Raw genomic sequence first — 72,089 nt, 5'->3', positions numbered from 1 at the left:
TCTTAAAATTCTCACAGTAACAGTGTCCAATGGAACAGTGAAGTTGACTCATCAAAACTGAAAATTCTGCTTGTGTTGGTTTAAACTTGAAATGGTATTAACACTTAATGCCAACAAGTTTTAAACACAAAATGTGGTATGTTGGGAGTGCCAAAGTCAATGTACATATTTTCTATCCAAAAGTCAACATTTTTGTTGACCAATGAGGTGAATAGTAACACTAAAACATGAAATTCACAAATTGAAGAATTTAAAAGTTTCAAATGCCCTAGTATACCTAACAAGATTGGGTTGGATAGTTTGGCATGCCAATAGGGTTCAGTTTGCAGTACTGCACATGGCAATATGCCATTCCGTGATTTCATGGCTTTTAGCCATTCTGACTTTGTATTGAGACTTGGCCTTGTGCCTGAGATTATTCTGACTTGGTAGTCGTCTGTTGCACACCAGGTGATGCATATGCGACCTATGGTGTGACGGCCCGAGGTATTAGATACCCAGTGCCAGTTTACCCGTTATCCATCCGATGTCTAGTGTAGGTTACTCGGGGCAACCAAATGAATAAAAGTGGACAAAGTAAATAATATACAAATACCAAGCAAATGAAACATATACATTCACTACACATTTAAATTCTTGCTAGTTTCTTTTATTATATTATTGCACCGCTAAGCATTATTGCTTAGCGCATTGCTTTTTCCACGCGTAGGTATTGGAGATATCGATCGTGAGCCCAGTAGACCATAGACTGGGTGAGTCCATCCGGCAGTTCTGCTCAGTGTCCGTGTCACCTCAACTTCTGCTGTGCATTGGTAGGACACTAGGTGTCATTTTGACATTTTGTAACTTAATTTTGTTTTCTCATATGTAATTAAACTTGTGTAATGTATATTGATGTTTATGTAAATTATGAAAATTTTTCTTGTGAATGGAAATGTAAACGTTTACTTGTGATTTATATGTGATCATCACATGTGATGGATGATTGAGAATTGGAATTGAAATGTTGTTGAGATCTTAATGTTGAGAATTTGTTGATAAATTGAGGTTGGGATTGTTTGGAAATTATTTGGAAGTGTTTTTAAACAGGTTCCGAAGAACTATTTTCTCCATTTTTAGCCAGACTTCACTGATTTCCTTTAAAATTTTCGGAACCCCAAATAAATAATAATTTCGATAAATGGCTTAAATAAATCATATTTCATAAATTAGCTTCAAAAGCATGACACAAATTAAGTAAGGTATATTAGAGTGTGCCAGTACACCGTGTGGCATTACTTACTCGGGTATACTATACACGGGTAAGGGGTGTCACAAGAACTCTATTCTACTGACTTTCCCTCTTTTTCTGTCTTCTCTGATTTCTTTTTCTCTAGGGCCACTTCAGATTCAATTCTTTCTAACTCTAGTGCTTGAGAAATAAGTTCAAAGAAGTTGTTATGTTTGAATCCGACCACTTGTAATCTGATACTGGGCTTCAAGCTGGTTTCAAACCTCTTGCATCTCTCCTTGCTGGTAGAAACTAAACTTACAGCATAATGGCTCAGGCGGAAAAATTCCCTTTCATATTCAGCCATCGATCTACTCCCCTGTTTTAGACTTAGGAACTCTTTCAGCTTCTGGTCCACATAAGCATCAGGGACATATTTTTGTCTGAACTCCTGTAGAAAATCATTCCATGTTAGCACTGAAGGTTCTACCAGACTGTGGGGAATGGTTTTCTACCAGTCATATGCATCCCCCTGTAGCAGAGACACTAAATATTCAAACCTGAGCTCCTCTATACAATGTAGCTTCTTGAACACCCTATCTATTCTCTCTAACCACTGTTCTGCCTCTAGAGGATCTAATATCCCCTTGAACTCTGTAGCTCCATATTTCATCAGTTTGTCATACTGCCTAGCAAAAGACTGTGGTTGTACCACTGGTGTCTGTAGTGGGACTTGAGTAGGCACATTACTAGCCATCTGTTGGAACATTGCAGCCATCTCACGAGCGAATCGAGCAGAAACTGCAAGATCTTGAGAGGGTGCGGCCGATCCATCGACATTATATAGGGTCAGCATCCCCTTGTACCACAGCCTCTATAGATTGATCGACTGAACAATCACCCTCTTACATAGTCAATTCGAGGATCTTAGACCTCCTGAACAAATAACATAGGGGAATTTCCTCCCGTTAGTGCATATTTATAATGTAATGTACTGTATGTATCAAACAATGACATTGAGCAGTTGTACTATGAAGAAAGAGTAATCAAATTACAGGTGAAAACAGAATTTAAAAATTAGCTCTGATACCACTTAAACATGTCACACCCTACCCCTCTGTAAGGCATAATATGATCCCGTAGTATACCTAATAAATTACCAACTTTATCTACTGATAACCCATTAAATACACTACAAGGGATTTTAAAATTTTTCTTACTTCTTTTTACAGTGGTAAGCACTATTTACAGGTGTTAAAAATTTTTTTGAACTGAAGTGAAACAGCTAACACATTTGAATTATTAGTAATTTCTGTAAAAATTTTGGCGGAGTGCCATCTGTATTTTGAATAAAATAGTTCTTCAAAAACCTGTAAAAAGCACTTCAAATATTTTTCTCAATCTCAAACTCCAACATTTAATCAACACAATATGGTTCTCAACATTTGTCAACTCAAATCCACAATAATTTTTCAGTGTTTTCAAAGGCTGAGATAAAAGAAATATATCACAATATTTACAAACTAAAATAATTTACAATTTATTTTACAACTTCAAAGTACAATTTTAATTTACAACTGCTCAAAACCAAGAACACTATATACATACAGTGAACATACATTACAATACAAAATGCAAAATATGGTATACTCAATATACCCGATGATCTCTCAGTGTAGTACTAGCAGCCTAGTCTGCTGCCCTGTCAGTCTGTCTACCTGCGACAGCAATGAAAAGCTATCGCTGAGCCATTATCTCAGTGGTGCACAACATTAACCAAGTACAACATTAAATCACAAATCATAAGTCATATAAATAGTGGATACTTAAAACATAGTTAAATTCAAAAGACAGTGAATGTCAATAAGAATTTAAACTCCATTTCACAATATCACAATAAATATTAATAAATCATACACACAGCTTAATCACGTTCCGAAGTCCAATTCATCCCAAAAGCCGATGGCTAGTGAGGAATTCAATTCATCCCAAAAGACGATGGCTAATGAGGAATAACATAGCTAGCTAGCAATAATATGAGTACTCATTCTATTCGTCCTCAACAGGCACACACCTCAACACTTCAGCCAGAGAGGGAATTCAATTCATCCAACTAGATAAGCTGGCGAGGAATTCAATCAATATACATGATAGCTGTGGTTTCAAACCATTTACAATGCTTTTCAATCAATAAGTATCCATCAAATATCATTCAAACAATTTTTTCAGAATTTAAAATAATAATATACAAATGGTCATAATTTATTTCAATTGAAAAAATTCAAAAGAAATAATTGTTGTGCACAAACCTCTTATAACTGTCTCTTGGCCCTGACTCAGTGTTTCCTTCCCCTTCCCTGAGTCTTTGCTAACTGAAACACACAATTTGAAGTGTTTCAGTACTCATTTAAACTATCTCTAATAATAAGGTTTAATAATTAATTTATTGAATTCTATTATTTCCTTAGTCAACCTAAGATGTTGACCTTAGATGCACTCTAAGTGAATTAGGTTTTAATGTTACCAATATGTTGTTAGTAGTATGCCCTAGAGCATATCATTTAGTATGTATCTTGTACATATTTTAATAATAAAAGGCATTTCCACTTTTCTATTACACATAAATATATTATGTAAACGGAAAAGTGGAAATGCCTTTTATTATTAAAATATGTACAAGATACATACTAAATGATATGCTCTAGGGCATACTACTAACAATCTCCCACTAGCACTAGAGCCATTCTTTACAATATCTTAGACCTATCTTCTCAAGATGTCGGTCTAACTGAGTCTGTGACATAGGCTTAGTGAATGGATCAGCTGGATTTTCAGCTGATGCTATTTTCTGCATGGCTAAATCGCCTTGCCCAACTATATCTCTGATAATGTGGTAGTGCCTTTCTATGTGTTTGGATTTTGGGTGAGACCTTAGTTCCTTAGCTCAGATGATCGCTCCATTGTTGTCACAAAGGTAATGGAACCGCTGACTCAATGGAAGGAACTCTCGTAAGTTCTGTCACGAACTTCTTTATCCAAATGACTTCTTTTGCAAAGATTCGATGCAAAGAATATACTCACCTCGAGTGGAATCTGCAATGCGTGCTCGCTTGGAACTCTTCCAACCGATCGCACTCCATTACAAATGAACACATATCCAGAGGTAGACTTTCTATCATCGATATCTGATTGGAAATCAGAATCAGTATAACCATCCAATTGCAAGTCTCCACCTCCATAAATCAAGAATAAATCCTTAGTTCTTCTTAAGTACTTAAGAATATTCTTGTGACTATCCAGTTGTTCCAAACCCGATTGGATTGATACCGCTAGTCAAACTAATAAAGATATGCGATATCCGGCCTAGTACACAACATTGCATACATTAAACTTCCAATAGCCAAGCATATGGAATCCTCGCCATCTTATCTCTTTCTTCAGTGTCTTTGGAGACATCTCTTTAGAAAGGTGGATACCATGTCTCATCGGTAACAATCCTCTCTTGGAATCAAGCATGTTAAACCTCTTTAACACCTTTTCCAAGTATAGACTTTGGGATAAACCAATTATTCTTTTCGCTCTATTTCTATAGATGCGAATCCCAAGAATATAGGTTGCTTCCCCTAAGTCTTTCATGGAGAATGTATTTGACAACCATACCTTTATAGTTGTCAACATACCTGTGTCATTACCTATCAACAGTATGTCATCCACATATAAGACAAGGAAAGTGATAGCACTGTCACTAACCTTCTTATATACACATGGCTCATCCTCATTTTTGATAAAACCAAAAGATTTAATGGCTTCATCAAAACGGATGTTCCAACTCCTCGAAGCTTGTTTCAACCCATAAATGGATCGCTTTAGCTTGCATACCTTGGAACCATCTTGGGATTCAAATCCCTTAGGTTGTTCCATGAAAATGTTTTCTTCAATGTATCCATTGAGAAAAGCTGTTTTTGACATCCATCTGCCAAATCTCATAATCATAGTATGCAACTGTTGCTAGTAAAATCCTAATTGATTTAAGCATGGCAACAAAGCAGAAAGTCTCCTCATAGTCTATTCCTTGCCTTTGGCGAAACCCTTTCGCTACTAGCCTTGCCTTATAGGTCTCTACCTTTCCATCAGAACCAATTTTCTTCTTGAAAACCCATTTGTTCCCTATAGGTACAATACCTTTAGGTGGGTCAACAAGATCCCAAACTTGATTCTTATACATGGAATCAATCTCGGATTTCATATCATCAATCCATTTTGAAGAGTCTATATCTGATATAGCTTCTTCATAGGTAAGTGGATCATCTCCATGATCTACTTCTTCATGAGTAGACAAATCTTGTTCTTCTTCATGAAGAAAACCATATCTCACCGTGGGTGAGATACCACAGTTGTTCTACGAGGAACAGTTGTAGATGTTTCATCAATGGGTATAGGTTGACTAAATGGATCTATATCCATCTGATCTATTGGTTGGTCAGAATTCTCCAATTCTAACTCTATTTGCCTTCCTTTGCCTCCTTCTTGAACAAACTGTTGTTCAAGAAATGTGGCATCTCTACTTATCACAACCTTTTGTGAAGTAGGCAAATAAAAATAATATCCAAAACTATCTTTTGGATATCCAACAAATCGACCTTTTTCTGATCTGGTCTCCAATTTATCAGTGTTCAGCTTTTTGATATAAGCTGGACAACCCCAAATCTTAAGATGTTTAAGACTTGGTTTTCTTCCATGCCATATCTCATAAGGTGTGGAAGAAACTGATTTTGATGGAATCCTATTCAGAATATATAAAGCTGATTCTAATGCAAATCCCCAAAAGGAGATTGGCATATCAGTATAGCTCATCATACTACGTACCATATCCAATAGGGTACGATTTCTCCTTTCAGATACACCATTCAGCTGTGGCGTTCCTGGAGGAGTCAGCTGAGAAACAATACCATGCTCTCTCAAGTATTCATCAAATTCAGTACTCAAATATTCACCTCCACGATCTGATCGAAGAGCTTTAATATTCTTTCCTGTTTGATTTTCTACTTCATATGTTACATTTGTAGCCTTTTAGTATTGGTACATGTTACCAAATTCATTTCCAAGCATGTTGCATTTTATTGCAATTTGTTGGATTTCAGTATACTAATTTGACCTAGCCGGACGACCTAGTTTCCTCTTTTTTTGGATTTTGGTGAAAACTACAAACTTGTAGGTCGATGTCTTATTGCACGCAGGGAAAAATTTCAAGTCATTCTGAGTTATGTAGACCAAGTTATGGTCAATTTACCAATGCTGGACAGAATATACCAAAATGGTAGCTTTAGGTCATTTTTAGGTCACTTTTGGTTCGGCCAGTTTTTGGACCTGAACTTGTGTAAGCTATTTGGCTTGGTTCTGGCCATTTCTAGGCTATGGTGTCTTCATATGAATTGTAGATATATGTCTAAAATATTCATGGTAGAAATTTTAGGTCAATTGGACCTGTTTTGAGTGAGTTATGGCCAAAACACTAACTGCTGCCCAAATGGTAAATTTTCAGGCTTTCAAAGCACTATTCCAAATTTGGTCATTTTTCAAGTTACCTTCCAAGTAGAATTTTGGTAAGCTTCCTTCATGAAAGTTGGCACATTTTGTGCCTAGTTTCACCTCCAATTGGTTTCATACAAATTGGAGTCACACACTTAAGGTTCTAAGGCAAAACATACACTACCCTATTGTACTTTGTTCATCACTTATCAATTACACGTCCTATGCTTACCAAGTTAACTCTTCCATGTCATTTTTTATTTGTACCATAATATAAACACATTTAGCAACTCATTTTTGGTCATTTTGGCAGCTTGTAACCACTCTCAACAAACACATTATAATACAAAATTTTTCAAGTCCAATTACAAATAATTTAACCACATGACATAGCTCATTTACATGTCCAAATTCAAACCTTTATACACATATACATGCTGCCATAACAAGCACCATAATTCAACAATATAATTCCATAAACCAAACCATGAAACAACATATTTTGATCTACACTTTAAATTGCCGATTTGTACATCTCTTTCAATTAACTTCCAAGCTTCCAAAATCATACCTTACACATGGAATTCAAGTACCATACAATCAAACCTATAAATCATCATTCAAACCACTATTTACATGCAAGTATAAACTATTCTTATTGAAGTTTTATGGCTGCCAAAGTGTACTTGTCCGTTAACTCATCAAATTTCAAAAATTCTTCCACAAATCAACTACCCATAACATCCATTCAAGGTTTATGAAACAAGAATAAAAAATACATACTTACCACTTTTGAAATTCTTCAAAACCTCACCAAAACTTAATTTTCTTGCTGCCTATCTACTGCCCAAGTTGTGTAGAATAACTTTAGTGAAGAAATCAAGTGGAAAATGGGCTTACTTCATGCTTGCATGGAGCTTGTAGAATTCGGCCATGGAGGAACTTCTTTGGGAGATTTCGGCTGGTTTTGGGAGGTTGAAGAAGGTGAGTAATCTATTTTCATATGATGTGTAATGGACCACTTAATGGAGTGAGTGGAGCACTAAGTAAGGGTTTAATGTTTATTTATTCTAAAGTTTCCATATTTCCACATTTAACTCCTATCTTTTGCTATTTAATTTATGTACCACCAATTTAATTTTTCATGACATTTTCCAAGTGTAATATTATTTATTTTTAATGGATATTTAGGTTGAAAGACAACTCGGGGTGTCAAATGACCACAATGCCCCTGTTCGGATTGCATTCTCGATTTTTCGATAACATCGAGTTTTGTCATTTTCTCGATTTCCCGTTTTTCTTTGTACTAATTATTTAATTTTTCTTTGATATTTATAATGATATTTATATTTCAATAGACGTTTATTTATGTCTTAAAATATTTTCCAGGGTTCCCCGCGGTCCAAGGCTAGTCAACGGTCCACGCCGCAACTTCCCGGTGCAGTCACCCATCGCTAGGGTTCTTGGTTCGTTTAACTTGATTACATTTCATTGCTATTATTTTTTCTTTATTTTTCTTGTATTTTCTTTTCTTGTATTTCATTATTTTATGTCTCCTCACCCATATCTAAGTGTAGTTCTAGGCATCCTAATTGTCTGGACAACACTGGTCACAGGAACAATAGAACGCACTACCGAACATAGGGGTGTTACACTTTTTCCTAGAAAATCCACTGCTCCAAACTTCCTGAGTTTCTCCAAATGAGTTGTTTGATGTGGAGGTGGTGGCGGAGGCATAACTCCTACCATTTGTCTAAATAATTTAGCCATTTGCTGAAATGTGCCCGGTGGAGGCTGTACTAATATCTCAGGTACGGGAGGAGCAGGTTCCCTCTCATCTCCAGGCTCAGTCATAGATGGAGAATGACTCTCCACCTCCTCATCGATCGCTCTCTGTGATATGGAGTCTATATTCTGCTCAAAATAACCAATTAAAAGATATGTATTAGAGTCATCTTAACACTTACAATGCAATGCATGATATGCAATCTATCTAGGTCCAGAAATGCCTAAACTAGGCTATGATACCACTAAATGTAACACCCCTTACCCGTCTATAGTGTAGCCGAGTAAGGCGTGCCGGAGTACCTAGTCTGTGATTATCTTATTTTCTGAATACTCAATTTGATTTAGGAAACCGTTGTGTGAAATTTATATCATGATTGTTTATTGTTTTATGCTTTGATAAAACTGAGTGTTGCAAAATTTTTAACAAAAATTTGGCAAAGTGCCGTCTATAAACTGGACAAATAGTCCTTCTGCACCTATTAAAAATAGTCTCAATATAGTAGTCTTAAAATCACAATTTCATTCATTGTCTCAATTTCTCAGTAAAGTCAATAGACTTTCACAGTTATTAAACAGTTCCATAATAATTCAAATATATCTAGAAAATCTCCATGTTATTTAATATATACAAAATATTACAAACTTTAGAGCTTTTATAATATTACAAAATGCAGGGCCGAATTTCAAAATACAATAGAAGTACAAAATACAAGATATCCTAAGTCCTACCATGTAGGCAATGCAGTGCAGATGACTCTGGACTCCTGTTCAGATCTGATGTCTCACCTGGTCGTAGGTTTGCTGGGCTTCCCAACTGTGTCTCCAGTACCTACGCGTTACAAAAGCAACACGCTAAGCAATTTTGCTTAGTGGTGCCAATTATATAGAGAAATAAGCTGAAATAAAATAAATTAATTGTTTATGATTTTTTATGCCTATAGTCTTTGCAGACTAATTCTTCAAAAATCTTTAATAAGATTGTTCATCTAAAGCTTTTTATGTTTTTATTGAGCATATTTTATTTATACTTAATTTAGTTGTACTGCCATGTTAATACACTTAGTTTAACAGTCTGAATTTAATAACACTTAAATTAACTGTCCGTGTAGCCTGTACACTAACCATACTGGATAAACGAATATACTAGCACTGGGTACCCAGTACCTTGGGCCGTCACATCATTGGTCACAAAGTATCTCCCGGTGTGCAAACAGTGTGGCTAAAAAGCCATAAATCAATCTGGCATTAAGCCTAGTATAATAACATAATCCGTATAGCCATAGGCTATTAAAATCATAGTATGAAATAATAAGCCAGAAAACATAGTACGACGTGAAGCCATTTACATAACAACTATTAGAATCCTATTGCCATGGCAACCTATCCAAACTAGTCAACTAGGCAAACTAGGGCATATTACAAATTGATTGTCTAATTCTTTATTTTTAGGGTTTACTAGTTATTATGCAATTCACAAGTCAATGCAAGTGTTGACCTTTTTAGACATCATGGATAATTTGATTCTAGCATCAACATGTCACAATTTGCATTTCAATATGCTACCAATATAGTGCAATTTACAATTTTCACAAGTTGGCATTTATTGCCAAATTACTTCAAAGCTTCATTGTATGTTAATGTCAAATTTTCAGTTTTAGCGTGCAAGATTAGTCTAACTTAATGTCCTATTTCTCTTGGTTTTTAGCTTCTTGTCGAAGAAGTAAAATTGTAGTTCTTTGTCTTATTGAACTTTTGCCACAAATTTCAGGTCATTCTGAGTTGTATAGACCAAGATACGGTCAGTTTACTAAAGCTGGACAGATTGCATCTTTAGTATAAAATTTGGTCAATTTTAGGTCAAATTCAGTTCTGACAGTTTTGGTACCCTAACTTGGGCAAGCAATTTGGCTTGGTTCTGGCCATTGTTTGGCTTTTGTGTCTTAATAAGAATTGTAGCTCTATATTTAAGCTTTCCATGGTATAAATTTCAGGTCATTTGGACCTGTTTGAGTGAGTTATGCTCATCTTAGTGACTACTGTCCATATGATCAAAAATCTAGGCTTGCACATTACCAATTCCGGATTAGGTCATTTTTAAGGTCAGTTTCTAGGCAGAATTTTGGCAACGTTTCTACATGAAAGTTGGCTTATTTTGTGTATAGTTTCACCTCACATTGGCCTCATACCAATTGGGTTCACCAATTGTCACTTATGGTTCAATTTACCTACTGCCTTCACAACACACAATCTGCACATAAAGAACACTTCCAAATGGCACTTCTCCTCCTCCAAAAACTACAAATATACATTCATAACACTTCTATACCATTCATCATATCTCAATCATGTCCATTTGGGCAGAATATACAAGTGCTCTATGTACAATATACAACCCTAATTCACAAAGTTAAATTCAATATAACATATACATGAAAATACTTAATTATTACATATACTTCCCAATCATTACTTCACATATACTGCCCTCTATTAATCTTCACCATAATTCATCAAGAAAATTCATGAAACCAAACATTAATTCATGAATTTAAAGGCTGCTAAAAGTGGCAGTTTGCTCAGGTATTCAAATGGCTTTCCAAACCCTTGATTTCAAGTACTCAATATACATATACATGGAAACTAAATTACTACAACTTTAAAATGACTAAATCAACATTAATTTCCATCCACTAGAGGTAGGAAAAACTCAAGCAACATAGGTTCTCATGGCTGCCAAAATTGAACAATTCCATAACTCATTAAATTCTTCCATTCTTTTTACCATTCAACTCACCTCAACCTAAACATGAAGTTTACTAAAGCAAGGGAGGGGATTTGGACACTTACCTCTTGTAAGCTTTCCCCAAACCTCACCAAATCCTTCCTTTCTTGCTCCCAAAAGCTTCCTTAAGGTGAGTGTGCAAGCTTTAAGGAAGAAACCAAGTGGAAAAGAGGTGTAAATCATGGGTGCATGGAGGTTTGTTCAATTCGGCCATGGTGGTTCTTCAATGGAGGCTTTCAGCTGGTTGGTTCCTAAGGTTGAAGATGATGCATTCTACTGTCCAAAGGCTTATATTGGTGTCTCAAATTAGGAGTTAGTGGAGCACTAACTTGGATTAAAGAATTAAATATCCAAAGTTTCCTAAATTATAATTTTTCCACCATTCTTTCTTTTTTTACATTATGTACCTCATTTTTATTTTTCATGACATTTTCAAAGTGTAATATCATTTATTTTTAATGGACATTGAGGTCAAAAGGCAACTCTAGGCGTTAAATGACCAAAATGCCCCTCTTAAGGTTGTATTCCTGATTTTTCGGTAACACCAATTTTTGTCTGTTTTTCAATTTTTTGTTTTTCTTTATTCTAATTTATTAATTTTTCTTTGATATTTCTAGTGTCAATTACATTTCAATAAACCTTTAATTATGTCTCAAAATTTAATTCTAAGGGTTCTCCGCAGTCCTGGTGTAACACCCCTCACCCCGCTACAGTGTAACCAAGCGAGGTGTGCTACATTCGGTGCCTGAGCACCCTAACTTATCTTACTTTATTTCTTTAAAAATTTTGTTCTCGTTATGTTTAATATCGATTATTTTTTGACAAAGAAACTAACGGAGTTTCTCCTATTTTATTATCGTTTGACGTGTTTTACTATTTACATATTTGAAAATTTCAATAATATTTTAAAATAAAAATCTCATCCATGCTAATCATAATCATCTGATCAGTTCAAATATTATCTATATAATTCAATTTCACATTCATTTCCATACTTTATCATTCATGCTCATCATATTCATCTCACATTCAATTCTTGTAATTCACATACTCAATTCTTATATAAACATTCTCAAATTATATAAGCAAAATTTTCAAATTTCCTGAATTTACATAATTTACAAAATAATTACATAATTTCATAATTTACATGATCTACAAATTAATTACAGTTCCATAATCTATATTTCAACATACAATTCATAGTTTACATTACAAATAATAACTAATTATAATGTACAAAATACATAATATGATCTATATGGGCCCTATCTACATGCATTGCTGAGGAGGTGACAACTTTGAACACTCTGCAGATTAGAACTCCAAAATCTCTATTTAGTATTCACTAGGCTTTAACTTCAGTACCTGCGCGAGGAAACAAATCCATCGTGCTAAGCATTGCTGCTCAGTGGTGTAATAATATAATAAGGAAATAATATAACAAGTAAAAATAATTGGAGCACATTTTCTATACTCAAGAATTTTACTGGGTTCATATGAAATTTTCCATACAATATATCTTTCATCATTTATGTTGCTCTCTAGAATCACTTCTTTCATAAGTTTACAATAATCATTTATATAATGTAAAAATAAATCTAAAATTTATACTTATACTTATATTCTTATGAAAGTCACATTTGTAACGTTATTTAAGTTATAATTCTTCTACTAGTCTTTTTATCACGTCCTTGATACTTTCTAAGCTGTTTACAATCATTTCGTAATATTTAAAATTTTTAGAACTAGTTTAATTTACTTCAGATCATTCTAAGGAACAAATTTTTGGAGCTAATCTAATTTATTTCAGAACTTCTCCTCATTTATTTACTTTCTAGCATTTTTAATTGCTAATATTCATAACTTATTTTAATAAATTAGACCGCTTAAGTAACCTACGACAGGCTGACTAAATTGGATAACGAGTCGTTGGCACTGGACACCGCAGTGCCTCAGGTCGTCATACCATGGGATGCAGAACGTCAACCACGTATGTAGTCAGTATGGCTAAAAAGCTATAATACGGGCATAAAGCCATGAATATGAGCATAAAGCCTTTCGCAGTACTACTAAAACAATACCCTATTGGCATGCCAAACTATCCAATCTAACACACATGTCTAGGCAATACAAGAGCACATAATATCGTTAAATATTAATATATTATGTTTTATGACTTCATTATTTCATGATAAATTTCAATTATAATTTATACATTCATTTGATCATTTATATGATCACAATTCACATCAATTATCTTTTATACCATTGTACTCAAAGTACTTTTCCTTTCTACAATAATGAGAATCAATGTCTCATTCATACATTAATATGGTTCATTTATTCATTCATTATGTTATTCATATTGATCACAATTCAAAACAATGGTTCACATGTACCATTGTATTCAAAACATTTTTCCTTTCTCTCTTGATGGGAACTTAAATCCCAAATGGCACTTTAATCTCATTTATACATTTTACAATCTATTCATGTAAATTACATCTCATACTTTAAGTTGTATTGCTAATATATTATGAACTCCATTGGTGTTGGGAGTATAAATTTCAATTACCTATTCCAAGTAATCCATGAACATTTCATGGATTCCAAATTTCATGCCTTAATTTCCTCTACCAATTTAGTTTTTACACTTTGTGTCTTTGTATTACTATTCATATTACTATTCACTCAAATTGTTGACTTTTTAATACATAATAAATTTATTGAACCTAGGTTGACCAAGATACCACATTTTGCATTCTAAAGTTATTGGTATTGGTTGCCAATACCATTTCAAAGCTTATTTCATGTTATTCAAAATTTTCAGATTTCATACCCTAAGTTTACTGTTCCATTGGTCATTGTTACAGTGGAAATTTGGCAAAATTTTCTTCATCAAAGTTGTTCCTTTATGTGTCTTCTTTAATTTTCTTTTTGAATCACTCCAATAGGAGTTTTGTAGCTCAAGTTATGGTCATTTTACCATAATTAGCCGGATTGACCTGTACTCAGAATTTCTGGGCAATTTGGTTCTGTTAGATTTGGTGACCTAAGTTTGGTTGGCAATTTGACTAGGTTATGGCTATAATTTGGGTTTGTATTCTTCATGAACGTTGTAGGGCTTTGTCTCAGCTTTTGGCTGGTAAAATTTCAGATCAATTGAACTTTTCTATACTGAGTTATGACCATTTGAACAAACACTGTTCATTTGATCATTTTCCAAAGACAGCATGTTGGTCACCCAGATTAGGGTAATTTTTAGGTCAACTTGGTTTGGTTTTTTGGGCAGGGTTTCTTCACTAAAGTTGTGCCATTATGTCTTATAAAACTTTTTGCATTGGTTTCATTGAATTTGGATTTTTGTAGACCAAATTATGGCCATTTTTCCAAAACTGGTGGGGTGAGCTTTAGTCCAAGAAATTCTGGGCAGAATGGTTTTGGTCAGTTTGGTGACCTCACTTAGGCCAGCAATTTCATTTAGTTAGAGGCATTCTGGGCTTGGTGTTCTTAATAAAAATTGTATTCCTATGTCTAATCTTTCCAATGACACAAAAATCAGGTCATTTGGACCTGTCTAGAGGAAGTTATGGCCAAATGAACATCATTTGGTCAATTTTCGGGGTTCAGTGTTTAGATTTCTGGATTGAGATAGTAATTGGTCAAGATTTGGACAAAATTTGGGCATAGTTTCTTCATGAAAAATGGGGTATTTTGTCCTAGGTTTCATGTCCAATTGGCTTCACACCAATTGGAGCAACACAACTTCAGTTATAGCTAAAAAAATACATTGGACTCAAAGGTCAAAATTTCCTGCATAAGAATCAATACTCTCAAATTCAATTCTCCCAACTCCACAAACTTCATTTGACATATTTGGCACTTCTAATGGTCATTAAATCATCTCAGCATCATCAAATTCCAAGTAATAATACAAAAACCCTAAGTTAGGTCAAAACCCTAACTTATAATTTTAATCTCAATCATACATCCATGCAATTTAATTTCTAATGCCTTAAACTTCATTAATCAACTTCACTAACTAAATCAAAATCATCAAAACCATCAAATTCATTTACTTCCTAGGGCTACCACAAATTGAAACTTCAACATATTCCAAGTTTTCTTTTCTTTTCATGCCATTTCAACTTAATCAAGCATGCTTTTCATGCTTAGGAAAGAAAAAGGTTATAGTTAGTGCACTAACCTCTTTAACCACTCTCTTGGCTTGTTGAAACCTTAGAATATTTTTCACTTTCTTCAAATTCCTAGGCCAAACACTTCTCCTTGGTGTGGGTGTAATTTTTAGTGAAGGTGGTTAGGGCTTTTAGGGTGAGAAAGGGTGAGAATTTAAGATTGAAAAATTGTCTGTACCGATTGAAAATTTTTTCTAATCATGTTCTTGGCATTCTAATGCCATAGAAAACTCAATGACTCTTCTCTGGAGTTCCAAAAATTATTTCATGCATTTCTTACAGGTTTAGGGCTTCTAGTTGCGAAGATTGCAACTTCCCACTGGGTTACCCATCGCTAGGGCACCTGCTCATTTAACTTTGTTCTATTTTATTTCTAAAATTTTTCCTAAATTTTTCTTATTAATATTTCAGTTATTCATGGCTCCTCACTTTAATCTAAATATTTTTCCAGACGTTCTAGCTGTCCGGACAAATACTAATCACCGGAACAGTAGAATATACAGAATTGCTATAGGGAGGTTACACCTGGAGTCGGCAATGGCCTTCGCCGTAACTTTCCAGTGCGATCACCCATCGCTACGATGCTGGCTCGTTTGACTTAGTTTCATTTTCTCTCTTTTATTTTTCTTTAATTTTTCTTGTATTTTCTTTTTATTTATTTCATCTTTATATATCTATTCACTATCACCGAAGTGTAGTTCTAAAAATCCTGACTTTTTCGGACAGACATTAGGTCATCGGAGCAACAGAACATACAGACTATGTACAGGGAGGATGTTACAACTGCAGTTGTGTTTGGCACCATTGGGATGTGCCTAGGACACTAGATGTTGTCCCTCTAGCTTGTCCACACCAAGATCACCAATGGCAGCCCCTTGAACAGCTTCTCAAGCCTTTCCAATTAATTAAAAAATCAGGTTTTGCCTTTAGACATGTTATAGATGCATACAGGACACGAGAAATAATTTCTAGTATTTTTAATACAAGAGAATGTTGGCAATTCTCTTTGAATTGATGAGAGATGAAGAAGATGAAAGGGGAGAGGCTTAAAGGTGGCAGCACCAAAGAGAGAATGAGTGAAATGTATTTTTTCTTTTCATCCTTTCCCTTATATAGCTAGGTCACCACTTAAAATCCTTGTCACATGTCATCTTCTGATTGGCTCTAGGTTTAATTGACCCAATCATATTGTGCCAAGTGTCAAACCTAGATTCAATCTTGACTTTGATCATCTTACATGATTAAAAGACAATTGGCAAGCTTTTGTGTAGTGCCATGTGTCATCATCTCATGGTACCACATGTCATCCTGTGAAATGACCAAAATGCCCCTGTGTCTTAATTTTGAGTTCTTAACCCTAAATAATTATTTCTCTTCTTCTAATCAATTTATATCAAATATAAATTAATTAATTAATCTTTATTAATTAATTTCTCATAATTAAATTCATATTTAAACACTTTAAATATAAATTAAAGTTATACTATACATCCAATAACCTAGATTTGGTTTCAAGCAATGCTAGGGACTTTGCAATCTCTTTGCAAACCAAACATATTTAATTAATCAATTAAACTCTTTAACTAATTAATTAAATCACATTTAATTTGGTGATTACTTGTGTATGTGTGTGACTCACTAGGCTCATTACTAATTGGCAATGAGATATGATATCAACTCTTAATATCATCAGAACTCTTTCTTACCATAAATGATTTCTCTAAATCATCTTAGGCACCTCATAGACTATGGTTAACACTTAGCATAGCATGCCACAGCCACCCAACTAGTAATAAGGTTTACCTTAAATGAACCTATAATCATATGTTACCATGCACTAGAATCTCTCTATTACAAAATCTGTAACACCCTCCCTGTAGCAACTCCGTACATTCTACTGTTCCGGTGACCAGTGTCAGTCCGGACAGCTAGAACGTCCGACAAAAAATATTTAAACTAAAGTGAGGAACCATGATTAACTCAAATATTAATAAGAAAAATTTAGAAAAAATTTTAGAAATAAATTACAACCAAGTTAAATGAGCCGGTGCCCTAGCGATGGGTAACCTAGTGAGAAGTTGCAGTTCTCGCAACTAGGAGCCCTAGACCTAAGGGAAAATTCATAAAATAATTTTTGGGACTCCAGAGAAGGGTCATTGAGGTTCCTATGGCATTAGAATGCCAAGAAAATTCTTAGAAAATTTTTTTAATTGCTACAAACAATTTTGGTCTGTTAAGCCAAACGGAGGGCATTTTGGTCATTTCACCTTCAGAGGTGATTTTTGGCTGACTTGTCCAGTTAAGTAAATAATTATTATAACATAAAATGTGAATAAATATTGCTAAAAATTGAATTGAAAATGAGTAGAAAAGAAAAAAAAAAAGAAAATGGAATAAATGAGAATTTTGACATCACTATGATGTCATTAAAACCCCAATGACCAATCATATTGTGACACATGTCCTTAACCCATTTAAAATGAATAAAATAGTCAGAAAATGAAAGAAAAAAACTAATTTCTTTTTCTTCCCATTTCCAGCCGTGACCCATTTCTTCCTCCATTAAAATTCCTTTCATTTTCTCTCTTCCAAACCTTGAATTCTCACCACTAAACCCTAAGTTCTCTTCATTAAAAATTGTCCTTACCTCTTGGGAAGGTGTTTAGCTACCAAGAAAGCCAAAGAAAGTGAAGGAATTTTGAGTGGAAAAATTCTGCTCACAAGGTTATTGACCAATCTCTCTTCATTTCTTTCAATATATATTTAAGGACTTGATTGAGCCTAGAAATTACAAGGAATTGGAAAAAAAACTATAAGTATGCACTCTTCAAAATTTTGGCAGCCTTAGAGTATGTTAGGATTTCATTGATTAGGTTAATTTATAGTGGTCCATGGCTGCCATTGAACATGATTTAGATGTCTTAATTCATTGATTGCATGTATAAGAAGAATTGAAGTTGATGGAGTTAGGGTTTGGGCAAAACCTAGGGTTTTGCCAAGTGTTGGTGAATGAAAGTTTAAATGGTCAACTAATGACCATTTGGCTGTGTATGATGAGGAAATGAAGTGAGTTGAGGCTTGGCAATTGAGTGTGGGTGAGCTACATTGGCTAACCTGTAGGACTGAGCATGAGTCCAGTAGGTTTGGGCAGTTATAAATGGAGTTGTAGAGTTTAATTGGTGCAAGGCCAATTGGACATGAAACTAGACACATAATGGCACAACTTTGGTATAGAAACCCTGCCTAGAAAACCAAACCAAGTTGACCTAAAAATTGCCCTAATTCGGGTGACCTGCATTCTGCCTGGGCAAAATGATCAAATGAACAGTGTTTATTCATTTGGTCATAACCTAGTGTAGAAATGTCCAATTGACCTGAAATTTTACCAGCAGAAATCTGAGACATAGACTACAACTTTCATGAAGAACACAACTCCAAATTCTGACCTTAACCTAGTCAAATTGCCAACCAAACTTAGGTTACCAAATCTGGCAGAACCAGTTTTGCCCAGATTTTTTTTGGATTCTGTCCAATCCGGCCAGTTATGGTTTTTAGGCCATAACTGTCACACCTTGTAAGGCATAACATGATCCCGTAGTATACCTAATGAATTACTAACTTCGTCTACTGATAACCCATTAAATACACTACAAGGGATTTTAAAACTTTTATTACTTCTTTTTACAGTGGTGAGCACTATTTACAGGTGTTACAAAGTTTTTGAACTGAAGTAAAACAGCTAACACATTTGAATTATTAGTAATTTCTACAAAAATTTTGGCGGAATGCCATATGTATTTCGAATAAAATAGTTCTTCAAAAACCTTTAAAAAGCACTTCAAATATATTTCTCAATCTCAAACTTCGACATTTAGTCAACTGAAATCCATAATAACTTTTAAGTCATTTCAAAGGCTGAGATAAAAGAACTATATTGCAATATTTACAAACCAAAATAACTTACAATTTATTTTACAACTTCAATGTACAATTTTAATTAACAACTGCTCAAAACCAAGAACACTATATACATACAGTGAACATACATTATAATACAAAATGCAAACTATGGTATACTCAATATACCCGATGATCTCTCAGTGTAGCACTAGCAGCCTAGTCTGCTACCCTGTTAGTCTGTCTACCTGCGACAGCAATGAAAAGCTATCGCTGAATAAAATTTACTCAATGGTGCACAATAACAATTTGAAATGCGATATATAAATCTTTTATTGATAATTCACAAATCAAATAATTCACAATTCCATTTCACAATTTACAAAGTTCATGTAACACAAATTTGATCAAACAATTCAATAACACAGTTTTGCCAATCAAAAACACCATTTGATCAAATAACTGAATAATACAGTTTTGCCAATCAATAACATCATTTGATAAAATAACTGAATAATACAGTGTTGCCAATCAATAACACCATTTGATCAAATAACTGAATAATACAGTTTTGCCAATCACTAACACCATTTGATCAAATAACTGAATAATATAGGGTTGTCAATCAATAACACAATTTAGGCTATGACACAATTTTTCCGCACATGCTGTGTTGTACACCACAACAAGACACACTCCCCCCAATAATTGAAATCAATGAGGGAGGAAGCTAGCTAAACAATGAGCACTCATCCACACTCACCTCAGACTGGTAAGTCAAAAAGAGAGGAACATAATCACACACACCCCATACTGATAAGTCAAAGAGGGAGGAATATAATAACAGTGTCATGCCAAGTGTGAATCAAAACAATTCCAAATCACAATATTTCATACAATTCCCAAATCACATTTTATCTCAAAATTTTCATTGGCAAAGTAGGAAACACTATAATTCCCAAATAAGATTCTCAAAGCCAAAACAATAAAAAATTATTCATAACTCATTTCTCCAAATAAATTTTCTAGTAAACGCAGTGAATATAAAAAGTATTGTGCACAGGCACAATTTAAAACTATAATGTTCTAATAAATTTTTAAGTAGAAAATAAAAAATCAAAATTATTATGCACAAACACAATTTAAAACAATAACATACAAATAATCATAATTTATTTCAATTGAAAAATTCAAAAGAAATAACTATTGTGCACAAACCTCTGATAACTGTCTCATGGCCCTGACTCAGTGTTCCTTATGCTTCTCAATAACTTTTTCAACTGAAACACACAATTTAAAGTGTTTCAGTATTCAATGAATTTATTTCTAACAATAAAATCCAATATTTAAATTTTCTTGGTACTATTCCCTTCAATTCATTTCATTAGTCAACCTATAATATTGAACCTTGATGCATTCTAAGTGAGTCAATTCTAATGTTACCAATATGTCACATTTAATAGCCTTTTAGTGTTGGTACATGTTACCAAATTCATTTTCAAGTATATTGCATATTATTGCAATTTGCTGAATTTCGGTATACTAATTTGACCTAGCCGGATGACCTAGTTCCCTCAGTTTTCGGGTTTCGGTCACAACTAGAAACTTGTAGGTCTATGTCTTATTGCAAGCGGGGCAAAATTTTAGGTCATTCTGAGTTTACTAGACCAGGTTATGGTCATTTTACTATTGCTGGTCAGAATGTACCAAAATGGTCATTTGAGGTCATTTTTAGGTCACTTTTGGTTCGGCCAGTTTTTGGACCTGAACTTGTGCAAGCTATTTGGCTTGGTTCTGTCCATTTTTGGGCTTTGGTGTCTTCATAAGAATTGTAGATATATGTCTCAACTATTCATGGTAAACATTTCAGGTCAATTGGACCTGTTTTGAGTGAGTTATGGCCAAAACACTAACTGCTGCCCAAATGGTCAATTTTCAGGCTTTCAATGCACTAATCCGGATTTGGTCATTTTTCAAGTCACCTTCTAAGTAGAATTTTGTTAAGCTTTCTTCATGAAAGTTGGCACATTTTGTGCCTAATTTCACTCCAATTGGTCTCATACCAATTAGTGTCACACACTTAAGGTTCTAAGCCAAAACCTACACTGCCTTATTGCACATTGTTCATCACTCATCAATTACACATTTAACACTTACCAAGTTACACATTCATGCCAATTCTGGTTTGTACCATAACATAAACACATTTAGCAACTCATTTTTAGTCATTTTGGCAGCTTATAACCATTCTCAATATGCACATTATAGTACAGAATTTACCAAGTCCAAATTACAAACAATTTAGCTACATTACCTAGCTCATTTACATGTCCACATTCAAACCCTTATACACATATACATGCTGCCATAACACGCACCATAATTCAATAATATAATTCCATAAACCAACCCATGAAATAACATATTTGATCTACACTTTAACTTTGCCGAATTGTACATCTCTTCAATTAGTTTCCAAGCTTCCAAAATCAAGTGTACTTTCACATACATTTAGTATACATCACCCAATTTATTCCTACATCCATAAATACTTCATCAACACTTTAATCTACCATTTACATGCAAGGATAAACTGCCCTTATTGAAGTTCCATGGCTGCCAAAATATACCTCTCCCTTAACTCCTCAAACTTCAAAAATCCTTCCACAATTCAACTACCCATAACATCCATACAAAGTTTAATAAAACAATAATAAAAAATACATACTTACCACTTTGGAAACTCTTCAAAACCTTGACTAAACTTGATTTTCTTGCTGCCTATCTATTGCCCAAGTTGTGTAGAACAATTTTTGTGAAGGAAAATGCAAGGAAATAGGCTTCGATCATGGGAGAATTAAGCTTGCATGAATTCGGCCATGGAGGATTCTTTAGGAGCATTTCGGCTGGTCTTTGAGAGGTTGAAGAAGATGAAGTTTCTGCTGGCCACATGATGATTAAGTGTCCACTTTATGGAGTTAGTGGACCACTAAGTAAGGATTAAATGTTTGTTTATTCTAAAGTTTTCATATTCCCACATTTAACTCCCATCTTTTGCTATTTAAACTATGTGCCACCAATTTAATTTTTCATGACATTTTCCAAGTGTAATATCATGTATTTTTAATGGACATTTAGGTCAAAAGAAAACTTGGGGGTGTCAAATGACGACAATACCCCTGTTCGGGTTGCATTCCCTATTTTTCGGTAACACCGATTTTGTCCATTTTTTTTATTTCTCACTTTTCTTTGTACCAATTAATTAAATTTTTTTTTATATTTCTAATGGTATTTATACTTCAATAGGTCTTTAATTATATCTTAAAAATATTTTCTAGGGTTTCCCGTGGTCTAGGGCAAGTCAACGGTCCACGCCGCAACTTCCCGGTGCGGTCACCCATCGCTAGGGTTCTCGGCTCGTTTAACTTGGTTACATTTCATTGCTATTATTTTTCCTTTATTTTTCTTATATTTTCTTTTCTTGCATTTCATTATTTTATGTCTCCTCATCTATATCTAAGTGTAGTTCTAGGCATTCTAGCTGTCCGGACAGACACTAGTCACCGAAACAGTAGAACGCACTACCGAACATAGGGGTGTTACAATTCTCCCCCCCTTAAAATAAATTTCGTCCACGAAATTTTACCCAATAGCCATTTTACAATAGTCATACGTTTATTTTTTTCCTTTATATATGATCGTATAATTTTCTTTCCCTCAAATTTGTATAAGATTTTTAACAATCTAATACAATATTTAATTTGTTTGTATAACACCAGTCTTCTCTTACTACTAATATTTCGGTTCATGTTCCTTCTTGAATGACCCTTGAGGTCATGTTAGAATGATTTATCTAGTCATTAGTCCTCTGACCATTCTAGTCAATAGTCTTCCTCACATTCGTAATATTTCTTTGTTATATCTGAACCAACTGTTCAAATTTTTACTTCCTTTTGTACTAAACTATAACCTTTCAATTTTCTAACTTTTGAGTTTTAAATCCCTAAGTAGGATTTTCAAACTCATTTTTAACAACTAAATTCTGTCCTGGCATAACTATACCAAAACAGATGTCGTTGACAACTATTCTCATCTTGGTGTACTATCGAGTAGTATGTAGCTCTACACAATAATCTCAAGTAAGTACTGTAATCTGCAGCTTACAGTATAAACATCAAGAACATTGCATAGTTATTACGATACATCCCAATAGATCAAATTTTCCTATATTTTATCCTTTTCGAATTTACTGATATTTGAATCTTATTCTGATTACAATATCCATTAACAATTACTAACAGTAACATTCTTGCCCTCATTTGGAGTAATTCTATTACTGTAACTAACTTTTACGTCCTCTTGCCTTACATTAAGTAGGCTTGCCATTTAGCTCTATAATTTATGGTGTGTTAGAAAATACTTTTCGCTGATAAACTCTTTCAAAACTAATTTCACTTATTATCACAATCCTTATCTTAAAGGACTAATCACTAATGCATCAAAATTTATTCCCCTGTAAAGGAATAACAAAAGAACATATAGTTCTAACACTAATATAAAAGTATGCAGACTCCAGGTCAAACAATACATACATATATATATATATATATATATATATATATATATATATATATATATATATATATATCTTAGTTACTAATTGAGTAAGTACCAGCAACAATGTCAAAAGTCTCAGTCTCTTCTCTCTGCCGTATAGTGTATACTCCAGGTGAAACATCACCCTGTTCTGGCTGATTCAAAGTACTCTGACTTCTAGGTGTACTACCCCTATCTTTACCCCGACCTCTACTAACCGATGGTGAACTCTTTGGGCTAGAAACTTGGGTTGATCCCTTTGGTGTAGTAAATGATCTAGAACGACATGGATTTACACAATCCCTAGCAAAATGACCAGTCTCTCCACAGTTAAAACATGCTTCTATGGCTCTATAACATAACCCACTATGTGGTTTATCACAAGTTTCGCAAAGTCGATATGACAGCGCATTTCTGGGTTTTTGTTGAGTTTGCTGATCGGATCGAGGTGGTTTCTATCTAGAAGATCTATCTCTACCGGACTTCTTAGTACCTCTGTTGTGACCCCCAAAGTTTTTCCTCTTTCCAGTAAGACCACTGGAACTTTGTTCTACTGACTTTCCCTCTTTTTCTGTCTTCTCTGATTTCTTTTTCTTAGGGGCCGCTTCAGATTCAATTCTTTCTAATTCTAGTTCTTGAGAAATAAGCTCAGAGAAGTTGTTATGTTTGAATCCGACCACTTGTAATCTAATACTGGGCTTCAAGCCGGTTTCAAACCTCTTACATCTCTCCCTGCTGGTAGAAAGTAGACTTACTGCATAATGGCTTAAGCAGGAAAATTCTCTTTCATATTCAGCCACTGATCTACTCCCCTGTTTCAGACTTAGGAACTTTTGTAGCTTCTGGTCCACATAAGCATTTGGGATATATTTTTGTCTGAACTCCCATAGAAAATCATTCCATGTTAGCACTGAAGGTTCTACTAGACTATGGGGAATGGTTTTCCACCAGTCATATGCAACCCCCTATAGTGGAGACACTGAATATTCAAATTTAAGCTCCTCTGTACAATGCAGCTTCTTGAATACCCTATCCATTCTCTCTAACCACTGTTCTGCCTCTAGAGGATCTACTGTCCCCTTAAACTCAGTAGCCCCATATTTCATTAATTTATCATACTGCCTAGCAGAAGACTGTGGTTGTACACTGGTGTCTGTAGTGGGACTTGAGTAGGCACGTTACCAGCCATTTGTTGGAACATTGCAGCCATCTACTGACCGAACTGAGTAGGAAACTGCGGTACTGAGGGGGCTGATGCGGCTGATCCACTGACATTGTGTAGGGCTGGGGCATCCCCTTGTACCTCAGCCTCTATAGATTGATCGACTGAACGATCACCCGCTTCCATAGTCAATGTGAGGATCTTAAACCTCCTGAACAGTTAACACAAGGAGATATTCTCCTGTTAGTGCATATTTATAATGTAATGTACTGTATGTATCAAACAACGACATTGAGTAGTTGTACTATGAAGAAAGAGTATTTAAATTATAGGTGAAAACAAAATTTAAAAACCTTACTCTGATACCACTAAAACATGTCACACCCTACCCCCCTATAAGGCATAACATGATCCCGTAGTATACCTAATGAATTACCAACTTCGTCTACTGATAACCCATTAAATACACTACAAGGGATTTTAAAACTTTTCTTACTTCTTTTTACAGTGGTGAGCACTATTTACAGGTGTTAAAAAGTTTTTGAACTGAAGTAAAACAGCTAACACATTTGAATTATTAGTAATTTCTGTAAAAATTTTAGCAGAGTGCCATCTGTATTTTGAATAAAACAGTTCTTCAAAAACCTATAAAAAGCACTTCAAATATATTTCTCAATCTCAAACTCTAACATTTAGTCAACTCAAATCCATAATAACTTTTCAGTAATTTGAAAGGCTGAGATAAAAGAAATATATCACAATATTTACAAACCAAAATAATTTACAATTTATTTTACTACTTCAATGTACAATTTTAATTTACAACAGCTCAAAATCAAGAATACTATATACATACGGTGAACATACATTACAATACAAAATGCAAACTATGGTATATTCAATATACCCGATGATCTCTCAATGTAGTACTAGGAGCCTAGTCTGCTGCCCTGTCAGTCTGTCTACCTGGGACAGTAATGAAAAGCTATCGCTGAGTAAAATTTACTCAGTGGTGCACAATAACAATTTGAAATGCGATATATAATTCTTTTATTGACAATTCACAAATCAAATAATTCACAATTCCATTTCACAATTTACAAAGTTCATGTAACACAAATTTGATCAAACAATTGAATAACACAGTTTTACCAATCAATAACACTATTTGATCAAATAACTGAGTAATATAGTTTTGCCAATCAATAACACCATTTGATCAAATAACTGAATAATACAGTGTTGCCAATCAATAACACCATTTGATCAAATAACTGAATAATACAGTTTTGCCAATCAATAACACCATTTGATCAAATAACTGAATAATACAGTATTGCCAATCAATAACACAATTTAAGCCATGACACAATTTTTCCGCACGTGCCATGTTGTACACCACGACAAGACACAGTCACCCCAATAATCGAAATCAATGAGGGAGGAAGCTGAAGGAGCGGAAGCGTGAAAAACACAAGTTTATACCATTGAATTCAAAAATTTTCACCTAGGGTCACATGCATCATGCAAGATTTATTTTTATCTATTTGATTTCAATGATAAACAACATATTAAAACTCTTTTAATATGTTTTGGATCTGTATTTGCTATTTAAGATTTTAAAATTAATCAGATTAATTTTAGAACCCTAGATTAAATCAAGAACGATTACACTAACCTCTTGATGCACTGCAGCGTGTTTGCGCCTTTGAGATTCGTCTTCAGGACACCAGATGTTGTCCTTCTAGCTTGTCCACACCAAGAACACCTATGGCAGCCCTTGAACAGCTTCTAAATCTTTTTCTATTAATTAAAAATTCAAGTTCTCCCTTTTAACATATTAGAGATGTAAACAGGACACTAGAAACAATTTCTAGTATTCTTAATTCAAGAGATTGATGGCTAATCTCTTTGAATTGATGAGAGATGAAGAAGAATAGATGAAAAGCCTTAAAATGGCGTGACAAAGGAGAGGAGTGGCTGCTGGTTGCTTTTTTTTTTTTCATAACAACACTTAAATAGCTAGGTTAACACATTAAACCCTTACCACATGTCACCCTTTGATTAGCTCTAGGTTTAAGTGACCCAATCACATTGTGCCAAGTGTCAAACCTATATTTAATCTTGATTTTAATCATCTTACATGATTAAAAAACATTTGGCAAGCTTATGTGTAATCCCATGTGTCACCATCTCATGGTGCCACGTGTCACACTGTGAAATGACCAAAATGCCCCTGTGTCTTAATTTTGTGTTCTCAATCCAAAATAATTATTTATCTTCTTCTAATTAATTTATATCAAATATAAATTAATTAATTAATCTCTATTAATTAATTTCTCATTAATTAAATTCATATTTAAACACTTTAAATATAAATTTAACTTATATTATACATCCAATAATCTAGATTTGGTTTCAAGTAATGCTAGGGACTTTGCAATTTAATTGCAAAACAAACCTATTTAATTAATCAATTAAACTCTTTAATTAATTAATTAAATCATATTTAAATAGGTGATAACTTGTGTATGTGTGTGACTTACTAGGCTCATAACTAATTGGCAATGAAACATGATATCAACTCTTAATATCATCAGAACTCTTTCTTACCATAAATGATTTCTCTAAATCATTTTATGAACCTCATAGACCATGGTTAACACGTAGCATAGCATGCCATGGCCACCCAATTAGTAATAAGGTTTACCTTAAATGAACCTATAATCATATGTTACCATGCACTAGAATCTCTCTGTTACAAAATCCTAACTCAAGCTGGAGTCATGGTTTATGTCAAACTCTATTTGCTATGAATATTATGTTCTCTTTTAATTCCAGTTCTTGATTAAAAAGATTTTCTCATCAGAAACTCTTTTCTAAATAAATCTATCTGTCCTGGCCAGGAACTTGAAACATCAAGAACAATTAAACGAACATAGGATTTTATCTCTATTTACTTAGAGGAACAGATTCCATCTTGATCAACACCTACCTCCATATATAACTAGTAGGAGCCAACACATGCCCATATACCCATACATAGTACAAGTATGAAAGCAGTATCAAACTCAAACTACCTATATACAAGATAATCTGCTATCTCGTATAAAGATTATACGATCGATATGATTTATGACAAAACATTGACAAGAGTAAACTCCATGTGCTTGTCATAAGTGTCACTGGTTCGGCCTACTTATCATTTATAAGTGCCTATCATGTTTGTCATATGGCATGAGACTCACCATTCCATCTTATTTATATCTCATATAAATAACTTGGTAACAAACATGAATACAATCTTTCTGGATAAGTCATGTCCTTATTATGAAGTATCCTCAATTGTGAACCTATTTATGATACTTTGTGCTAGAAATATTGTCACTCATATTCTTAACAACTTAAGAATAATATTTCTAACAAAATATCAATGGACCTTTTCTATTACACATAAATATATTATGTAAACGAAAAAGTGGAAATGCCTTTTATTAATAAAAATATGTACAAGATACATACTAAATGATATGCTCTAGGGCATACTACTAACAATCTCCCACTAGCTCTAGAGCCATTTATTACAATATCTTAGACCTATCTTCTCAAGATGTCGATCTAACTGAGTCTGTGACATAGGCTTAGTGAATGGATCAGCTGGATTTTCAGTTGATGCTATTTTCTGCATGGCTATATCGCCTTGCCCAACTATATCTCTGATAATGTGGTAGTGCCTTTCTTTGTGTATGGATTTTGGGTGAGACCTTAGTTCCTTAGCCTGTATGACTGCTCCATTGTTATCACAGTGTAATGCAACTGCTGGCTCAATTGAAGGAACTACTGTAAGTTCTGTCACAAACTTTTTTATCCAAACAGCTTCCTTTGCAGCATCTGATGCAGCAATTTACTCAGCCTCTATAGTGGAATCTACAGTCGTGCTCTGTTTGGAACTCTTCCAACTGACTGCACCTCCATTACAAATGAACACATATCCAGAGGTAGACTTTCTATCATCGATATCTGATTGGAAATCAGAATCAGTATAACCATCCAATTGCAAGTCTCCACCTCCATAAATCAAGAATAAATCCTTAGTTCTTCTTAAGTAGTTAAGGATATTCTTGACAGCTATCCAGTGTTCCAAACCTGGATTGGATTGATACCTGCTAGTCAAAATAACAGCATATGCGATATCCAGCCTAGTACACAACATTACATACATTAAACTTCCAATAGCCGAAGCATATGGAATCCTGGCCATCTTATCTTTTTCTTCAGGTGTCTTTGGAGACATCTCTTTAGAAAGATGGATACCATGCCTCACTGGTAACAATCCTCTGTTAGAATCAAGCATGTTAAACCTATTTAACACCTTTTCCAAGTATAGACTTTGGGATAAACCAATTATTCTTTTCGCTCTATCTCTATATATGCGAATCCCAAGAATATAGGTTGCCTCCCCTAAGTCTTTCATGGAGAATGTATTTGACAACCATACCTTTATAGTTGTCAACATACCTGTGTCAGTACCCATCAACAGTATGTCATCCACATATAAGACAAGAAAAGTGATAGCACTGTCACTAACCTTCTTATATACACATGACTCATCCTCATTTTTGATAAAACCAAAGGATTCAATGGCTTCATCAAAACGGATGTTCCAACTCCTCGAAGCTTGTTTCAACCCATAAATGGATCGCTTTAGCTTGCATACCATGGAACCATCTTGGGATTCAAATCCCCTAGGTTGTTCCATGAAAATGTTTTCTTTAATTTATCCATTGAGAAAAGCTATTTTGACATCCATCTGCCAAATCTCATAATCATAGTATGCAGCTATTGCTAATAAAATCCTAATTGATTTAAGCATGGCAACAGGCGAGAAAGTCTCCTCATAGTCTATTCCTTGCCTTTAGCGAAACCCTTTCACTACTAGCCTTGCCTTATAGGTCTCTACCTTTTCATCAGAACCAATTTTCTTCTTGAAAACCCATTTGTTCCCCATAGGTACAATACCTTCAGGTGGGTCAACAAGATCCCAAACTTGATTCTTATACATGGAATCAATCTCGGATTTCATAGCATCAATCTATTTTGAAGAGTCTATATCTGATATAGCTTCTTCATAGGTAAGTGGATCATCTCCATGATCTACTTCTTCTTGAGTAGACAACTTTTGTTCTTCTTCATGAAGAAAACCATATCTCACTGGTGGGTGAGATACCCTGGTTGTTCTACAAGGAACAACTGTAGATGTTTCATCAACGAGTATAGGTTGACTAGATGGATCTATATCCTTCTGATCTGTTGTTTGGCCAGAATTCTCCAATTCTAACTCTATTTGCCTTCCTTTGCCTCCTTGAACAAACTATTGTTCAAGAAATGTGGCATCTCTACTTATCACAACCTTTTGTGATGTAGGCAAATAAAAATAATATCCAAAACTATCTTTTGGATATCCAACAAATCGACCTTTTTCTGATCTGGTATCCAATTTATCAGTGTTCAGCTTTTTAATATAAGCTGGACAACCCCAAATCTTAACATGCTTAAGACTTGGTTTTCTTCCATGCCATATCTCATAAGGTGTGGAAGAAACTGATTGTGATGGAATCCTATTCAGAATATACAAAGCTGATTCTAATGCAAATCCCCAAAATAAGATTGGCATATCAGTATAGCTCATCATACTATGTACCATATCCAATAGGGTACGATTTCTCTTTTCAGATACACCATTCAACTGTGGCGTTCCTGGAGGAGTTAGCTGGGAAACAATGCCATGCTCTCTCAAGTATTCATCAAATTCAGTACTCAAATATTCACCTCCACGATCTGATCGAAGAGCTTTAATACTCTTTCCTGTTTGATTCTCTACTTCAGATTTAAATTCTTTGAACTTTTCAAAGGATTCATGTTTGTATTTCATCAAATACGAATACCCAAATCTTGATTTATCATCAGTAAAGGTAATAAAATAATGAAAGCCCCCTCTAGCCATTTCTTTAAATGGACCACATCCATTACTATGTATTAGCTCCAAAATATTTTTAGCTCTTAGCCCTTGTCCAACAAAGGGTGATCTAGTCATTTTGCCCTGAAGGCAAGATTCACAAGTTGGAGTAGGCTCAAAGCCCAACGAGGATAAAATCCCCATTTTCTCCAATTTTGTAATCCTATCTTCTGCAACATGACATAACCTTAAGTGCCAAATATATTTTGAACTTGAGTTGGTTTTCACCATGGAATTGCATTCTTTTAGATTGCTATACTCTGGCCAGTGGAAACACTTTCTTACCGGCAATGGAAACACTTTCCTGTTGGCAGTGGAAACGCTTTCCTTTGCCTTTGACAGCTTTGGTCTTCCTTTTCTGTTTAGCTATTTTCTTGGAAGGACCAGGAATCTGAGGTTTCTTTTTCTTATTGCCCTTTTTCTTGTTGGACTTTCCAGCAGAAGAAGATGCAATCAAAGCTACCTCTTTTCCTTTATTGCCTGGCATATTCTTTTGGGCAATAACTAGCATGTTGAGTAAACCAGCTGAGGTGCATTCCTATTTAGTCATATGGAAATTTGTCACAAAATTCCCAAAAGACTGAGGAAGGGACTGAAGGATCAAATCAGTCTGTAGTTGGAAATCTATGTTGAAGTCAAGATGTTCCAACTGCTCAATCAGCCGAATCATCTTGTGGACATGATCCCCAACATTCTGTCCCTCAGACATCCTCATACGGAATAGCTGTCTAGATATCTCATACCTAGCATTCCTACTGTGCTCACCATATAAATTTTGTAGGTGAAGGAGGATCTCACTTGCACTCTGCATGTTCTCATGTTGCTTCTGTAACTCATTACTCATGGAAGCAAGCATGTAACACTTAGCTCTCATATCATGCTCCTTCCACTTGTCCAAAGTTTCATGTTCCTCTTGTGTGGCCTCTGGAGGTAAGGGACAAGGAACATTTGAATCTAGAATATATTCTTTATGTTCAAGGTTCAGGACAAGTTTCAAATTTCTTAGCCAATCAAACAGATTAGGTCCTGTCAACCTATTGTGATTAAGTATGCTTGCAAGGATATTGGATGGTGGTGGTTGTTTTGTGCTCATTTTTATCAGAAAATTAACTACAGAAAATAACCAGATTAATTAGTAAATGTATCATATAATTAACCAAAATGGTTATGGTCTTTTAATCAAATTGGTCCTCCCACTAACTTAGCGAATCCTACACTTCCAAAGTAGAAAACGGAAATCCTAGTTGGATGGATTTCTAGTGGGTGATTGAATTCTTATAATTCTATTGATCATCCTCAGGTACATCCATTATTGGAATTACAATAAACTATAAGTGAGCAACTCCTTGCCTGTCACACCCTACCCCTCTATAAGGCATAACATGATCACGTAGTATACCTAATGAATTACCAACTCCGTCTACTGATAATCCATTAAATACACTACAAGGGATTTTAAAAACTTTTCTTACTTCTTTTACAGTGGTGAGCACTATTTACGGGTGTTAAAAACCTTTTTGAACTGAAGTGATAGAACTAACACATTTGAATTATTTGGAGTTTCTGTAAAAATTTTGGCAGAGTGCCATCTGTATTTTGGATAAAACAATTCTTCAGAAAACCTGTAAAAAAAAACACTTCAATAATTTCAAAATCTCAACTTCAACATTTTTCTCAACTCAACACATTTCTCAAGTCAAATTCACAGTAATTTTTCAAGGACTGATATAGAGAAAATATAATACAATTTTTACAAGCCAAAATATCTCATAATTTACTTTACAACTTCAATGTACAATTTTTATTTACAACTGCTCAAAACCAACAACAATATGTACAAACAGTGAACATACATTACATTACAAAATACAAAATATTGGTATACTCATTATACCCGTTAGTCTCTCGCTGGAGGTACTAATGACCTAGTATGTCAGATCACCTGTCTGGCCCACTCATGATAAAGAATAAAGCTATCGCTGAGACAATGTCTCAGTGGTGTACAACATTAACTAAATACAAATTTAAATCACAATTCATAATTCAAATAAATAGTGGATACTTAAAAACCATAGTTAAAATTCAAGACAATACTGTCATAAGGAATTTAACACAATATCACAATAAATCTCAATAATCAAAACATAGTTAAATTCAAAAGACAGTAAATGTCAATAAGAATTTAAACTTCGTTTCACAAATTATCAAATCGCATAACAACACAATTTAGTCGAATAAGTTAAGAATACAGTATTGCCAATTCATTCACAACTTAAGCCATGACACAATTTTCCGATCAATGCCGTGTTGTACACCACGACAAAGCAATCACAACCCCACTAATCGAAATCAATGAGGAAGGGAGCTAGCTATATAATGAGTACTCATCCGATCACCTCAACTGGTAAACCAGAGAGGGAGAAAAATAAACGATCACGACTCCATAAATGGAGAAATACTATTGTGCAAGTAGTCATAATTCATTTACAAAGCTTTTCAAGCAATAAATATCTATTCAAACCCATTTCCACAATTTAAAACAATAATGTACAAGTAGTCATAATTCATTTCAATTGAAAAATTCAAAAGAAATACTATTGTGCACAAACACAATTTAAATCAATAACATACAATTAATCATATGAAATCTTATTCAGAGTAAAATCAGTTGAAAACTAGTTGTGCACAAACCTCTGATAATTGTCTCCTCAGTCCGACTCATGTTTCCTTCCCTTTTCCTGAGTCTTTGGTAACTGAGAAACACAATTTGAAGTGTTTCAGTACTAAATTAAACTGTCTCTAACGATAATGTTCGATAAGTAATTCACTGAAGGCTATTATTTGCTCAATCACCTAATATACCGACCCTCGATGCGGTTTAGGTAAATTAGGTTTTAGTTTCCTTAATACGTCACATTCGATAGGGTTTTAGGGTTGGTACGTTTTACCAAATTCATTTCTATGTATACTGCGTTTCCTTGCATTTTATTGCAAATTGCTGGATTTCAGGATACTAGTTTGACCTAACCGGACGACCTAGTTCCCTCGGTTTTCGGGTTTTGGTCAAAACTACAAACTTGTAGATCTATGTCTTATGGAACGCGGGGCAAAATTTTAGGTCAATCCGAGTTAAGTAGACCAAGTTATGGTCATTACACTATTGCTGGTCAATTGGCATCAAATTAGGTCAATTTTAGGTCAATTTGGTCAACTTTGGTTCGGCCAGTTTTTGGACCCGAACTTGTGCAAGCTTTTTGACTTACTTCTGTTCATTTATGGGCTTTGGTGTCTTCATAAGACTTGTAGGTATGGGTCTTAACTATTCATGGTTAAAATTTCAGGTCAATTGGACCTATTTTGAGTGAGTTATGGCCTAAACACTAACTGCTGCCCAATTGGTCAGTTTTCAGGTTTCAATTGCACTTAATCCGAATTGGTCATTTTCTTATGTCACCTTGCAAGCAGAATTTTGGTATGCTTTCTCAATGAAAGTTGGCACATTTTGTGCCTCGTTTCACCTCCAATTGGTCTCATACCAATTGAAGTTACACATTTAAAGTTATTGACTAAAATGCATACTGCCCTTAACTACCATGCTCAAACACACATCAATTACACATGTACCTTACTATATGTTCACTTCCCTTACCATTTCTGTTTTGGTTCATTACCAAAACCATATCCCACTTTACATTAACATCACTTTGGGCAGATTACAAACATCCTTAATAAACCAATTAAAGCTCACATTTACAAAGTCTAAATACAATCACATACACACCTAAACATCACTAATTCTTACATACACTTTACACAATCAATCTTTACACATATCCATCAATTCTCAAGGTCAATATTCTGCCAATACCTTCATGAACATATACATTTATCCAAGAATCTCAAGGCTGCCGAAAATTTCCTCAACACCAAAGTATCCCACAATTCATCAATTTCCATCCAAGTGCAAAAATCACTATATACATGTGAAGTAATTTATTAGGATATTAAATCACCATAACCAACAACATTTCTCATCAAATATATGCACAATTATTTCATCAATTACATGACTCCATGGCTGTCCAAAATGAACATCTTAATAACTCTTCAAACTTAAAAATTTTCTTCACAAATTCAACACCCATAACATGCACACAAAGTTTAACAAAGCTATCTTCAAAAATGCTAACTTACCTTATAGTTGGAAATTGTTAAACCTTGATTAAACTTCTTAAATTTGGTATCAAACTCTTCCTTGTGATGTGTAGACAATTTTTCATGAAGGAACCTAAGTGTTTAGAGGTGAAATGAAAGGTTAGATGAAGCTTGAATGAAAAACATCAATGGTGGTTTCTCTTTTCTTCAATTCGGCAATGTTGGGAGAATTGGAGAAGATGAAGAATTCAGATGGCATTATGGACTTACACCTGCCCCATTACATGTTTAATTTATTCATTAGTGGACCACTTACTTAAGAAAAATGATTTAATAAGATTTAAGTGCTAATTACACAAATTTCACTCCACTTTTGGCTATTTATATTAGGTACCCCCAAATTAATTTTTCATTTTATTTTCTAAGTGTAATATTATTTATTTTTAATGGACATTTAGGTCAAAAGACACTTCGGGATGCCAAATGACCATAATGCCCCTGTTCGGGTTGCATTCCCGATTTTTCGGTAACACCGGGTTTTGTTCGTTTTTCGATTTCTCACTTTTCTTTGTACTAATTATTTAATTTTTTTTTTTTGATATTTCTAATAATATTTATACTTCAATAAATATTTATTGGAGTCCTAAAAATATTTTCCAGGGTTCCCCGTAGTCCAGGGCTAGTCAACGGTACACGCCGTGACTTCCCGGTGTGGTCACCCATCGCTAGGGTTCTCGGCTCGCTTAACTTGGTTACATTTCTTTACTATTATTTTTCCTTTGTTTTTCTTGTATTTTCTTTTCTTGTATTTCATTATTTTATGTCTCCTCACTCATAACGAAGTGTAGTTCTAGGCATCCTAGCTGTCCGGACAACACTGGTCACCGGAACAGTAGAACGCACTACCGAACTTAGGGGTGTTACATTGCCCATCACATCTCATGTGAGGTTCAATCATTTACCTAGCCCCTAATGCTCAAAATCTCAGGTACATCCATTATTGACTTATCTTGCATTAGTTAAGTTGATCCCATTGAGCCAGTAATTATGCAAATAATTTTAATATCCTCAGGTACATCTAATATTAGCCACTAAACCATTTACATATTTATAACATCTCATGCTTAACAATTATTCTTAAGAAAATCTCTTAAATTAATTGCATCTTATGCAACTATTTAAAATTTCTTAAAATAATTGCCCCAATGGAGGGCCTATGTTATAATTACTTTAATTATAGCATTTCCAAATTAATCATTTGTTTGGAAGATTTTATGGTCATTCTAATTACTATTAAGGTCTCACTTTGCACATTATCCATTTAGCATACATATATCATATAATTGCATACATTCCCATACATCTCATGCATTCATGGATAAGCAGTAAATATGGTATGATCATGGACTTTCTAAGGGATTCAATTCTGAGCCACCAAGAATTGAATCAGGGCATTCCTAGGTGCATTTCATTCATTCATTCATTTTACAAGAGTTGCTGAAGGAGTACATAATCAACAGTTGATCTTGAATTCCTCCCACTGGTCCCACCAATGCTCTTGACCTCCTTGAACTTCTTGCAATCCAATATTACATAGTAATCCTTGGCATACCAAGGCGAATTTACAAGAACTTAAATAAGTGAAATTACAACCCAAAAATTATTACAAACTTAATAATACATGCCCAAAATAAATTAAAATAAATTAATTAATTTACAATCCCAAAGAAACATAAAAGAAATAAATCCAATCACATTGGTCTTTTATAGTCCATGATCATCCATTATGCATATCACTATTTAACAATTAAATAAAACATACATACTTAAATTAAATTGAATATCTCATATTCAACTTAAAAATTCATATTTGAATATGATTCAAATAAATTTAAAAATTTAGATTTGAATCTCATTCAAACAAATTTAAAATTCAGATTTGAATCACATTCAAACAACTTTAAAAATTCAGATTTGAATCACATTCAAACATTTTTTAAAAAATCATATTTGAATCACATTCAAACATTTTTAAAAAATCAGATCTGAATATTATTCAATCAACTTTAAAAAATCAGATTTAAATATGATTCAAACAACTTTAAAAATTCATATTTGAATCACATTCAAACAACTATTAATATTCAGATTTGAATCACATTCAAACAATTTTTAAAATTCTGATTTGAATCATAATTTAATTGTGTGATTAAAACTACTAATTAAACACTTTAATTAGTTAAAGAATAGGCCTTAGATCATACAACAATTGCGGAATTAAAAGCCAAACCTTGAACCACCCATGGAAGCCAAACCATGCGCACCATTAATGGTGTTTTTTCAAGTATGCCGCCACCTTGCTTTGCAACCAGCAATGAACTTTTGATCTTATGATCAAACACACAATTAAATCATATAATCAACAATCTAAAGGGCAAATATATTGGCTCTGATACCAATTGAAGGAGCGGAAGCGTGAAAAACACAAGTTTAAAACATTGAATTAAAAAATTTTCACCTAGGGTCACATGCATCATGCAAGATTTATTTTTATCTATTTGATTTCAATGATAAATAACATATTAAAACTCTTTTAATCTGTTTTTGGATCTGTATTTTCTATTTAAGATTTTAAAATTAATCAAATTAATTTTAGAACCCTAGATTAAATCAAGAACGATTACACTAACCTCTTGATGCACTGCAGCGTGTCTGCGCCTTTGAGATTCGTCTTCAGGACACCAGATGTTGTCCCTCTAGCTTGTCCACACCAAGAACACCTATGGCAGCCCTTGAACAACTTCTAAAGCTTTTTCTATTAATTAGAAATTCAAGTTCTGCCTTTTAATAGATTAGAGATGTAAACAGGACACTAGAAACAATTTCTAGTGTTCTTAATTCAAGAGATTGATGGATAATCTCTTTGAATTGATGAGAGATGAAGAAGAATAGATGAAAAGCCTCAAAGTGGCGTGACAAAGGAGAGGAGTGGCTACTGGTTGCTTTTCTTTTTCATAACAACACTTAAATAGCTAGGTTAACACATTAAACCCTTGCCACATGTCACCCTTTGATTAGCTCTAGGTTTAAGTGACCCAATCACATTGTGCCAAGTGTCAAACCTATATTTAATCTTGATTTTAATCATCTTACATGATTAAAAAACATTTGGCAAGCTTATGTGTAATCCCATGTATCACCATCTCATGGTGCCACGTGTCACACTGTGAAATGATCAAAATGCCCCTGTGTCTTAATTTTGAGTTCTCAACCCAAAATAATTATTTCTCCTCTTTTAATTAATTTATATCAAATATAAATTAATTAATTAATCTCTATTAATTAATTTCTCATTAATTAAATTCATATTTAAACACTTTAAATATAAATTTAACTTATACTATACATCCAATAATCTAGATTTGGTTTCAAGTCATGCTAGGGAGTTTGCAATTTAATTGCAAATCAAACCTATTTAATTAATCAATTAAACTCTTTTATTACTTAATTAAATCATATTTACATAGGTGATAACTTGTGTATGTGTGTGACTTACTAGGCTTATCACTAATTGGCAATGAGACATGATATCAACTCTTAATATCATCAGAACTCTTTCTTACCATAAATGATTTCTCTAAATCATTTTATGAACCTCATAGACCATGGTTAACACCTAGCATAGAATGCCATGGCCACCCAATTAGTAATAAGGTTTAGCTTAAATGAACCTATAATCATATGTTACCATGCACTAGAATCTCTCTGTTACAAAATCCCAACTCAAGCTGGAGTCATGGTTTATGTCAAACTCTATTTGCTATGAATTTTGTGTTCTCTTTTAATTCCAGTTATTGATTAAAAAAGATTTTCTCATCAGAAACTTTTTTCTGAATAAATCTATCTGTCCTGTCCAGGAACTTGAAAGATCAAGAACAATTAAATGAACATAGGATTTTATCTCTATTTACTTAGAGGAATAGATTCCATCTTGATCAACACCTACCTCCATATATAACTAGTAGGAGCCAACACATGCCCATATACCCATACATAGTACAAGTATGAAAGCAGTATCAAACTCAAACTACCTATATACAAGATAACTGTGCTATCTCAGGTCTAAAGATTATATGCACTGATATGATTTATGACAAAACATTGACAAGAGTAAACTCCATGTGCTTGTTATAAGTGTCACTGGTTCGGCCTACTTATCATTTATAAGTGCCTATCATGTTTGTCATATGGCATGAAACTCACCATTCCATCTTATTTATATCTCATATAAATAACTTGGTAACAAACATGAATACAATCTTTCTGGATAAGTCATGTCCTTATTATGAAGTATCCTCGATTGTGAACCTATTTATGATGCTTTGTGCTAGAAATATTATCACTCATATTCTTAACAACTTAAGAATAATATTTCTAACAAAATATCAATGGACCTTTTCTATTACACATAAATATATTATGTAAACGAAAAAGTGGAAATGCCTTTTATTAATAAAAATATATACAAGATACATACTAGATGATATGCTCTAGGGCATACTACTAACAGAAGATAGCTAAATAATGAGTACTCATCCACACTCACCTCAGACTGGTAATTCAACGAGGGAGGAACATAATCACACTCACCCCAGACTGATAAGTCAAAGAGGGAGGAATATAATAACAGTGTCATGCCAAGTGTGAATCAAAACAATTCCAAATCACAATATTTCATACAATTCCCAAATCACATTTTATCTCAAAATTTCCATTTGCAAAGTAGAAAACACAATAATTCCCAAATAAGATTCTCAAAGCCAAAACAATAAAAAATTATTCATAACTCATTTCTCCAAATAAATTTTTTACTAAACGCAGTGAATATAAAAAGTATTGTGCACAGACACAATTTAAAACTATAATATTCAAATAAATTTTTAAGTAGAAAATAAGAAATCAAAATTACTGTGCACAAATACAATTTAAAACAATAACATACAAATAATCATAATTTATTTCAATTGAAAAATTAAAAAGAAATAACTATTGTGCACAAACCTCTGATAACTGTCTCTTGGCCCTGACTCAGAGTTCCTTATGCTTCTCAATATCTTTTTCAACTGAAACACACAATTTAAAGTGTTTCAGTACTCAATGAATTTGTTTCTAACAATAAAATCCAATATTTAAATTTTCTTGGTACTATTCCCTTCAATTCATTTCATTAGTCAACCTATAATATTGACCCTTAATGCACTCTAAGTGAGTCAATTCTAATGTTACCAATATGTCACATTTAATAGCCTTTTAGTATTTGTACATGTTACCAAATTCATTTTCAAGTATATTGCATTTTATGGAAATTTTTCGGATTGCGGTGTACTAATTTGACCTAGCCGGATGACCTAGTTCCCTCGGTTTTCGGGTTTCGGTCAAAACTAGAAATTTGTAGGTCTATGTCTTATTGCACTGAGGCAAAATTTCATGTTATTCTGAGTTTACTAGACCAAATTATGGTCATTTTACTATTGCTGATCAGAATGTACCAAAATGGTCATTTGAGGTCATTTTTAGGTCACTTTTAGTTCGGCCAGTTTTTGGACCTGAACTTGTGCAAGCTATTTGGCTTGGTTCTGGTCATTTCTGGGCTTTGGTGTCTTCATAAGAATTGTAGATATATATCTCAACTATTGATGGTAAAAATTTCAGCTCAATTGGACCTGTTTTGAGTGTGTTATGGCCAAAAAACTAACTACTGCCCAAATGGTCAATTTTCAGGCTTTCAATGAACTAATCCGGATTTGGTCATTTTTCAAGTCACCTTCTAAGCAGAATTTTGTTAAGCTTCCTTCATGAAAGTTGGCACATTTTGTGCCTAGTTTCACTTCCAATTGTTCTCATACCAATTGGAGTCACACACTTAAGGTTCTAAGCCAAAACCTACACTGCCCTATTGCATATTGTTCATCACTCATCAATTACACATTTAACAATTACCAAGTTACACATTCATGCCAATTCTGGTTTGTACCATAACATAAACACTTTTAGCAACTCATTTTTGGTCATTTTGGCAGCTTATAACCATTCTCAATATGCACAATATAGTACAGAATTTACCAAGTCTAAATTTCAAACAATTTAGCCACATAACCTAGTTCATTTACATGTCCACATTCAAACCCTTATACACATATACATGCTGCCATAACAAGCACCATAATTCAACAATATAATTCCATAAACCAACTCATGAAATAACATATTTGATCTACACTTTAACTTTCCCGAATTGTACATCTCTTCAATTAGCTTCCAAGCTTCCAAAATCAAGTGTACTTTCACATACATTTATAATACATCACCCAATTTAATCCTACACACATAAACACTTCATCAACACTTTAATCTACCATTTACATGCAAGGATAAACTGCCCTTATTGAAGTTCCATGGCTGCCAAAAATATACCTCTCCCTTAACTCCTCAAACTTCAAAAATCCTTCCACAATTCAACAACCCATAACATGCATACAAAGTTTAATGAAACAATAATAAAAAGTACATACTTACTGTTAGTAGTATGCCCTAGAGCATATCATTTAGTATGTATCTTGTGCATATTTCTATTAATAAAAGGCATTTCCACTTTTCCGTTTACATAATATATTTATATGTAATAGAAAAGGTCCATTGATATTTTGTTAGAAATATTATTCTTAAGTTGTTAAGAATATGAGTGACAATATTTCTAGCACAAAGCATCATAAATAGGTTCACAATCGAGGATACTTCATAATAAGGACATGACTTATCCAGAAAGATTGTATTCATGTTTGTTACCAAGTTATTTATATGAGATATAAATAAGATGGAATGGTGAGTTTCATGCCATATGACAAACATGATAGGCACTTATAAATGATAAGTAGGCCGAACCAGTGACACTTATGACAAGCACATGGAGTTTACTCTTATCAATGTTTTGTCATAAATCATATCAGTGCATATAATCTTTAGATCTGAGATAGCACAGTTATCTTATACATAGGTAGTTTGAGTTTGATACTGCTTTCATACTTGTACTATGTATGAGTATATGGGCATCTGCTGGCTCCTACTAGTTATATATGGAGGTAGGTGTTGATCAAGATGAAATATGTTCCTCTAAATAAATAGAGATAAAATCCTATGTTCATTTAATTGTTCTTGATGTTTCAAGTTCCTAGCCAGGACAGATAGATTTATTCAGAAAAGAGTTTCTGATGAGAAATTCTTTTTAATCAAGAACTGGAATTAAAAGAGAACATAAAATTCATAGCAAATAGAGTTTGACATAAACCATGACTCCAGCTTGAGTTGGGATTTTGTAACAGAGAGATTCTAGTGCATGGTAACATATGATTATAGGTTCATTTAAGGTAAACCTTATTACTAATTGGGTGGCCATGGCATGCTATGCTAGGTACCATGGTCTATGAGGTTCATAAAATGATTTAGAGAAATCATTTATGGTAAGAAAGAGTTCTGATGATATTAAGAGTTGATATCATGTCTCATTGCCAATTAGTGATGAGCCTAGTAAGTCACACACATACACAAGTTATCACCTATTTAAATATGATTTAATTAAGTAATTAAAGAGTTTAATTGATTAATTAAATAGGTTTGGTTTGCAATTAAATTGCAAAGTCCCTAGCATGACTTGAAACCAAATCTAGATTATTGGATGTATAGTATAAGTTAAATTTCTATTTAAAGTGTTTAAATATGAATTTAATTAATGAGAAATTAATTAATAGAGATTAATTAATTAATTTGTATTTGATATAAATTGATTAGAAGAAGAGAAATAAATATTTTGGGTTAAGAACTCAAAATTAAGACACAGAGGCATTTTAGTCATTTCACAGTGTGACACGTGGCACCATGAGATGGTGACACATGGAATTACACATAAGCTTGCCAAATGTTTTTTAATCATGTAAGATGATTAAAATGAAGATTAAATATAGGTTTGACACTTGGCACAATGTGATTGGGTCACTTAAACCTAGAGCTAATCAAAGGGTGACATGTGGCAAGGGTTTAATATGTTAACCTAGCTATTTAAGTGTTGTTATGAAAAGAAAAGCAACCAGCAGCCACTCCTCTCCTTTGTCACGCCACTTTGAGGTTTTTCATCTATTATTCTTCATCTCTCATCAATTCAAAGAGATTAGCCATCAATCTCTTGAATTAAGAATACTAGAAATTATTTCTAGTGTCCTGTTTACATCTCTAATCTCTTAAAAGGCAGAACTTGAATTTCTAATTAATAGAAAAAGCTTTAGAAGCTGTTCAAGGGCTACCATAGGTGTTCTTGGTGTGGACAAGCTAGAGGGACAACATCTGGTGTCTTGAAGACGAATCTCAAAGGCGCAGACACGCTGCAGTGCATCAAGAGGTTAGTGTAATCATTCTTGATCTAATCTAGGGTTCTAAAATTAATCTGATTAATTTTAAAATCTTAAATGGCAAATACAGATCAAAAAACATATTAAAAGAGTTTTAATATGTTGTTTATCATTGAAATCAAATAGATAAAAATAAATCTTGCATGATGCATGTGACTCTAGGTGAAAATTTTTTAATTCAATGGTATAAACTTGTGTTTTTCACGCTTCCGTTCCTTCACTTACCACTTTGGAAACTCTTCAAAACCTTGACTAAACTTGATTTTCTTTCTGCCTATCTATTGCCCAAGTTGTGTAGAATAATTTTTGTGAAGGAAAATGCAAGGAAATAGGCTTGGATCATGGGAGAATGAAGCTTGCATGAATTCGGCCATGGAGGATTCTTTGGGAGCATTTCGGCTAGTCTTTGAGAGGTTGAAGAAGATGAAGTTTCTGCTGGCCACATGGTGATTAAGTGTCCACTTTATGGAGTTAGTGGACCACTAAGTAAGGATTAAATGTTTGTTTATTCTAAAGTTTTCATATTCCCACATTTAACTCCCATCTTTTGCTATTTAAACTATGTATCACCAATTTAATTTTTCATGATATTTTCCAAGTTTAATATTATGTATTTTTAATGGACATTTAGGTCAAAAGACAACTAGGGGTGCCAAATGACCACAATGCCCCTGTTCGGGTTGCATTCCCATTTTTTTGGTAACACCGATTTTGTCCGTTTTTTTTTTATTTCTCACTTTTCTTTGTACTAATTAATTAATTTTTTTTTTGATATTTCTAATGGTATTTATACTTCAATAGGTCTTTAATTATGTCTTAAAAAAATTTTCCAGGGTTCCCCACAGTCCAGGGCTAGTCAACGATCCACGCCGTAATTTCCCGGTGCGGTCACCCATCGCTAAGGTTCTCGGCTTGTTTAACTTGGTTACATTTCATTGCTATTATTTTTCCTTTATTTTTCCTATATTTTCTTTTCTTGTATTTCATTATTCTATGTCTCCTCATCTATATCTAAGTGTAGTTCTAGGCATTCTAGCTGTCCGGATAGACACTGGTCACCGGAATAGTAGAACGCACTACCGAACATAGGGGTGTTACAATAACTTGAGCTACAAAACTCCAAATGGAGTGATTCAAAAAAGAAATGTAACTAGACAAAATAAGGAACAACTTTCATGAAGACAATTTTGCCAAATTCCTACTGTAAAAATGACCAATGGAATAGTAAACACAAGGTTTGAAATCTGAGAATTTTAAACAACTAACACTAAGCTTAGAAATGGTATTGGCAACCAATACCAACAATTTTAGAATGTAAAATGTGGTATGTTGGGAGTATTAGAACCAATGTACCTATTGTCTATGCAAAAGTCAACATTTTAGTTGACTAATAAAATGAATTGTAACACCTAAACTTAAATTTCAAGAATTGTACAATTTAAAAGTGTAACATGCCCTAGTGTACCTAGCAAGATTGGTTTGGATAGGTTGGCATGCCAATAGGGTTCAGTTAGCAGTACTGCACATGGCATTATGCTATTCTGTGATTTTATGGCTTTTAGCCATTCTGACAAAATGTTGATACTTGGCCTTGTGCTTAATGTTATTATAGCTTATTAGTTGTTCTGTTGCACACTGGGAGATACATATGTGGCCGATGGTGTGACGGCCCGAGGTACTTGATACCCAGTGCCAGTTTACCCGTTTATCCAGTCTAGTCATCCAGTATAGGTTACTTGGGCAACCAAAAATAAAAGTGAACAAATTTAATGAAATAATGAATAAAACAGGTACATTATTTACCAATAATGACCGAAAAATTATTTGCATAAGACATCAAAATATGCATTGCATATTTACTTTCTGTTATTTTCTTTTATTTTATTATTGGCACCACTAAGCATTGTTGCTTAGAGCGTCACTTTTCGCCATGCGTAGGTTCTAGAGAGACCGACCGAGAGCCCAGTAGACCACAAACTGGGTGAGATCTTTTACAGCTTTGCATAGTGTCCGTGTCACCTCACCGTCATCAGTGCATTGGTAGGACACTAGGTTTTATTTTTGTATTTTGTAATTAACTTTTATTTTCTCATGTGTAATTAAGACTTATGTAATGTATTTTAGTATTGATGTAAATTATGGAAATTGTGTTTATGAATGAACAAGTGAATATTTATTTATGACTTTTATATGAATTTCATATGAAATGAATGAATGAGAATGGGAGTATATATTGGAAATATTGGGATTTTATTGATGAAATGATGTTTGGGAATGATTGAAATTTTTGGACGTGCTTTTCACAGGTTCCGAAGAACTATTTTATCCATTTTTAGCTGGCACTCTGCTGGATTTTCTATAAAATTTGCGAAACCTCAAATAAATTATAATTTCAATAAATGATTTAAATGAATTATTTTTCACAAATTGTACTTCATAACTATGAAAAAAATAAATTAGGAAGAATAAAAATGATTGAATTAAATAGGGTGTTCCGGTACACTACATGGCATATCTTGCTCGACTACACTGTAAACGGGTAAGGGGTGTCACATTTAGTGGTATCAGAGCACGGTTTAGGCATTTCTGGGTCTAAATCGAGTCCATACCATGCATTGCATTTGTAAGAGTCGAGGTGATACTAATACAGATCTGTTTGTCCTTGTTATTTTGAATAGGATATGGACCCTACATCACTGAGGGCAGTTGAGGAGGAAGTGGAGAGTCATGCTGCACCTGCAGCAGCTGAGACTGGGGGTAGGGGAAAACCTGCTTCACCAACTCGAATAGAGCCTGCTCAGCCTCCACAGGCCATGTTCCAGCAAATGGCCGAGTTTTTTAGACAAATGGCTGGGGTAATGCAACCACCACCACCACCTCCATAGCAGAAATCATATCTGGAAAGGTTATGAAAATTTGGAGCAGTGGATTTCTTTGGCAAGAGAGAAGATGATTCTGTTGCAACCGAAAACTGGTTAAACAGAACAGGCAAAGTTTTAAAACAACTCCACTGCACTATAAAACAAAATCTAAAAGCTGTTGTATCTCTATTGCAAGATGATGCATACCAATGGTGGGACACAGTGTCTAGTGAAGTACATCCAGAAGTAATAACTTGGGACTTCTTCCTCTCAAAATTCAAGAAGAAATATGTGGGTAGTGTATACCTGGAAGAGAAAAGAAGAGAGTTCATTAACCTGAGGCAGAGACAGCTGACAGTGGCCGAGTATGAAAAAGAATTTGTCAAACTAAGCCGCTATGGAAGGGAGATAGTCCCTAATGAAGCCAAAAAGTGTAAAAGATTTGAAGAGGGATTAAATGTCAACATAAAGATCATGATTACTGCCTTGGGAATCACAGACTTCACCAAGTTAGTGGAAGCTGCTATAAAAGTTGAAAAGGTTAGAATAAGTGAGCAAACCAAAAGAGAGAGACAGTAGAAGAGGGGCCCGGGTCAGTCTAGCTCATCTCCTACACCTGGGAAAAAGTTCAAAGGTCCACCTGCACAGAGTTCAGGTCAACCACAAGGTCAGGGTCAGTCCCAGAGGCCCAAGCCACAGTTCACCCCTAAGAGAGGTCAGTCCACACCATCAGTGGGCAGCTCTCCAGGGACGGGGTTCAGGGGACTAGCCCCAACATCTTCTGTATGTCCACATTGCTTGAAGTGGCATAAGGGAGAGTGTTGGAGAGTGACTGGTGCCTGCTTAAGGTGTGGGTCGACAGAGCATCAGCTGAGGAACTGTCCACGCAGAACTACTACAGCTGCTCCAACACAAGCAGACAGACCTGCTCCTGCACCACAAAGGGGTAGGAAATCTGGCAAATCTGAGGTAGTGGGACCATCACAGAGGCCTGCATCTGAGCCAGCAGAGAGGCCTGAGGGCAGACCACCTGCCAGAGCCTATGCCATGAGAGCTCAGGAGGAGCAAGATGCCCCGGACGTCATCAGGGATACGTTCTCCCTATACAATACATCTGTGCATGCATTGGTGGATCCAAGATCCACTCATTCATACATCTGCATCAACCTACCCGTAGAAAGGGCGATACTAGTAGGGAAGAGTGACTAAGATATTCTGGTCACTAATCCAGTGGGCCACAGTGTAGTAGTGAACAAAGTGTACATGGGTTGCCCGTTAAGGATTAAGGGATATGAATTCTTGGTAGACCTGATTGAATTGCCTTTCCATGAGTTTGACGTGATTTTGGGAATGGACTGGTTGTCACATAATCAAACAATGGTTAATTGTAAACTGAAGAGGATTTCTTTGAAAACTCCTGAGGGTAATGAGATCACAGTTGTGGGGGAAAGGATAGATTTGTTATCCAATGTCATCTTAGCCACAGTTGTAAGGAAACTTATGAGAAAAGGCTGTGAAGCCTACCTAGCACATGTGGTGGATACTAGGCAGGCTAAGCCAGATCTATGTGACATACCCACAGTAAGAGACTTTCCAGATGTGTTCCCTGAAGAATTGCCTGGCTTGCCACCAGAAAGGGAAGTTGAATTTGCTATTGAGATACTGCCGGGTATAGCACCAATCTCTATTGCTCCTTATAGGATGGCGCCCATAGAATTAAAGGAACTGAAAATCTAGTTACAGGAGTTACTAGATAAGGGGTTCATACGCCCCAATGTGTCACTATGGGGAGCTCCAGTGCTGTTTGTAAAGAAGAAGGATGGGAGTTTGAGGTTATGCATCGATTACCAGCAGTTGAATAAAGTAACTGTGAAGAATAAATATCCGTTGCCTAGAATTGATGATCTGTTTGATCAGTTGAAGGGAGCATGAGTATTTTCCAAAATTGATCTCAGATCAGGGTAACATCAGTTGAGGGTGAAGGATGCAGATGTGCCAAAGACTGCATTCAGGACCCTGTATGGGCATTATGAGTTCTTGGTGATGCCCTTTGGCCTAACAAATGCACCAGCAGCATTCATGGACCTTATGAACCGTATCTTCCATCCATACCTAGATTGGTTCGTAGTGGTCTTTATTGATGATATTTTAGTGTATTCCAAGACTAGGGAAGAACATGATGAGCATTTGAGGATTGTTCTGCAAACCCTGAGAGAAAAGAAGCTATATGCTAAGTTGTCCAAGTGTGACTTCTAGTTAAATGAGATTGCATTCCTTGAACACATAGTGTCAGCTGATGGGATTAGAGTGGATCCTAAGAAAATAGAAGCAGTGATGGAATGGATGCCTCCCAGAAATATAACTAAGGTCAGAAGCTTCTTGGGGCTAGCTGGGTATTACAGAAGATTTGTGAAGGGATTTTCCTTAATAGCTGCTCCAATGACCAAGTTGTTACACAAGAATGTCAGATTCGACTGGAATGACAAGTGTCAGACCAGTTTTGAGAAGTTGAAGGCTATGTTGACAGAGGCACCAGTGTTAACACAGCCAGTGTCGGGAAAGGACTTCATGGTCTATAGTGATGCGTCTCATAATGGGTTAGGGTGTGTATTGATGCAAGAGGGGAAGGTGGTCGCTTATGCTTCCAGGAAGCTAAGGCCACATGAACAGAATTACCCTACCCATGATCTAGAGCTTGCAGCAATTATCTTCACACTGAAGATATGGAAGCATTACTTGTATGGTGAAAAGTGTTATATTTACACATACCACAAAAGTCTGAAATACTTGCCAACCCAGAAGGTGCTCAACCTTAGACAGAGGCGATGGATTGAGTTCCTAAAGGACTATGATTGTGTGATTGACTATCATCCTGGGAAGGCAAATGTAGTTGCTGATGCTTTGAGCAGAAAATCCATCATAGCTTTGAGATCATTGAATGCCCATCTATCCTTGACTCGAGATGGAGCTATTTTGGCTGAGTTGCAAGTGAGGCCAAACCTGCTATAGCAGATTTTAGATGGGCAGCAGGTATGTAACACCCCTAAGTTCGGTAGTGCGTTCTGCTGTACCGGTGACCAGTGTTGTCCGGACAGCTAGGATGCTTAGAACTACACTTCAATATGAGTGAGGAGACATAAAATAATGAAATACAAGAAAAGAAAGTACAAGAAAAACAAAGGAAAAATCATAGCAAAGAAATGTAACCGAGTAAGTGAGCCGGGAAACCTAGCGATGGGTGACCGCACCGGGAAGTCACGGCGTGGACCGTTGATCGCTCGATCATGCGGAACCCTGAAAACATTTTTAGGACATAAATAGACCCTTATTGAAGTATAAATCTCATTAGAAAGATTAAAGAAAAATTAAATAATTAGTACAAAGAAAAGTGAGAAATCGAAAAACAGACAAAATACGGTGTTACCGAAAAATCGGGAATGCAACCCGAACAGGGGCATTATGGTCATTTGACATCCCGAAGTGTCTTTTGACCTAAATTTCCATTAAAAATAAATAATATTACACTTAGAAAATAAAATGAAAAATTAAATTGGTGGTACCTAAAGTAAATAGTAGAAATTAAAGGTTAAATGTGGAATAAGTGGGAATTTAGCTTGTTATATGATTAAATGACTAAGTGGACCACTAAAGGGATTAATTAAATACATAGTGGGACATGTGTACACTTAAAATGCAGCTGAATAAGTCATCTTCCTCATTTGCATTCAACATTGCCGAATTGAAGAACCAAATAGAAACTCCATGGGCGTTTGCATGAAAGCTTCATCCACTCCCTCTTTTCATCTCTAAATACTTAGGTTCCTTTATGAAAAATGGTCTACACATCACAAGGAAGATATTGATACCTATTTTGAGAAGTTTGGTGAAGGTTTAGCAAGTTACAATTAAAGGTAAGTTTGCATTTTTGAGAATTTCTTTGTTGAAGTTTATGTTCATGTTATGGGTGTTGGTTTGGTGAAGGAAAATTTTGAATTTGAAGGGTTATTGTTGTTTTCATTTTGGACAGCCATGAGTCACGTTTTTGATGAGATATTTGTGCATATAATTGATGAGAAATGGTGTTGATCATGATGAATTAGTAACCTAGTGAATTATTTCATGTTTATATGGTGATTTATGCACTTGGATGGGAATTGGTAAATTGGATGGCACTTTAATGTTGAAGAATGGTTTATGCAGCTTGGGGACACTTGAGTAATGGTATATATTGAAGGAAGTGTGGGCAGAATATTGACCTAGAAGGTTGATGAGATGTATGTAGATTGATATTGTAAAGTGTATGTAAAATTTGTAATGGTTAGGTGTGTTTGTAATGGTAATTAGAAATTGTAATTGTGAATGATATTTGGTGTGTTGAGGGTAATGGTAATCTGCCCAAAATAATGTTAATGTAAAGTAGATAATGCTTTTGGTAATGTACTAAAACAGATTGGTAGGGTATGGAAGTAAACTTTGCAAGTTAAATGTGTGTTTGAAGTGGGGTGTGAAAGGCATAGTGAGGGCAGTGTACATTTTAGCCTATAACCTTAAATGTGTAACCTCAATTGGTATGAGACCAATTTGAGGTGAAACTAGGCACAAAATGTGCCAACTTTCATTGAGAGACCATACCAAAATTCTGCTTGCAAGGTGACCTAAAAAAATGACCAATTCGGATTAGGTGCAATTAGGACCTGAAAAATGACCAATTGGGTAGCAGTGAGTGTTTAGGCCATAACTCACTCAAACCAGGTCCAATTGACCTGAAATTTTGACCAAGAATAGTTAAGACCCATACCTACAAGTCTTATGAAGACACCAAAGCCAGAAATGACCATAAGCAAGTCAAAGAACTTGCACATGTTCGGGTCCAAAAACTGGCCGAACCAGAGTTGACCAAATTGACCAAAAATTGACCTAAAATGGTACCATTGACCAGCAATAGTATAATGACCATAACTTGGTCTACTTAACTCGGATTGATCTGAAATTTTGCACCGCGGTCCATAAGACCTAGATCTACAAGTTTGTAGTTTCGACCGAGACCCGAAAACCGGGGGAACTAGGTCGTCCGGTTAGGTCAAACCAGTGTCCCGGAATCCAACAATTTGCATTAAAATGCACTAAGCAAGGAAATGACTTTGGTAAAACATACCAAACCTAAAACCCTATCGAATGTGACATATTAACGACACTAAAACCTAATTTACCTAAAACGCAACGAGGGTCGGTATATTAGGTGATTAAGTGAAAAATTGAGTTCAGTGCATTATTTACCAAACATTATCGTTAGAGACAATTTAATTTAGTACTGAAACACTTCAAATTGTGTTTCTCAGTTACTAAAGACTCAGGAAAAGAGAAGGAAACACTGAGTCCAGACCAGGGAGACAGTCATCAGAGGTTTGTGCACAACGGCTATTGCTTTTGAATTTTTCAATTGAAATAAATATTGAATATTTGTATATTATTGTTTTAAATTGTGTTTGTGCACAACGAATATTTCTTTTGAATTTTTCAATTGAAATAAATATTGACTATTTGTACATTATTGTTTTAAATTGTGGAAATGTCTTTGAATGGGTATTTATTGCTTGAAAAGCATTGTAAATGATTTGAAACTGTGAGAAATTGTTTGAATGATATTGATGGATACGTATTGCTTAAAAGCATTATAAATGGTTTGAAATTGTGGGAAAATTAGTTTAGTGTGATTTGTAAAAATCGAAGTTAATTATGAATTGTGTTGCCATTTTGTGAATGAAATTATGACTTTGGAAATTTATTGGATTCTCACGAATCATTTGAATAAAATGTTTGGAATTGATTTTGTGTTCACACTTAGCATAACAGTATCGTATCATTCCTTCTCCAATTATGGGGTTGTGATCGTTTATTTTCCTTCTCCATTTATGGAGTCGTGATCGTTTATTTTTCCCTCTCTGGTTTACCAGTTGAGGTGATCGGATGAGTACTCATTATATAGCTAGCTCCCCTTCCTCATTGATTTCGATTAGTGAGGTTGTGATTGCTTTGTCGTGGTGTACAATGCGGCATTGATCGGAAAATTGTGTCATGGCTTAAGTTGTGAATGAATTGGCAACACTGTATTCTTAAATTATTCGACTAAATTGCATTATTATGTATTGTGAGATTGTGAAATTGATTCAAACTCTCATTGACATATACTGTCTTTTGAATTCAAACAAGATCTGACTTATGGAAAACTATTGTGATATTGACAAATGGAGTTTAAATTCTTGTTGACATTATTGTCTTGAATTTAACTATGATTTTAAGTATCCACTATTTACATGATTTATGAACTGTGATTTAAATTGTATTTGGTTAATGTTGTGCACCACTGAGACATTGTCTCAGCGATAGCTTTTTATTGCTGTCGCAGGTAGAGAGACAGACAGGGCAGCAGACTAGGCTGCATATACCTCCAGCGAGAGATTTTCGGGTATAACGAGTATACCACTTTTTTGCATTTTGTACTGTAATGTATGACACTGTATGTACATATTGTTTTTGGTTTTGAGCAGTTGTAAATTAAATTGTACATTGAAGTTGTAAATTAATTATGAGTGTTTTGGATTGTAAAAGTTGTATTATATTTCCTTATCTCAGCTTTTGAAAAATCACTATGGAATTGAGTTGATAAATTGTTGTGTTGAGAAATGTGTTGGAATTGAGATTTGAAAATTTATTGAAGTGCCTTTTTACAGGTTTTCTGAAGAACTGTTTTGTCCAAAATACAGATGGCACTCTGCCAAAATTTTTACAGAAATTCCAAATAAATCAAATGAGTTAGTTGTTTCACTTCAATTCACCAAAGTTTTTAACACCTGTAAATAGTGCTCACCACAGTAAAAGAAGTAAGAAAAGTTTTTAAAATCCCTTGTAGTATATTTAATGGGTTATCAGTAGACGGAGTTGGTAATTCATTAGGTATACTACGGGATCATGTTATGCCTTACAGAGGGGTAGGGTGTGACAAGGTAGATGAGAAGCTAAAGGCTATTATGAGCAAAATCCTAGAAGGGAAAAAAACTGACTATGCAGTGAAAACAGATGGGTGTCTATACTACAAAGGAAGATTATGTGTACCAGATGATGGGGAATTGAAAGCTAGTATTCTGAAAGAGGCACACTGTGACACCCCTTACCCGACTACAGTGTAGCCGAGCAAGTTATGCCACTCAGTGTGCCGGAGCACTCTATTTTATCTTAATTCATTTTTATTATAGTTTTGAAAATAACTTGTGAAATATAATTTATTTAAGCCATTTATCGAAATTATAATTTATTTGAGGTTCCGAGAATTTTATAGAAAATCCGGTAGAATACCGGCTAAAAATGGAGAAAACAGTTCTTCGGAACCTGTGAAAAACACTTCCTATGATCATATTCAATCAATCCCAACTCCAATTATCAACAAAGTCTCAGAATAATTTCAGCAATTTCATTTATTTCTCAATCATTCATCTCATGTGATAATCATATATAAATTACAGATACACATTCACTTTTCCATTTACAAACACAATTCTCATTATTTACATGAACATCAAATTACATTTCATAAGTTCATTTACACATGAGAAAATAAAATCAATTACAAAATACCAAAATGACACCTAGTGTCCTACCAATGCACTGCAGACGGTGAGGTGACACGGACACTATGCAGAACTGTGAACTGCCTTATCGAATCTGTGGTCTACTGGGCCCTCTGTCCAAATCTTCAGTACCTACGCGTTGCAAAAGCGACGCGCTAAGCATAAAGCTTAGTGGTGCAAATAATACAAGAAAATATAATATGCAAATAAAAATAATAATTTTCTTGCTATTGTGTTCATAAGAAATGAATAATTACTAACTTATTGTTTAGTCGAGGGCTAATCATGTTTTATGATATTAACTTCTTCATGCATTTCGTTAATTATTTTCTTCATGATCTTGAGCTTCTCTGTATTTTTGTAATCATTCCTGATTCTTAATTTTCGTATTTTCTTTAATAATCAGTTCAATCATAGTTATACTTTTCCATGCCCAAGTAACCTATCTTTGGGCATCGAATTTGGATAACGGGTCGTTGGCCTTGGACACCGCGGTGCCTCGGGCGTCATACCATGGGGCCTTGAGCGTCTACCACGTATGCAGTCAGTATGGCTAAAAAGCCATGATATCACATAATCGGCATAAAAGCCATGAATACGGGCATAAAAGCCATGAATACGGGCATAAAGCCATGAATACAGGCATAAAGCCTTTCCTTTCGCAGTACTGCTAAAACAATACCCTATTGGCATGCCAAACTATCCAAACCAATCACATTAGGCCTACTAGGGCATTTTGCATTTTTAAGTTTCAAAATTTTTGAATTTCAAGTTTTCATGTCACTATTCATTTCATTAGTCAACTAAAATGTTGACTTTTGCATAAACAATAGGTACATTGGTTTTAATACTCCCAACATACCACATTTTGTATTCAAAACTTGTTAGTTTTGGTCACTTTCTCAAAACTTAGGTCATTTTGGCAAAATTGCCAATTTTTGGTTTTGGTGTCACTATTCACCTCATTGGTCAACAAAAATGTTGACTTTTGGATAGAAAATAGGTGTATTGGTCTTAACACCTCAAACATACCACATTTTATATTTCAAACTTGTTGGTATTGGTTGCCAATACCATTTTTAAGCTTAATGCTAATTGAGCAAAATTTTCGGTTTTCATGCTTCATCTTTACTGTTCCATTTGTTATTTTTACAATGGGAATTTGAGGAAATGGTAAACATGAAAGTTGTTCCTTATTTTGTCTAGTTGAATTTCCTTTTTTGAATCACTCCATTTGGAGTTTTGTAGCTCAAGTTATGGCCAAAATAAGTTTACTGTTCACGTGCCTTTATTCATCTGAGATTTTGGAGTGCAGATTTTTGTCCAACTTTGGTAAGTAATTTGATCAAGTTAAGTTCATAATTTGGTCTAACTTTCTTCATATGAAATGTTCTACTATGCCTTACGTTTCCATCGGTTCAAGAATCGCCTAAATCCGAGTTTTCTAGAGAGAGTTATAGTCCTCCAAACATTGCTGCTCAAATGAAAATTCTGAAAATCTCAGTACAGTAAACTTCACTTTGCTCAATGATTTGATTAGGTTATGGTCATAATTTGGGGTAGCTTTCTTCATGAAAGTTGTTTTTCTATGTCTTAACTTGTTGCTGTAAAAATTTCAGGTCAATTGACCAAATCTACAGTGAGTTATGGCCAAATGAACAGTTACTGTTCATTTGGTCATTTCTGCAGGGGCTGTTTGCAGGGTATCCGGATTGAGGCCAACTTTTGGTCCTCTTGCTTTGGTCTTTTGGGCATGGTTTCTTCAGAAACATTGTGCCATTATAATCCTAGTTTCATGTCCAATTGGCCAAACACCAATTGGACCAACACAGCCCAAGCTATGGCAGTCCAAGTGGACTGAAATTTCAGTCACTCTGCTGCACTCACAAGGCAGCCTACACATTCACTTGGCTATACTATTTTTCAGTCTAATTCATGGTCAACATACCTAAAATGGTCACTAATTGACCATTAAGATGTTCTCTAACAATTTCCTAAGCCAAGTCAATTTTTCACTTCTCAAAACCCTAGTTTTCCCTTATGATTCACACATACACCTAATTAAGCACTTCCATTCATTATTTATGTGTATATTCACCTTAAACATAATCTCTAATCCATTCTAAGTCCATTAAAACCATCAAAAACACTCCACCTTTGTTCCTTCCTTAGGGCAGCCAAAACTCATGTACACATACATATGAATTTTGTTCATTTAAATTACATTTTCTTACTAAATTCAAGTTCCATTTCATGAAATTAAAGAGTTTTAGGTATATAGTGCACTAACCTTGAATAGGGTAGTTTTTTTCCCAACTCAAAACTTCACTTTCTTTCCTCTTCTTGGCTGCCAATCACTTCCCAAGAGGTAAAGACAAGTTTTTAGTGAAGGGACTTAGGGTTTAGTAGTGGAAATTCATGGGAAATGGGAGTAATGAAAGAAATTTCTATGGAGGGCTATGGAAAAGAGAAAAATGTCTTGAGGAATAAGAAGAAGAGCAGCAGAATTTTTTTTGGTCTTCTTGGTCTCTTTCATTAGTTAATTAGATGGTTGTTTATATGTGATTGGTGGGAGCTTTAAAATGACATCATCATATGTCATAAATGGGCATTTTTCTCATTTTGTATTCTTTTCTTCTCTACTTATTTTCAATTTAATTTTTAGTAATATTTATTCATATTTTATATCATATTAATTATTTACTCAACTGGACAAGTCGGCCAAAAATCACCTCTGAAGGCGAAATGACCAAAATGCCCTCCGTTTGGCTTAACGGGTCAAAATTGTCTGTACCGATTGAAAAATTTTTCTAGGTATTTTCTTGGCATTCTAATGCCATGGGAACCTCAATAACCCTTCTCTGGAGTCCCAAAAATTATTTTATAATTTTTCCCCTGGGTCTAGCGCTCCTCGTTGCGAGAACCATAACTTTCCTCTGGGTTACCCCTCGCTTGGGCACCGCCTCATTTGACTTGGTTGTATTTCATTTCTAAAATTTTTACTAAATTTTTCTTATTAATATTTGAGTTAATTTTGGTTCTTGACTTTAATTTAAATATTTTTTCGGACATTCTAGCTGTCCGGACCGACACCGGTCATCGGAACAGTAGACTGTACGGAGTTGCTACCGGGAGGGTGTTACACACACACCAGTGTTTATGCTATGCACCCAAGAAGTACAAAAATATATCATGATCTGAAGCTTCAGTATTGGTGGCTTGGTATGAAGAAGGACATAGTTGACTATGTGACTAAATGCTTGACATGTCAGCAAGTAAAGGCAGAACATCAAGTTCCATCGGGTTTGCTACAGCCTATACACATACCTGAATGGAAATGGGATCGGGTCACCATGGATTTTGTAAGTGGTCTACCTCTCACCCAGAAGAAGCATGATGCAGTATGGGTGATAGTAGATAGATTTGACGAAGTCAGCATATTTTTTGCCAATTAGGACTGACTACTCACTGGAGAAGTTAGCAGAATTGTATATCAATGATATAGTTAGACTACATGGAATTCCCCTTTCCATCATATCTAATAGAGACCCAAGGTTTACATCGAGATTCTGGAAGAAGTTGCATGAATCCTTGGGTACATAACTCCACTTCAGCACAGCTTTCCATCCTCAGACGGATGGGCAATCAGAAAGAGTAATCCAGGTAAACAATTGAAAGCAATTGAACTAACACAAATATTGAACTGAAATGATAATAATAACATGAAAGTTGGGATAGATACCTCCCACTAGCAGAATTTGCATACAACAATAGCTACCAAGCTAATATCCAAATGGCCTTGTATGAAGCACTGTATGGGAAGAAATGTAAAACTCCAGTGTGCTGGACTGAATTGGGCGAAGATAAACTGGTAGGGCCAGACCTGGTGAAATAAACTGAGGACAAGGTAAAGATAATCAAAGCCAATCTGAAGGTTACCTCAGATAGACAAAAATCCTATGCTGATTTGAAGAGAAAAGAAATAGAATACACAGTTGGCGACAAAGTGTTCCTCAAGGTGTCACCGTGGAAGAAGGTACTGAGGTTTGGAAGAAAAGGTAAGTTAAGCCCTAGGTTCATTGGCCCATATGAAGTCATTGAACGTGTGGGTCCAGTGGCCTATAGGCTAGCTTTACCACCAGAGCTAGACAAGATCCACAATGTGTTCCACATATCTATGCTAAGAAGATACCGCTTAGATCCTTTACATATCATCTCCATGGAAGAAATTGAAGTACAATCGGATTTAACATATGAAGAAGAACCCATACGATTCCTAGCTCAGGAAGTGAAAGAGTTGAGGAATAAGCAGATTCCACTGGTGAAAGTGCTTTGGAGGCACCACAACACCGAGGAGGCAACTTGGGAAAGTGAAGAAAAGATGAGGCAACAGTTCCCTCAACTGTTTGCAGTAGGTAAATTTCAAGGACAAAATTTAAATTAGAGGGGAAGAGTTGTAACACCCTCCCTGTAGCAACTCCGTACATTCTACTGTTCGGTGGCGATGTCGATCAGGACCAGTAGACGTTCGGAAAAAAATGTTTAAACTAAAGTGAGGAACCATAATTAACTCAAATATTAATAAGAAAAATTTAGAAAAAAATTTAGAAATAAAATACAACCAAGTTAAATGAGCCGGTGCCCTAGCGATGGGTAACATAGTGGTAAGTTGCAGTTCTCACAACTAGAAGCCCTAGACCTGAGGGAAAATTCATAAAATAATTTTTGGGACTCTAGAGAAGGGTCATTGAGGTTCCTATGGCATTAGAATGCCAAGAAAATGCTTAGGAAATTTTTTCAATCAATACAGACAATTTTGGTCTGTTAAGCCAAACGGAGGGCATTTTGGTCATTTTGCCTTCAGAGGTGATTTTTAGCTGACTTATCCAGTTAAGTAAATAATTATTATACCATAAAATGTGAATAAATATTGCTAAAAATTGAATTGAAAATGAGTAGAAAAGAAAAAGAAAAAAAATGAAATAAATGAGAATTTTGACATCATTAAGATGTCATTAAAAACCTAGTGACCAATTACATTATGACACATGTCCTTAACCCATTTAAAATGAATAAAATGGGCAGCAAATGAAAGAAAAAAAAAAAACTAATTTCTTCTTCTTCCCATTTCCAACCATGACCCATTTCTTCCTCCATTAAAATTCCTTTCATTTTCTCTCTTCTAAACCTTGAATTCTCACCACTAAACCCTAAGTTCTCTTCATTAAAAATTGTCCTTACCTCTTGGGAAGGTCTTTAGCTACCAAGAAAGCCAAAGAAAGTGAAGGAATTTTGAGTGGAAAAGTTCTGCTCACAAGGTTAGTTACCAATCTCTCTTCCTTTCTTTCAATATATGTTTAAGGACTTGATTGAACTTAGAAATTGCAAGGAATTGGAAAGAAAACTATAAGTATGCACTCTTCAAAATTTTGGTAGCCTTAGAGTATGTTAGGATTTCATTGATTAGGTTAATTTATAGTGGTCCATGGCTACCATTGAACATGAGTTAGATGTCTTAATTCATTGATTGCATGTATAAGAAGAATTGAAGTTGATGCAGTTAGGGTTTGGGCAAAACCTAGGGTTTTGCTCATGTGTTGGTGAATGAAAGTTTAAATGGTCAACTAGTGACCATTTGGCTGTATATAATGAGGAAATGAAATGAGTTGAGGCTTGGCAATTAAGCGTGGGTGGGCTGCCTTGGCTAACCTGCAGGACTAAGCATGAGTCCAGCAGGTTTGGGCAGTTATAAATGGAGTTGTAGAGGTTCAATTGGTGCAACGCCAATTGGACATGAAACTAGACACATAATGGCACAACTTTGGTATAGAAACCCTGCCCAGAAAACCAAACCAAGTTGACCTAAAAATTGCCCTAATCCAGGTGACCTGCATTATGCCTGGGCAAAATGACCAAATGAACAGTGTTTATTCATTTAGTCATAACTCAATGTAGAAAGGTTCAATTGACCTTAAATTTTACCAGCAGAAATCTGAGACATAGACATACAACTTTCATGAAGAACACAACTCCAAATTCTAACCATAACCTAGTCAAATTGCCAACCAAACTTAGGTTACCAAATCTAGCAGAACCAGTTTTGCCCAGATTTTTTTGGATTCTGTCCAATCCAGCCAATTATGGTGTTTAGGCCATAACTTGAGCCACAAAACTCCAAATGGAGTGATTCAAAAAAGGAAATGTAGCTAGACAAAATAAGGAACAACTTTCATACAAACAATTTTGTCAAATTCCTACTGTAAAAATAAACAATGGAACAGTAAACACAAGGCTTAAAATCTGAAAATTTTGAACAACTAGCACTAAGCTTAAAAATGGTATTGGCAACCAATAACAACAATTTTAGAATGTAAAATGTGATATGTTGGGAGTATTAGAACCAATGTACCTATTTTCTAAGCAAAATTCAACATTTTAGTTGACTAATGAAATGAATAGTAACACCGAAACTTAAATTTTAAGAATTGTACAATTTAAAAGTGTAACATACTCTAGTATACTTAGCAAGATTGGTTTGGATAGGTTGGCATGCCAATAGGGTTCAGTTAGCAGTACTGCACATGGCATTATGCCATTCTGTGATTTGGTGGCTTTTAGCCATTCTGATAATATGTTGATACTTGGCCTTGTGCCTAATGTTATTACAGCTTATTAGTTGTTCTGTTGCACACCGGGAGATACATATGTGACCGATGGTGTGATGGCCCGACGTACTTGATACCCAGTGCCAGTTTACCCATTTATCCAGTCCAATCATCCAGTATAGGTTACTTGGGCAACCAAAAATGAAAGTGAAAAAATTTAATAAAATAATGAATAGAACAGGTACATAATAAATAAGATTACCAATAATGATAAAAAAATTGTCTGCATAAGACATCAAAACATGCACTGCATATTTACTTTCTGTTATTTCTTTTTATTTTATTATTGGCACCACTAAGCATTATTGCTTAGTACATTGCTTTTTGCCACGCGTAGGTTCTGGAGAGACCGACTGAGAGCCCAGTAGACCACAGATTGGGTGAGATCTTCTGTGGCTCTGCATAGTGTCTGTGTCACCTCACAGTCATCAGTGCATTGGTAGGATACTAGGTTTTATTTTGGTATTTTATAATTAACTTTTAGTTTGTCATGTGTAATTAAGACTTATGTAATGTATTTTAGTATTGATGTAAATTATGGAAATTGTGTTTATGAATGAACAAGTGAATATTTATTTATGACTTTTATATGAATTTCATATGAAATGAATGAATGAGAATGGGAGTATATATGAGAAATATTTTGGTAATGATTGAAAATTTTGGAAGTGCTTTTCACAGGTTCCAAGGAACTGTTTTGTCCATTTTTAGCCGATACTCTGTCGGATTTTCTATAAAATTTGTGGAACCCAAGTAAATTATAATTTCAATAAATGACTTAAATGAATTATATTTTACAAATTGTACATCATAACTATGAAAAAAATAAATTAGGAAGAATAAAAATGATTGAATTAAATAGGGTGTTCCGGTATACTGCGTGGCATATCTTGCTCGGCTACACTGTAGACGAGTAAGGGGTGTCACAAAATCCCAATTCGAGCTGGAGTCATGGTTTATGTCAAACTCCATTTGCTGTGAATATTATGTTCTTTTTTAATTTCAGTTCTTGATTAAAAAGATTTTCTCATCAGAAACTTCTTTCTGAATAAATCTATCTGTCCTGGCTAGGAACTTGAAACATCAAGAACAATGAAATGAACATAGGATTTTATCCCTACTTACTTAGGGTAACAGATTCCATCTTGATCAACACCTACCTGTTGGTAGTATGCCCTAGAGCATATCATTTAGTATGTATCTTGTACATGTTTTTATTAATAAAAGGCATTTCTACTTTTTCGTTTACATAATATATTTATGTGTAATAGAAAAGGTCCATTGATATTTTGTTAGAAATTCTATTCTTAAGTTGTTAAGAATATAAGTGCCAGTATTCTAGTACAAAGTATCATAAATAGGTTCACAATCGAGGATACTTGATAATAAGGACATGACTTATCCAGAAAGATTGTATTCATGTTTGTTCCAAAGTTATTTATATGAGATATAAATAAGATGGAATGGTGAGTCTCATGCCATATAAGAAACATGATAGGCACTTATACATGATAAGTAGGCCGAACCAGTGACACTTATGACAAGTACATAGAGTTTACTATTGTCAATGCATTGTCATAAATCATATTAGTGCATATAATCTTTAGACCTGAGATAGCACAGTTATCTTGTACATAGGTGGTTTGAGTTTGATACTGCTTTCATATTTGTACTGTGTATGGGTATATGGGCATGTGTTGTCTCCTACTAGTTATATATGGAGGTATGTATTGATCAAGATGGAATCTGTTCCTCTAAGTAAATAGAGATAAAATCCTATGTTCATTTAATTGTTCTTGATGTTTCAAGTTCTTGGCCAGGATAGATAGATTTATTTAGAAAGAGTTTCTAATAAGAAAATCTTTTTAATCAAGAACTAGAATTGATGTGAACCTTTAAGTAATTGGTAACTTGAAAACCCACATTCAAGAATTAAAGGAACAATATGGAAAGCACTAAATCAAGATGTATGAATTTGATTCTTTGAACCAGCACAATCAGATTGTTGTGTAATTCAAAGAAAATATCAGAAATGGGATTCTTGACCTAATTCATATGGGGAATGAATAAACTAAGAATATTATGCACATTAAACCTTGCAAGATAGAAATCTTAGCAAGTTAATGAGCTTCACAAGAACAAAGGCAATAGCCAATTTACTCACTAAAGTAGCAGAAACAATCTTTCATTAATATTCAAAGTGTCTCCTCCACTCTCTCATTACACTTGTATTCATAGTCTCTTGGCTCCAAAGCTAAAGACAAAAACATCCCTACTTTAATAACAACTGCAAGGAGTTTTAAGTCCAAACAAAAATTAATCTATCAAAAGACTAAAAGCTCCGAACAAAAAGTAAATTTAATACAATAGCAAATAAGAGCATTTAAGTCCAAAAGAGAGGTGGTTATAACAGCAAGGAATATTCTTTTAAAAAGGTGCCAGCAGATGCATGTACATGGGTTGGATCTGGTGCATGCATGTCCACAGGTTATTCCATGTAACCTAATGCTCCACATGACACCTGGTCACTTCCAAGCTTGATTTTCACCAAATTTAATCCTTTATAATTTTTTTCATGCCATTCCAGCTTATAATCCTTGCTCCTTAAGATTTTACAAATTAAATTCTGAAGTGATTTAGCTCTAGCTCTAGTAATTGGACCTTGGATGAAATCCTTGGGCGTGGATGTAGCTTGATTCTCATCATTCCCCTCCACTTCAAAAGGATTCATCCTAGAATCTGTTCCTGTATCAACACAAGGAGATAAATAAGCAACATTGAAGGTGGAGGGGTATGGAGATAAATTGAATCATGGCCTTGTTTAGACCTAGGTAATCCCAGCACAAAATCCATAGACAAATGAACCCAAGGATCACTAGGGGTATGTAAAGGTGTATACAAACCTTGTGGCAAAACTCTAGATTTAGCCTTAGCACACATAACGCACCTAACACATACTCTTTCAATATCTCTTTTCATATTTGGCCAATAAAAATGTTCCTTTAATACATCTAAAGTTTTGGCAACACCAAAATGACCCATTAATCCACCAGCATGAGACTCATTCACAAGTAATTCACGCATGGAACTCTTAGGCACACACAATCTATTTTCTCTAAACAAATATCCATCATGCCTATAAAACTTCTCAAAAGCATTCTTTTCACAAGCTGCATACACTTTAGCAAAGTCATTATCTTCAGCATATAATTCTTTCACATATTCAAATCCCAATAACTTTGCATCAAGAAGGGCAAGAAGGTTATACCTTCGAGATAAGGCATCAGCCACCACATTTTCTTTCCCATGTTTGTATTGAATCACATATGGGAAGGTCTCCAGGAACTCAACCCATTTTGCATGACGCCTACTCAACTTATTTTGTCCCTTGATATCCTTCAATGACTCATGATCTGTGTGGATAACAAATTGCTTTGGTCAAAGGTAATGTTGCCATGTTTCCAAGGCACATACGAATGCATACAACTTGTCATATGTAGAATAGTTCAAAGCTGCTCCATTAAGCTTCTCACTAAAGTATGCTATTGGTCTCTTATCCTACATTAAAACGTCTCCAATACCTATTCTTGATGCGTCACATTCAATCTCAAAAGTCTTAGAAAAATCAGGTAAAGCCAACACAGGAGCAGAACATAACATGTCTTTAATTTTGTGAAAAGCATCATCTTGTTTCTGTTCCCAAACAAAATTAACATTCTTTTTGACAAGATCATTTAATGGTGCTGCAATGGTACTGAAATTCTTAATAAATCTTCTATAGAAACTGGCTAGTCCATGGAAACTACGTACTTTAGATGCAGACTTTGGAATGGGCCAGTCTTTAATAGCTCTAATTTTTTCATCATCAACTTCAACACCATTAACACTAATGACAAATCCTAAAAAGACAACCTTTTCCATGCAAAATGAACATTTCTTCAAGTTAGCATATAATTTTTCCTTTCTTAACACATCGAATACAACTCTTAAATGATGCATATGTTCATTCATGTCTCTACTGTAAACCAATATATCATTAAAATAAACAACAATAAATTTTATAATAAAGCCACGCAACACATGATTCATCAATCTCATAAAAGTGCTAGGAGCATTAGTTAGCCCAAAAGGCATCACTAACCACTCATATAGTCCATGCTTTGTTTTAAATGCAGTCTTCCATTCATGACCTACTTTCATGCGAATTTGATGATATCCGCTTTTCAAGTCAATTTTGGTAAAAACACAAGCACCACAAAGTTCATCCAACATATCATCCAATCTAGGTATAGGGTGGCGATACTTTGTAGTGATTTTGTTGACCGCTTTACAATCCACACACATGCGCCATGTGCCATCTTTCTTTGGTACCAAAAGGACGGGTACAGCACAAGGGCTCATACTTTCTCTCACATAACCCTTAGCTAGCAATTCCTCAACTTGCCTTTGCAATTCTTTGGTTTCTTCAGGATTAGTTCTATAGGCTGGACGGTTGGGAATAACTGCTCCAGGTACAAAATCAATTTGGTGCTCAATCCCTCAAATAGGTGGTAGTCCAGCTAACATCTCTTTCGGTAGCACATCCTCATATTCTTGTAAAAGGGAGACAACAACACTAGGCAAATTGGGGTCAAGGTCAGATGTGGATAAACAAGAGTCCTTAAAAACAATTAATAACATTTGGTTGTTGGAAAACATGGCATTCCTCACATCTCTTCCTTTAGCATACAAGCTTAATTTTCTCTCCCCTATTTCCGCACAGCTCTCCTTTTGCACCAAAGATTCACCTTTTTCAAGCACTCTTGGAATGTTTTCTTTACTCTCTTTTCTTTCCTCACAACCACCCTTGTCTTGCTCACTCACAACATTTTCAGTCAATTTCTTTTCACTTCTTTTCTTCTCTGCTCTCTTTTCGGCCACTCTTGATTTTACCTCACCCATTGCTTGCTTAAGCCTTGTTTGGTCTTCATAAATCTGTTTTGGTGTCATAGGTGCCAAAATTATTTTCCTTCCATTCATTTCAAAAGAATTCCTATTTTTATACCCATCGTGGATCACCTTTCTATCAAATTGCCATGGTCGGCCAAGTAATAAATGGCCAGCTTGCATTGGAACCACGTCACACATAACCTCATCTTGATACTTTCCTATTGCAAAGGAAATCAACACTTGTTTTGTTACTTTCACCTCATCGCATTCATTTAACCACTGCAATTTATAGGGTCTAGGGTATTTCAAAGTCCTCAACCCTAATCTCTGCACCAAAATAGTACTAGTAACATTGGCACAACTTCCCCCATCAATGATGACACTACAAGCTTTGTCTTGGATAAGACACCTTGTATGGAAAATTGTTTCTCTTTGCAATTCATCACCAACATCCTCCTTTACTTGAGTATTTAATGCTCTCATAATCACTAGAGCACTCCCTTCAGCAGCATATTCTACCGCTGCATCCTCCTCCCCTAAAGATGTGGAATCACTCACAATTTTCTCTCATGACCATTTTCTCTCATGACCATGACTCTCTTGCTAGGGCATTGAGAAGCTATGTGTCCACTGCCCAAACACCTAAAACACTTCACATCTCTATTTCGAGTAGTAGTTGCAACCTCCTTTTCTTTACTTTCTACAAATTTCTTCTCCACCTTCTTTTCCTTTTCCTCATTTTTCTTATAGTTGCTAATAGCCTTTTCCCTATCCTCCTTCTTCCAGTTAGTCTTCCAAAATGAAGAAGTACCTGCATTTCCTCCAAATTTTGACTTGCTTTTAAGTTGCCTTTCTACCTTCATAGCCATGTGGACCATATCCTCTAACTCAACATAGTGATGTAACTCAACAATATGAGCAATCTCCTTATTTAGCCCATTCAAGAATCTAGCCATGGTGGCTTCTCTATCCTCCTCCACATTTGCTCTAATCATAGCAATTTCCATTTCTTTATGATAATCTTCAACACTTTTAGAACCTTGAGTCAATCTTTGTAACCTCTGATGTAGCTCTCTATAGTAATGACTAGGAACAAATCTCCTTTTCATTATAGTTTTCATCTCACCCCAGGTTGCAATTGATTACTCATAATTTCTCCTTCTACTAATCAACACTTGATCCCACCATACCAAAGCATAATCAGTAAATTCTATTGCTGCTACCTTTACTTTCTTCTCCTCTGAATAGTGATGACAATCAAAGACAGCTTCTACCTTCCTTTCCCATTCTAAATACACATCCGAATCATTTTTCCATTGGAAAGAAGGGATGCTCATTTTAATACTTTTGATATTGTCATCTACCCTATTCCTCTCTCTTTCCTCTCTTCTTATCCTCCTATCCCCATTCCTCCTATCTTCAGCTCTTCTGTCATACCTACCCCTCCTAGGTCTTTCAACCTCAAAATCATATTTATCAACCTCATATTCATCATATTCAACTACTGGAGGTACAATATCCCTCCTGTTTGGCCTTCTCTCATTTTGCTTATCTCTTTGCTCCAATCTTTCCAAACTATCTATGATTCCATTGCACACAACATTCATTCTTTCAAATTGTTGTTTGACAGTCAGCATATAGAATGGATTTTCACCTTCCCCCTCACTACCATCACCCCTTCTAGACATGTTTTCAGACCTGCAAGAAAATGGTTAGTGTAAAGAAAACACCTCACTTATTCCCTTATGTGTTTACACTCAACAAGGAACACTCCACTCATGTTTAACTCAACAAGGCTTTTCCCCTCTTATGAACTCACCACTCTGTGCCTTTTACCTCTCTTGGCTATGTCCACAAGTTCTTATCAAACTTAAGTAACTCAAACCAAGACTGTACTCACAAAAATTTAACACACAATAAAATTCTTGCATGTGACGGATCAAAACGAGTAATCAAGAAAGCAATAATGTGACTCAAGAAGTCAAGAAAAGAAAAGCTCAAGTATGAAAATGTAATGCAATAAGGAATCAAGAAAGAATACACCAAAATAAAAGAGTAATAGGCTAGAAAAGAGACAACCTAAAGAAGTGACATCAAGCTTAAATATCCAAGTTTACCACCAACTTATCACAACTACCAGCAGTTCAAACAATACACCAAGAATTGCATCAGTATAGGATCACTAAGAAAATGAGTGTATTTTGATCTGAAATTGAGTAGGCAAATGCAACTTAATACTGACTAATCATGTCTACTGCAAAATTTTGGTGCCCCACACAAACGATTAAATTTTGAGCTGAGATTTAATTTGAGAACAGCTCAAATGTGGCGCAAACAACCTGTAAATTTTCAGGAATTTCTGGGCTAGTTTGCTATGTGAACTTAATTTGATCGTGTCTACTACAAAATTTTGGTTCCCCACATAAACGGTTGAATTTTAAGCTGAAATTTAATTTGGGAACTACTGAAATGGGGTAGAAACACTCTGTAAATTTTTAGCAATTTCTGGATATATTTGCTATGTGAACTTAATTTGATTGGGTCTGCCGCAAAATTTTGGTTCCCCACAAAAACGGTTGAATTTTAAGCTAAAATTTAATTTGGGAACTACTAAAATGGGGTAGAAACACTCTGTAAATTTTCAGGAATTTTCAGATCTATTTGCTATGTGAACTTAATTTGATCGGGTCTGCTGTAAAATATTGGTTCAGCAGGCAAACAATATCAAACTGTTAGTAATATGCCCTAGAGCATATCATTAAGTATGTATCTTGTACATATTTTTATTAATAAAAGGCATTTCCACTTTTTCGTTTACATAATATATTTATGCGAAATAGAAAAGGTCCACTGATATTTTGTTAGAAATATTATTCTTAAGTTGTTAAGAATATGAGTGACAATATTTCTAGCACAAAGTATCATAAATAGGTTCACAATCAAGGATACTTCATAATAAGGACATGACTTATCCAGAAAGATTGTATTCACGTTTGTTCCCAAGTTATTTACATGAAATATAAATAAGATGGAATGGTGAGTCTCATGCAATATAACAAACATGATAGGCACTTATAAATGATAAGTAGGGCGAACCAGTGACACTTATGACAAGCACATGGAGTTTACTCTTGTCAATATTTTGTCATAAATCATATCAGTGCATATAATCCTTAGACCTGAGATAGCACAGTTATCTTGTATATAGGTAGTTTGAGTTTGATACTGCTTTCATACTTGTACTATGTATGGGTATATGGGCATCTGTTGGCTCCTACTAGTTATATATGGAGGTAGGTGTTAATCAAGATGGAATCTGTTCCTCTAAGTAAATAGAGATAAAATCCTATGTTCATTTAATTGTTCGTGATGTTTCAAGTTCCGGGCTAGGACAAATAGATTTATTTAGAAAAGAGTTTCTGATGAGAAAATCTTTTTAATCAAGAACTGGAATTAAAAGAGAACATAATATTCATAGCATATGGAGTTTGACATAAACCATGACTCCAGCTTGAGTTGGGATTTTGTAATAGAGAGATTCTAGTGCATGGTAACATATGATTATAGGTTCAATTAAAGTAAACCTTATTACTAATTGGGTGGCCATGGCATGCTATGCTAGGTGTTAACCATGGCCTATGAGGTGCATAAAATGATTTAGAGAAAACATTTATGGTAAGAAAGAGTTCTGATGATATTAAGAGTTGATATCATGTCTCATTGCCAATTAGTGATGAGCCTAGTAAGTCACACACATACACAAGTTATCACCTATTTAAATATGATTTAATTAATTAATTAAAGAGTTTAATTGATTAATTAAATAGGTTTGGTTTGCAATTAAATTGTGAAGTCCCTAGCATGACTTGAAACCAAATCTAGATTATTGGATGTATAATATAAGTTAAATTTATATTTAAAGTGTTTAAATATGAATTTAATTAATGAAAGATTAATTAATAGAGATTAATGAATTAATTTATATTTGATATAAATTGATATAAATTAATTAGAAGAAGAGAAATAATTATTTTGGGTTAAGAACTCAAAATTAAGACACAGGGGCATTTTGGTCATTTCACAGTGTGACACGTGGCACCATGAGATGGTGACACATGGGATTACACATAAGCTTGCCAAATATTTTTTTTAATCATGTAAGATGATTAAAATCAAGATTAAATATAGGTTTGACACTTGGCACAATGTGATTGGGTCACTTAAACCTAGAGCTAATCAAAGGGTGACATGTGGCAAGGGTTTAATGTGTTAACCTAGCTATTTAAGTGTTGTTATGAAAAAGAAAAGTAACCAGCAGCCACTCCTCTCCTTTGTCACGCCACTTAGAGGCTTTTCATCTATTCTTCTTCATCTCTCATCAATTCAAAGAGATTAGCCATCAATCTCTTGAATTAAGAACACTAGAAATTGTTTCTAGTGTCCTGTTTACATCTCTAATCTCTTAAAAGGCAGAACTTAAATTTCTAATTAATAGAAAAAGCTTTAGAAGCTGTTCAAGGGCTGCCATAGGTGTTCTTGGTGTGGACAAGCTGGAGGGACAACATCTGGTGTCCTGAAGACGAATCTCAAAGGCGCAGACACACTGCAGTGCATCAAGAGGTTAGTGTAATCGTTCTTGATTTAATATAGGGTTCTAAAATTAATCTGATTAATTTTAAAATCTTAAATGGCAAATACAGATCCAAAAACATATTAAAAGAGTTTTAATATATTGTTTATCATTGAAATCAAATAGATAAAAATAAATCTTGCATGATGCATGTGACCCTAGGTGAAAATTTTTGAATTCAATGGTATAAACTTGTGTTTTTCTCACTTCCGTTCCTTCAATTGGTATCAGAGCCACTATATTTGCCATTTAGATTGTTAATTATATGATTTAATTGTGTGTTTGATCATGAGATCAAAAGATCATTGCTGGTTGCAAAGCAAGGTGGCGGCATATTTAAAAAAAAACACCATCAATGGTGCGCATGGATTGGCTACCATGGGTGGTTCAAGGTTTGGCTTTTAATTCTGCAAATTGTTGTATGATCTAAGGCCTATTCTTTGACTAATTAAAGTTTTTAATTAGTAATTTTAATCACACAATTAAATTATGATTCAAATCAGAATTTTAAAAATTGTTTGAATGTGATTCAAATATGAATTTTAAAAGTTGTTTGAATGTGATTCAAATATGAATTTTTAAAGTTGTTTGAATCATATTTAAATCTGATTTTTTAAAATTGATTGAATAAAATTCAGATCTGCTTTTTTAAAAAATGTTTGAATGTGATTCAATTCTGATTTTTTAAAAAATGTTTGAATGTGATTCAAATCTGAATTTTTAAAGTTGTTTGAATGTGATACAAATATGAATTTTTAAATTTGTTTGAATGAGATTCAAATCTGAATTTTTAAATTTATTTGAATCATATTCAAATCTGAATTTTTAAGTTGAATATGAGATATTCAATTTAATTTAAGTATGTATATTTTATTTAATTGTTAAATAGTGATATGCATGATGGATGATCATGGACTATAAAAGACCAATGTGATTGGATTTATTTCTTTTATGCTTCTTTGGGATTGTAAATTAATTAATTTATTTTAATTTATTTTAGGCATGTATTATTAAGTTTGTAATAATTTTTGGCTTGTAATTTCATTTATTTAAGTTCTTGTAAATTCGCCTTGGTATGCCAAGGATTACCATGTAATATTCGATTGCAAGAAGTTCGAGGAGGTCAAGAGCATTGGTGGGACCAGTGGGAGGAATTCAAGATCAAGTGTTAATTATGTACTCCTTCAGCAACTCTTGTAAAATGAATGAATGAAGGAAATGCACCTAGGAATGCCCTAATTCAATTCTTGGTGGCTCAGAATTGAATCCCTTAGAAAGTCCATGATCATACCATATTTATTGCTTATCCATGAATGCATGAGATGTATAGGAATGTATGCTATTATATGATATATGCATGGTAATTGGATAATGTGCAAAGTGAGACCTTAATAGTAATTAGAATGACCATAAAATCTTCCAAACAAATGATTACGTTAGAAATGCTATAATTAAAGTAATTATAACATAGGCCCTCCATTGGGGCAATTATTTTAAGAAATTTTAAATAGTTGCATAAGATGCAATTAATTTAAGAGATTTTCTTAAGAATAATTATTAAGCATGAGATGTTGTAAATATGTAAA

Source organism: Hevea brasiliensis, chromosome 6 (genome assembly GCF_030052815.1).
Source record: "Hevea brasiliensis isolate MT/VB/25A 57/8 chromosome 6, ASM3005281v1, whole genome shotgun sequence".
Classification (NCBI taxonomy): domain Eukaryota; kingdom Viridiplantae; phylum Streptophyta; class Magnoliopsida; order Malpighiales; family Euphorbiaceae; genus Hevea; species Hevea brasiliensis.
The sequence above is the reverse complement of the archived record's forward strand: the minus strand, read 5'-3'. Positions refer to the sequence as shown.